At 40.1% G+C, this 60,948-nt stretch overlaps 1 pseudogene; it reads right to left on the bottom strand.

Annotated features, from left to right (window-relative positions):
* Positions 1-8,151: 8,151 nt before the first annotated feature.
* Positions 8,152-16,998, bottom strand: LOC135273576 (large ribosomal subunit protein uL30-like; annotated as a pseudogene).
* Between the last annotated feature and the right edge of the window lie 43,950 nt (positions 16,999-60,948).

Here is a 60,948-nt window from a genome sequence, read left to right as displayed (position 1 = left end):
CCGAGTCAGTCTGGGTAACTAAAAAATATAGGAGAAGAACAAAGTTAGATGTGTGTGAATAAATGCAGAGAAGTCAGGGACCAGTCAATGCAGTTTGGGGCAGACCAGGCTTGAGGCAATAAATGTATAAAACACAAACGGACAACATGAGTCTAGGACAGTCAAGAGTCTAGGGGGTCAACAGGTGACTGTCAATAAATATTCAGAGAGCAAGGAAAGGTACATGTCATTGAGTCTAGTCCAACCTCCTAGTCAATGTCAGAATTGTGTCTGTAGAAATCTTGGAAGAGGGTTCTTCAGCTGTTGCTTGAGTGCAGTTAGTGTCAGAGAACTCACTCTCATGTGGGGATGCATTTTGCTTTACAACAACTCCAAATATTGAAAAGTTCCTCATTATGTTGAGCAGGAGTTAGTTTCCTTGTGATATTGCTCTTTGATTCTAATTCTTATTGTAGAGTAACACAAATAAACTTTCCTCTGCATGATAAAGTTTTCTTCCTTACTTTTACCTAGCATTTTCTTATTTGTTCAAGGGAAAAAAAATAAGTCTACTGTGTGCAAGGCACTCTACTAGATTCCATTGGGAATAAAAGCATCAGCACAGTTTAAACCCATGTTAAGAAAAGACCCAGTTACCTCACTTAGCCAGAAGCCTGCCCTACCCTTGGTGTCAATGTGTCCCCATCACTGTGAAATAAATTTTTTTTTTTTGCTTTGTCTGGCAAAATCAGTGCAAGTCCTGATTAATGCCTTCAGGGAACTATAATTTTATAGAGATAAAAGAGACAATATTGAACATAGTAAGACCCTAAGCCAAGTTATATAGTATTGACAGGCTGGGAGATACAAGAGAGGTAGAAATCTTTAATTAATAAGCTATATGTGAATTGAAACTTAAAGGGTAAGACTTTGACAGATGGAAATAGGGCTGTATCAGGATGTACATATGTTGGAGGGATATTCCAGGCAGAGGAGAGTAAGAAGGGACAATTGGCTGGTCACAGTGGCTCACACCTGTAATCCTAGCACTTTGGGAGGCCGAGGAAGGTGGATCACTTGAGGTCAGGAGTTTGAGAACAGCCTGGCCAACATGGTGAAACCCCATCTCTACTAAAAATATAAAAACTAGCTAGGCATGGTGGTGGGTGCCTGTAATCCCAACTACTCTGGAGGCTGAGGCAGGAGAATTGTTTGAACTTGGGAGGTAGAGGTTACAGTGGGCTGAGATTGGCCACTGGGCAACAGAGTGAGACTCTGTTTAAAAAAAAAAAGGCATAATTATTTCACTTTCCTCATATTTTATGAGTAGGGAACTCTATTAGAGTAAGGTTCCCAGCCTTTGACCCATTATTACTTACTCTTCCTTAACCAAATGGCAGGTAGCCATTGGGCCATTTTTAGAGCAAGACAGTCCATGAAAGTTGAGATCCTTGATTGGGAAGTTTTGATAACTTGGGCCAGGGGAGCTCTTCCAGTCTGTCAGAACAGTTAACTGGAACAAGTGTATGTACACTCTTAGAGTTTGTAAGTTTGCATATTTGCAGCTTTTGTTGGGGATCTTAGCAAATTCTAGAAGCTTCACCTGACCTTTAATTTCTCAGATGCAACTTGGCATATTTCATGTTAAGAATTCCATCATTATAGGAACAAGTAGGTGAATCAACATTTATTGCTTTTACCATGTTTCTTAGGCAGGCCTTCCAGCTGTAGATCAGGACTTTAAACAACAAAGACAGCTGCTTTAGGTAAAATAATGCTGCCCTACAGAGGTCCACTTTCTAATCTCTGGAATCTGTGAGTATGTTACCTTACATAGCAAAAGGACCTGGCAGATGTGATTAAGTTAAGGATCTTGAAGTTGACCTGGATTATCTGAGTGGGCCAAGTGTAATCACAAGGGTTCTTACAAGGGAAAAAGGGAAGCAGGAGAGTCAACGTAGGAGATGTCATGATGGAAGCAGGGGTTGGAGGGATGTGATTACTGGAAGGGGGCTATGAGGCAAGGAATGAATGCAGACAATGTCAGAGAAAGCAAGGAAGTGGATTGACCCCCGGAGCCTCCAGAAGAAATGCAGCTCTGCTGACACCTTAATTTTAGCCCAGTGAGACCTATTTCCGACTTCTGACTTCTGCATTCTTGAACTAGAAGTTAATAAATCCGTGTTGTTTTTAGCCAAATTTATGGTAATTTGTTAAGTAGCAACAGGAAACTAATACAGCAATGAAGCTCCTGTGATAGTTAATACTATCAGGAGAGTGTCAACTTGATTGGATTGAAAGATGCAAACTATTGTTCCTGGGTGTGTCTGTGAGGGTGTTGCCAAAGGAGATTAACATTTGAATTAGTGGACTGGGAGACAGAGACCCACCCTTGGTCTGGGAACCATCTAATCAGCTGCCAGCAGGACTAGGATAAAAGCAGACAGAGAAATGTGGGAGGACTAGACTGGCTAAGTCTTCTGGGTTCCATCTTTCTACCATGCTGAATGCTTCCTGGCCTCTAACATCAAACTCCAAGTTCTTCAGCTTTTTGACCCTTGGACCTACATCAATGGTTTGCCAGGGGCTTTCAGGCCTTTGACCACAGACTGAAGGTTGCACACTGTCTGCTTCCCTACTTTTGAGGTTTTGGGACTTGGACTGGCTTCCTTTCTCCTCAGCTTGCAGGTGGCCTATTGTAGGACTTCACCTTGTGATCCTGTGAGTCAATACTCCTTGATAAACTCCTCTTCATATATACATCTATCCTAGTAATCCTGTTCCTCTAAAGAACCTTGAATAATCCAGCTCTCTAGTGCAGAATACATTAATGTGTGAGTCTCGCTTCAAAATCTTAGTGCTAGGTCTGAGGAGGCAGTGCCAGATGACTTGCCCTCAATTCTTAACAAATAGAATAACTTCATAAGCAGTGACTGTGACATTAAGTTTCAGAGACCCTAACTAAGTTTTGCCCATCAAAGACTGATACATTTTATTAATAAACAAACGAAAAGGATGGCCAGGCGCAGTTCACGCCTGTAATCCCAGCACTTTGGGAGGCTGAGTTGGGCATATCACCTGAGGTCAGGGGTTTGAGACCAGTCTGGCTAACATGGTGAAACCTCATCACTACTAAAAATACAAAAAATTAGCTGGGCATGGTGGCACATGCGTATAATCCCAGCTACACAGGAAGCTGAGGCAAGAGGATAGTTTGAACTCAGGAGGTGGAGATTACGGTTATTCGTGATCATGCCATTGCACTCCAGCCTGAGTGACAGAGTGAGACGCTCTCTCAAAAAATAAATAAATAAATAAATAAATAAACAAATGAAAGGAATGGAAGTGAATAGCAGCTTTCAGTATTGATGCATGAAGAGATTGGGCAATTCTTCTTGCACAAAATAAGCAAAGGTAGACACAAACTTGGGAAGAATCTGCATCTGATAATAACTGTGAGCTGGTGGTTTCCTTGTCAGGGGCACCTCCCAGTCCCCCATCCCTCCCAGCACAGGCTGTGGAAAACTGCAAAATTTGAAAATTAAACAGTTCATTTATAAGTAAGTCATAAGTCAAAGAAGAAATTACAGGGAAATTATAAAGTATTTTGAACTAAGTGAAAATGAAAATACAACATATCAAAATCTGTGGCATACAAGGTGGTGCATAACGGGAATTTTATAGTTCTAAATTTTTCAGTTAGATAAATGTCTGAAAATCAATAATATAAACTTCCACCTTAAGAAGCTAGAAAGAGGAACAAACTAAATCCAAAGTAATCCAAAAAAAAAGGAAATAAAAATAAAATTAATGAAACTGCAAAGAGTCAAAAACAGAAAAGAAAAAGCTATTTATTTATGTTCACTTGTCAAGAAAAAGGCAAGAAGACAAACTTAACCAAAACAGGGTATGAAAAGAGACATTACATAGATCCTTCAGACACCAAAATAAATAAATAAATAAATGAATAAAGTAAAATAAAATAAAATAAGGGTATTGTATTAGGGTTCTCTAGAGGGACAGAACTAATAGGATATATATACATATATATGGGCATTTATTAAGTAGTATTAACTCACACAATCACAAAATCCCACAATAGATCATCTGCAAGCTGAGGAGCAAAGAAGTTAGTCTGAGATCCAAAGCTGAAGAACTTGGAGTCTGATGTTCAAGGACAGGAAGCATTCAGCACAGGAGAAAGGTAGGCTAGGAGGCTAAGCCAGTCTAGCCTTCTTATGTTTTTCTGCCTGTTCTAGCTTTGCTGACAGCTGATTAGATGGTGCTCACCAAGGTTAAGTGTGCATCTGCCTTTCCCAGCTCACTGACTCAAATGTTAATCTCCTTTGGCAACACCCTCACAGACACATCCAAGGTCAATACTTTGCATTCTTCAATCCAATCAAGTTGACACTCAGATTAACCATCACAGGTTATGTTATGAAAAACATTATGGCAATAAATTTGGTAACACAGATGAAATAGATAAATCCCTTGAAAGATACAAATTACCAAAAGTGACTCAAGAAGACCTAAATATCCTCATATTAATTAAAATATTGAATTTGTAATTAAAAACTTTTCACAATGAAAATTCTGTATCCAGATGACTTGACTGGTGCAATCTACCATTTAAGGAAGACATAACATTAATCCCACAAAAACTCTTTCAGAAAATTAAAGGAGAATAGAACATTTCTCATTTTATGAGGATAGTATTACTCTGGACAGAGACATTACAAGAACAAAACTTTAGACCAATATCTCTCTTGAATATGGTGGCAAAAATCCTTAACAAAACCTAGCAAATTAATCCAGCAATACATAAAAAGAATAATGTATTGTAACCAAGTTGATTTTATCCCAGGAATGCAAAGTTGGTTTAACATTCAAAAATCAATTAACATGCCTCATCATATTAATATAATAAAGGAGAAAAATATGTGATCATCATATATACAGAAAAAGCATTTGACAAACTCTCAGCAAACTAGAAATAGAAAGGTACGTCCTCAACTTGATAAAGGTCATTTAAGAAAATCCTGTGGATAGCATCATACTTTCTTTCTTAGGAAGAAGGTAAGGATGTCTGCTATCACCACTTCTTTTTAACATTGTATTGAAAGTCCTCATTAGTGCAAAACACAAGAGAAATAAGTAAAATACATGCAGATTAGAAATGAAGAATAAAATCTGTCTTTATACCCAGACTCCATTATCATGTATGTAGAAATTCATAAGGAATCTATAAAAAGCTTTAAGAACTAATAGTTTAGCAAGGTTGCAGAATAAAATGTTAATATACAAACATCAATATAGCACCACATTATATAGCACCACAAAACAAACAATTGGAAAATAAATTATAATATGATTCAATTTAAAGTGGAATAAAAATGCATAGAATAAAATTAGCAAAAGATGTGAAAGGCCTGTGCACTGAAAACTAAAAAAAAAAAAAAAAAAAACACACTGAAACTCTTAAGTTTAATTAGATCCAATTTGTCTATTTTGGCTTTTGGTGCCATTGCTTTTGGTGTTATAGTCGTGAAGTACTTGCCTATGCCTATATCCTGAATGGTATTGCCTAGGCTTTCTTCTAGGTTTTTTATGGTGTTACATCTTACGTTTAAATCTTTAATCCATCTGGAGTTAATTTTTGCATAAGGTATAAGGAAGGGGTCCAGTTTCAGCTTTCTGCACATGGCTAGCCAGTTTTCCCAATACCATTTACTAAACAGGGTATTCTTTCCCCATTGCTTGTTTTTGTCAGGTTTGTCAAAGATCAGATGGTTGTCCTTTGCAGGGACATAGATGAATCTGGAAACCGTCATACTCAGCAAACTGACACAATAACAGAAAACCAAACGCCACATGTTCTCACTCATAGTTGGGTGTTGAACAATGAGAACATATGGACACATGGAGAGGAACATCATATACTGGGGTCTGTTGGGGGTGGGGGCCTAGGGGAGGGATAGCAGGGTGTGGGAGATTGGGGAGGGATAACATTAGGAGAAATACCTAATACAGGCGATGGGGTTTTGGAGGCAGCAAACCACCATGGCATGTGTATACCTAGGTAACAATCCTGCACTATCTGCACATGTACCCCCAGAACTTAAAGTATAATAAAAAAAATGATAAAAAACACCGAAAACTACAAAAAGATAAATTGGAGAAAACTTGAATAAATTGGGAGATATAAGCCATGCTAATTAATTGGAAGATGCCAATTGAATCAACAAAATGCCAATCAAAATCCCAGTGGGATTTTTAGTATAAATTCACAAGATACTTCTAAAATTTATATGAAACTGCAAAGGAAATAAATGAAAATAAAAAAATAAAAAGGAAAGTTGGTAGATTTATGCTATCTGATTTAAGACTTCCTAAAAAGCTATAGTAATTCAAGAAAGTATGACATTGGCATAAAGATAGACATGGGGATTGACATATCACACATATACAGTCAATTGATTTTTAAGATTGGGGCAAGCAAAATTCAGCAGGGGGCTGAGGGGCAGAGTTTAATTTCTTCTGGGAATAGCAAAATGTGAGGGAGTTTATATGCAAATAGCTCTGTAATAATTGGCTGTTTGGAAAAATTGAACTTTGCCCCTTATCTCACACCATACTCAAAAATTAACTCAAGGCCAGGAGCAGTGGCTCACACCTGTAATCTCAGCACTTTGGGAGGCCAAGGTGGGCGGATTACCTGAGGTCAGGAGTTCGAGACCATCCTGGTCAACATGGTGAAACCCCATCACTACTAAAAATGCAAAAATTAGCTGGGCATGGTGGCACATGCCTGTATTCCCAGCTACTTGGGAGGCTGAGACAGGAGAATCGCTTGAACCCAGGTGGAGGTTGCAGTGAGCTGAGATCAAGCTGGTGTACTCCATCCTGGGCGACAGAGTAAGACTCCATCTCAAAAAACAACAACAACAACAAAACTCAAAATGGATTATAAACTTAAATAAAATAATCAAAACTATAAATCTCCTACAAGGAAGCATAAGACAAAATTTCATGACTTAAAGATATCTTAGGAAGGAAATCAAAATATAAAATATGGTAAAAATTATAATTTAGACTTCATAAATTGGACTTTTTCTTTTTCAAACATACTATTAAGAAAATAAAAAGACAAGTCATAGGCTGATAGAAAATATTGTTAATACCTATATCTTACAAGGTACTTGTATCCAGAAGATTCAATAATTAGAAGAAAAACATCCCAATTAAAAATGGGCACAAGATTTGAAGATGCCAATTGGTATATATACACTTCACAAAAGATATATATACAGCCAACAAACATGAAATAGATGTTTCCTTCTCTCTGACTACCCTTTTTCCTATAGTACCACTGATTCACTGCCATGGTCCTTGGCCACATTAATGTGGGTCTAGACTAAGTATTGTGTTCAGAAAACAGTTTTGCCTGAGATCTCTTTAAGGGCTGGGATTTGTTTGATTTCTAAATTTTATGGGTATAGTGCTAAAATCCAAGGCAGCAGTGTTTGAAGGAATCTAGATTCTACCAGCTATCTAAGCCTGAGCCCTTTAGCTGAGCCTAAGTGGAATAATAACTTGGGGAGAAAGAATTAAGAACATTAATGCTTTTGCACATTAGATTATTTGGACTTTAACTTGCAAGAGAATTTAATCTTTGGACTTCCATTTCTTCTGGGAATTTCACAATGTGAGGGAGTTTATGTGCAAATTTTGGGAATCTTTATGTTGTTAGAAATTTATTAGTGGAAAGTATTAATGTTGCCATTTAATCATCTTGTATAACCTCTGGTGAGCTATATTGGGGAGCAGAGTTGGGCATAATTTGGGATGGGAAATAGAAGAGGGAGAAAACCTTCAGCCCTAGATACAGTGCAGCTGTGGAGTTAATCTAATTAATGTACTATCTGGGAGCAATTTTATGTTTCTCATCAGCAGTCACAGGAGGAGACCAAATAAGCAGTAGGTAGTCTTGAAGAAGCAGCCCATGAAGGTGAGAATAGGACTGTTTTGATGAATAGCTGGTCTCCTCCCTTGCAGAGGAGAGTCACATTCTTCACTGATATACTTCAAGGTTAATTCCAAAGGGTAAGAGGAAAAAAAGGGGAAATGATTGGGGAACTTCCCCCTCCCCCTCAATCTTTTTTTGTTTTTTCAATTTGAGAGCAGGTACTGTTTATTAACTGACCAGCCAAGAGATCGAGCAATCAAAGCGTTATCTGTCAAAGCAATTCGCTTCTTTTTGATTTTGCCATAGCCACGTTTGTAGATTAGTTCATTTACTGACTTCAGATTTGGGTACCCAAATGCAATATATGGCTCTACAATCCTCAGCATGTTAATTGAAGCCTTGTTGAGCTTCACAAAAGTTCCATTGAAGATTTGATGAAGGCGAAGAAGCTGCAATGGCCCCCACCCCACAACAGACCCCAGTATGTGATGTTCCCCTCCCTGTGTCCATGTGTTCTCATTGTTTAACACCTACTTGTGAGTGAGACCTTTGGGCTCACACCATTGATATCTCTGATCCTGATGACAATCACCAGTTTGGGTTCTGCAGGTACATAGAAGTTGCCAGCTTTCCTTGCCATCCTTGCCATTTGAATTACAGTTCTGTACATCTGCCTGTATTACTTGTGATAGTACTTCATTTCTTCACAGATAAGCTTCCTCCTTGCCTTTTGAAGATCTTTTGGGCAAACATCTTTCTCAGGCTCTTGATCTTCTGCTCTGCGAAATTCCTTTGCTTTTTCTTAAGGGTTTCTGGCAGAGCAGAAACCTTCTTCTTCTCTTCTACATTCTTCGTGGTTCCAGCTGGAAAAAGAGGCTGTTTTTTTTTTTTTTTTTTTGAGACGGAGTTTCACTCTTGTTACCCAGGCTGGAGTACAATGGCACGATCTCAGCTCACCGCAACCTCCGCCTCCTGGGTTCAGGCAATTCTCCTGCCTCAGCCTCCTGAGTAGCTGGGATTACAGGCATGCGCCACCATGCCGAGCTAATTTTTTGTATTTTTAGTAGAGACAGGGTTTCACCATGTTGACCAGGATAGTCTCGATCTCTTGACCTCGTGATCCACCCACCTAGGCCTCCCAAAGTTTTTTTTTTTTTTTTTTTTTTAATTGGAGAATCCTTAGCTAACACACGTTGTTTTGTTTTGTTTTGTTTTGTTTTGTTTTGTTTGAGACGGAGTCTTGCTCTGTCGTCCAGGCTGTAGTGCAATGGTGCTATCTTGGCTCACTGCAACCTCTACCTCCCAGCTTCAAGCAATTCTTCTGCTTCAGCTTCCTGGGTAGCTGGGATTACAGGCACGCACTGCCACGCCTGGCTAATTTTTAGTGTTTTTAGTAGAGACGGGGTTTCACCATGTTGGCCAGGATGGTCTTGATCTCCTGACCTCTTGATCTGCCCATCTTGGCCTCCCAAAATGCTGGAATTACAGGCGTGAGCCACTGCTCCCAGCCCATCCTTGTCTTTGACCAGAAGGAGACATCCATCGGTTCATGTTTATCTGTTTGATGGAACTGGTCTATTACAAATTCCAAGCACTGGGATGTAAATGTCCATTATTTTCTCTATCACTGTGAGGCAGAGATCCTGGATAGTGTCTGATTTTTCAGATCCAAGTTTTTCTCTTCCATGGGCTTTCCATAGATCTCACTAGAGTATGAATGGGAGGTAGTATAGTAGAGAGTATCAGTATACCTTTTTATTGTACAAATTAGCCACTGTATTAATCCATTTTCACACTGATGATAAAGACATTCCTGAGACTGGGCAATTTACAGAAGAAAGAGGTTTAATTGGACGTACAGTTCCATGTGGCTGAGGAAGCCTCACAATCATGGCAGAAGGCAAGGAGGAGCAAGTTACATCTTACATGGATAGCAGCAGGCAAAGAGAGCTTGTGCAGGAAACTTTGCCTTATAAAGCCATTAGATTTGTGAGACTTTTTCACTGTCAAGAGAACAACACAGGAAAGACCTACCCCCATGATTCAACTATCTCCCACCAGGTCCCTCCCACAATGTGTGGGAATTATGGGAGTACAATTCAAAATTAGATTTGGGTGGGGACACAGAGCCACATATCAGCCTTTATAGTATCATATCTAAAATCCTAGAAAGGGGAATGTGTTGGAGCTCTCAAAATGTGAAGGACAGATACATGTATATATTTTCACCTGGGAAAACAGCCCCTCTACCACCTAAATGACAAAGCCAAACTTTCTTTGCTTAGAACTTTTCCATGAACTTCAAATGGGGATCTGGCATTATAAAGAGATTCAGATTGTCTTAAGGACCCATACTTACCATCCATTATTTCCTCCAGACAAATTACTACAGTAATTTTTTAGTATTAATACATATATAGGTGTCCTGACACATTGATTGCCCCATGTTGTGATCCCTTTCTATATTCTGCTTGTTGCATGCATAACTAGAGAGGCTTGAGGTATATTCACAGGGGCCCCAGGGCCAACTTCTATCTACCTATTGAAATGTATAGGTATACATTTGTCAAGATTAAACTGATGGTGATTTTCATATAGTTGTTTCATTCTTAGGACAAAGCTAATGAAAGTGTCAAATTGCTTTTCAGTACAGACCTATTCATGTTATAACTAGTAAAACTTATCTGTAATAATAATAATATTGCTCTTGTTATTTTTAATAACTAATAAAAATATTACTAGCCTTTATAGTGTTATATCTAAAATTTGATCTTCATTTTTATGTCTCCCATTGAAAGTCTATTTCTCAATTGGTTTTTAACTCATGTAGGGAGTAGGAGAGTTATTTTTTGGATTATTTTGAACCAGAGGAATCAGTGCAAAATCGCAAAAATAGGGAGTAGGGTTTGTTGGAGACCAGGGACTTAAATGCATGACAGTGTGGTGAGCCAAGAGCCAGGACATGTAGTTTGCAGCCAAACAATGGTCAAGGCTTTAGATTTAATTTTTTATAATCAAATGGAGGGAGCATTGGAGGTGTTTCAACAGGGCAGAAACATTTCCAGACATGAGTTTTCCAAAGAATAATCTGACAGCTGGATGTAAATTGACTAAGGACAGGTGAAAGGAGATTGTCATTAGGAGAGAAGACACTGAGGAAATAAAGGCAAGAAAAGATGACAATATTGTAGAGGAGTAACCAATAGAAGTTGTCAGATGATTCTCTGTTGAGGATGAAGGAAGTAGAGTTGTCAAAATAATAAAGTCACTCAGTCTTGGCAGTTTAAAACAAGAGTAAGCAAACTTTTTCTGTAAAGGGCAGATAGATGTATTTTAGGTTTTGTGAGCCATATAATCTCTATGGCAATTATTCAATGCTACCATTGTAGCATGAAAGACCCAGTAGACAACGCAGAAACAAAGGACAAGGCTGTGTGTCAATAAAACATTATTTACTTGAACATCTGGCCTACTGGCTGTGATTTGCTGACCCCTGGTTTAGAGGGTTATGGTACCAGTGCTGGTTATTAAATTATTGCCTGTGAGTTCTAAATTCACTCTCTTGTCCCTGCCCTGGGATGCTGTGGCTGAAACTCTGCAAACCATGTTTCTGTTTTGCCAGCTGCTTCCCATGAGGTCTGGAGCAGGGAGAATGGGCACAGTTCTTCCTGTTTTGCTTGCTGTTTTTGTCAGGATCACAACAATGATTTTTGCACTTGGACACCACAATGCATTCTGATTTCCAGTTGGTTCTCACATTCCTGAAATGCAGCTGTGATTGAGCTGCCTCAGAAACACCAGCTGGTTGGCACTCTTTCCTCAGAGGTTTGTGTCTCGGCATCACAAGTTTCCTCCTCTGAGCTTCTGAGGCACCAGCACCAACTGGGCAGTGCCCTCTCCCCAGATCCAAGATTCTAGGTCCTGATATCCCTGATCTCTACCCGCTGCACTACCAGCCCCAGGAGTGGTAGCTGCTTTTTGCAGTCACTATTTACCTCGCTGTTTCCTTTGTTTTGCCCTTTCAATCCTCTAATGCCTGTTTAACTTATTCCTCATATTAAATTCTTCCTATTGAAGTAAGTGGTATGGTTTTCATTCTTCTGACTGAACCCTGATCAATGTAGAAGTATATTCTGTTAAAATAGGGTTATACCTAGGGATATAGATAGAAAGTACAAGAAGTGTAGTCTTGAAGTCTTGATATGTTGTGTCTATTTTTAGAAATGACGAGTTTGATATCCTGACAAATGGACCAGTTACAGAGTCCTTCCTGGCCATTGGATATTGAATGGCAGGGATATGTTATTCAGATGGCAGGGTTGTTTGCATGAGTAGAAAACATTAACTAGGTAAGTATAGCTGGAGTGGAGAAGACAGAAATGGGAATCATCTTCATTTCTGAGCGATAATGAAGAAGAGACAATGAACATGACTTTAAAAAAATTGTCTTAAAGGCAGAAGGAAGCCTGCAGAAGACAAGAAGCAAAGAGTGAGTTTTAAGGAGAAGATGGTCAGGATAAGCAAATCCTATATGTTTTAAGGTAGATTATTGGTGACTTACCAGAGGATAGTTTCAATGAAAGAGCAAAGTTAGAACCGGAAGAGTTAGTTGGTGAGAGAAGTGGGACGAGAAAGAACTATCTATTTTTCGGGGGGGCATGGGGGCTTTTTTTAAGTAAAGTTTTTGATGGTAAAAAGAAGGTGAATGACTATGTAGAGATTTATGAATCAAAATAAACCATATCAAAAAATTTCATTGCACTTGAGGAAATTTCTAGGTAGAGAAGAGGTTATCAGTGGTGAGGGGTAATGGAATATGCATAGGATAAAGAAGTATGTAAATGGAGAAGTGAGGGTGAGTGAGGATGAGTGGGATGCAAACTGCAATTGATAGAAAGGTAGGGTACCTCTTTCTCTGAGTTCCAGATAAATTGAGATGTGTGGAGGAGAAAAGCTCAACTTGTTTTGTGAACTGAAACTGTCCTAATTCCTTGTCCCTGGTTTAAACAATAATAGGACCAGATAGAGTTTCCAATTCCTCTGCTAAACAATGCTAAGACCAAGCAACACTAATAGCTGCTTTTTCAGGAAATGCATGCTCGTGGTTGATGAGACTGTGGACCACCCTGCCCAGATCCCTCTTCAGGGAAAGACTTCTGCCCTCTCTGCTGGGAATGCTGCTGGGAGAAAGCCTTTATTCTTCATTCCGCTCAGGGGTTGCTTAGCTGCAGAAAGCTGCTTTGCTCAGGGCACTTCCTTTCAGGTGCAGCCTATGTCCTATAGCATGGCCCAATGTGGGGCATTTCTGATGGGTCATTTTAAATCCAGAGCTCCCTGGGTTGGGGGTAGGCATTGATTAAGACTGCACCATAGCTTGACTTCTCCCTCTGGGCAATGTGGAGTGAAGCTGCATTGTGAAGGCTGCATCACAGCTTGAATTCTCCCTCTGATCAATGTGGCTTCCTCCCCTTCTGTTCCACAGGTGTAATCTCAAAGGTGCTTCCTAACAACCATCCTGAATACTAAGTTGCCCCAAGCAGGCTTCATGGATAACTCAACCTATAATGCCAGCTCAGTGGCTTACTTCTGACAGCTTGCCCAGCAAGAACGGCATGATGCCCTGCCTCCCTGTGTCCACCGTGTCAATTTATTTGGTCACACACTCTCCCCAGTCCCAACTAGTTTTCTGCCTTGTACTACCTACCTTAAAGTCACCCAGCCTAGACTCCAGAACTCTGTAGATAACCTGCCTTGATTGTTTATTTTGAGACTGTTCTCCCTTACTTCAACAAGTTTAATAAACTTAGCTTTTCTTGGGTAACAGGTTTTTCTGGTGGTCTTCTAGAGAGTTGATAGTGAAACATTTTCATCAGATGTCATTTCTCTCTATCTCTCTTTTTCAGATGGAGTTTTGCTCCTGTTGCCCAGGCTGGAGTGCAATGGCGCCATCTCGGCTCATCGCAAACTCTGCCTCCTGGGTTCAAGCAATTCTGCCTCAGTCTCCCTAGTAGCTGGGATTACAGGCATTTGCCACCATACCTGGCTAATTTTTTAGTATTTTTAATAGACGGGGTTTCACCATGTTGGTCAGGCTGGTCTCAAACTCCAGACTTTAGGTGATCCACCTGCCTCAGCCTCTCAAAGTGCTGGGATTACAGTCGTGAGCCACTGTACCTGGCCTGCTGTTTCTAAGTTTTAGACAGTCTGGTAGCTTCAGGGAAAGAAGAAAAGTTTGGAAAATATATATTGTTTGCCAATGTCATAAGAAAATTAACCCTAAAAGTTAACGTTTTTTGTCTTGACTTGGGATGGAGAGCAGGCAGTTCTACTAACTTGGGCTCGGTTGGCCTGTTATAGCCTGATCAGGGTTGCAGCTTCTGTCTTCACTTCGCACTTTGTAATTAGTGTTCTCTACAGACCTTATTGCTCTGATGGAGAAAGTGGAGTCCCTGATTAATGCTTTGATTCGGGTGTCATTTGTTTCCTTGGTGCCAAGGCCCTTTTTGATTCTGAGCATTCTCATCTTTCCTTTCCTCCCTCTCTTAGGCTTCTCGTCCCACCTCCATGATCCTCAGGTGCCCACAGGGTCATTAAGACACGCTTGTAGCCACAGAAAGCTTTTTTCTCTTCCTTGTGTGAAATATGTTGATAAGAGCTTAGGAACACATAGACAAATACAATAACTTTCCTTTTCAATAATCCTAGAGATACCACAAAAACAATTATATGTGAGATGAACTTTGATGTACTCAAATATATTATGACCTCAAGAAGAAATGTAATCCAGTCTCCTGCCTTCTACTTCATTCTCAGAGATGGGTATTTTCTGTGGGTTTTCAGTAGTTCTCACTAGAATGTATTTCTTATTTGTTGAAATTTAATTTCTTTTTGCTGTTAATGAAAATAATTCATGCAACTATTACTGAAGGCCTGCTAGGACAGATCCACTAACCCTTGCATGATGTCATGTTTCATCCTGGAAGATGGTTAGCAAACCTCTTCTCCATCTTCTCTTCTTTAGACTAAATGGACCTGATTTCTTTCCTTTATACAATTTCCAAAAGACAATTTTAATTTCTCTCTTTTGAATGCACTGTTGGTAAAGGAAGAGGTGGGGCATTAAGTCAAGCTCAACCCACAAAAGAACCTTAACTCAGACTACCAGCCTGACTTTTTAAACTTTTGAATATAGGCTTACTTGAAGTCACTTGGGTTTTCCCTTTTGCAATTATCTTCATCATCAAGTGCATACACTGGTGCCTTGAGGCACTAAATATTACAATTTCAAGCACCCTACTCAACCCAAGCTCTCCCTGCTGTGCCCTTAAAAAGTGCTTTGAATAATGACTTCTTTTCCTCTGGGTAGATACCCAGTAGTGGGATTGCTGGGTCAAATGGTAGTTCTACTTTTAGCTCTTTAAGGAATCTCCACATATGCTTTGTTTTTCATAGCAGCTGTACTAGTCTCCACACGTGCTTTGTTTTTCATAGCAGCTGTACTAGTCTCCACACGTGCTTTGTTTTTCATAGCAGCTGTACTAGTTTACATTCCCACCAGCAGTGCAGATGTATTTCCTGATCGCTGCATCCACACCAACATCTACTGTGTTTTGATTCTTTGATTATGGCTATTCTTGCAGGAGTAAGGTGGTATCGCACTGGTTTTGATTTGCATTTCCCTGATCATTAGGGATGTTGAGCATTTTTTCATATGTTTGTTGGCCATTTGTGCATTATTTTGAGAATTGTGGGATCTAAGATATGAGGATTCAAAGGCATAAGAATGATACAACAGACTTTGGGGGAGGAGTGGGAGGTGGGCGAGGTATTAAAGACAACAAATATGGTGCAGTGTATACTGCTCGGGTGATGGGTGCACCAGGATCTCAGAAATCTCCACTAAAGAACTTACTCACGTAATCAAATATCACCTGAACCCTAGTAACTTATGGAAAAATAAAATTAAAAAAGAAAAAAAAAGTGCCTTGAGGCACAGCTTTCTAAATAGGGGCTGTTTAGAAACCATTTTTGCTTAGAGGTATAGTGAAGGTAGAGCACAATGCTCAGAAGAGATAAAAAGACTAAGTTCTGATGCTACAATCTAGAAACTCTGCCACCCCCACAAAGAACAAAACAGAAGCTCTTGCTAAGCACTTTTTCCATAGTGTAACTTATTTTTGTAAAGAAGTGGATCAAATACATATACATCTGTTAAAAAAAGGACAAACCTGAATTTTAAAATGACACCTTCTTTAGAAAAAAGGCTAGGACACATTTTTAAATTACATGCTTGAAAGAAAGTTTACAAAGTGGTCATATAATTTTCACTAAAATTTTGCCTAAAGTTAGTACAATTTCTATTCTCATAATTATGAGCTTTTTGGCTTTTGCATTTCACATCTCTTCATTTTCCCACAGTTATTACTAGGTGTGAACTTTCCAGTTTCTATGTATTACCCGCTTCAAATCCTGCAACCTCTCTGTATTCGAGGAGGGAGAGTGGGGCATGCACTAAGTGATCCTGGACTGAAACCTGGGGGTGTTACAGGTCAGGCCACTACATCTCACCCCACTTATGACCAATCCCATTTGTTTGAAGCCTTGCACATACCTTTTCTTACCTGTAAAACATGTTACATTTTGTCTGTGTATGTATTCTCACACTCAGTCATTTCACTGCCAGTCAAACATACCAGAGGTCTCAGTTTCCTCTGCAGAAGGGTTTCTTTACTCACCCATCTGTGGGCTCATGGCTGAGGCCTCCATAACAAAAGAAAGATTAACAAGAAAAAAGCGTGCAGATGTATTTATTATAAATTTTATATGACATCGGAATCTCCAGAAATGAAGACCTGAAGAAAGGAAGAAAGTTGAGCATTTTTATGCTTAGGTTTGGTGAACAGTGGACAGTCGTTGAGGAAGTGTGATTGGCCAAAGGGAGTCTGATCTAGTGGTAACAAACTGGGGAACTTACCAAGGACTGTTTGTTCAGATTCTTCTCTGTGTCCTGTGTCTTCAGAGGTATGGATGTTTTTTTCCTCTCTAGGCATAGGGAGGTACCACTTGAATGAGGATCTTATGACCTGCTTCATGGGAGAAAGGTCTGAGAAATTCAGAGAGTGGCCTTTCCACTGCTGCTGTTTTCTCAAGTGCCAAAGTGCCAAATTTTGGGATAGTGTGGCTGGAACCCCATCACCTCATTAAAAAAATAGTTGCGAAAGTCTCGTCTATCTCTAAAGTTTTACTGTTCTATCATTTTAAAATCTTTAGCTCAATCCGCAGGATTTAAATTTCAGCATTTCCTTAAAATCTTTACTGGGTAATAACTTTGAGGGTTATATGAGTGTGTATTGTTTTAGTTCACTGATGAAGCCATGCCCTTTAGCTCTTTATTCCACACAGGTGGGTGTGAGGACAATCCTGTGTTTACGAAAGTACCATAGATTATGTTTGCAAGATGATTTGTACCTTTAGAAATTTTTGGGGGGTATGATGTTGTACTTCTGAGTGCCCCACAGTTAACCATTTCACAATTTCCTTCTCTGATTTCTGGGAAACTCCTAAATTTTTCAAAAGTCACTGTGGAAACCACCCATATCACAAGATATTTTCTATCTTCATCTTCTACCCTTTGACAACGTGCTGAGGAGGAAATAGTCTGTTTAGATTTTACTTCAATTTGGGAGTTCCTGTTTTTCCATTATTCATATTTTTATATTGTGACTTTCATTTTTTTTTTTTCCTTTGAAATTTAGATGGGGTAAAGGGGATTGCCCCTATGAGAATGGATAGGAAGGAACGACTTTGTAAATGAAAACAAGCAGTTTTTATTTGTGGCAATGCTACGTGGGGAACATGTTGAATTAGTAACCACCCAATTCTTAGGTTTCTAGAACAAGAATATATGTGACACAAGCCTCTCATGTTGTTTCAAAGAAAAAACTTTAAAAAAAGTCATAGATGGGAGTAAAAATGCTTCCTGGACTTAAGAGGCAATTTCAAAATCAGAAATATTTGGATGAAATTTCTCATAAAACATAGTAGAGAGTTTATAAAGAGTATTGTAATGTAATTACTATCTTTTGTCATCAGCTATCAGTCTTTTAAGAATTTATGGTTTTAAGTTGAGCTATATCGAAAAAAACAAAGCAAAACAAAAAAATGTGGCCAGGCATGGTGACTCACACCTGTAATCCCAGCACTTTGGGAGGCTGAGGCGGGTGGATCACCTGAGGTTAGGAGTTTGAGACCAGCGAGGCCAACATGGTGAAACCCCATCTCTACTAAAAGTATAAAAAAGTAGCCAGGGATAACAGCTCATGCCTGAAATCCCAGCCACTTGGGAGGCTGAGGCTAGAGAATTGCTTGAACCCAGGAGGCAGAGGCTGCAGTGAGCTGAGATCACACCACTGCACTCCAGCCTAGGTGACAGAGCAAGACCCTGTCTCAGGAAAAAAAAAAAAAAGAAAAGAAAAAAAGAGAGAGGGAGGGAAAAAAAAAAAAAAAAAACAGCCACCCCAGTGCAACCTAGTCTTCTTTTTGAGTAAATACAAAAAGAGACAAAATGCATTTCAATCTCAAAGTCTGTTAGGGCCAGAACACATCAGGGTTTGGAATAGGGAAGGAGATGGGAGTTTCTGAGCTGTGTAACTGCCTGGGGTGGTGTTTACATGTTTGAAGAGTAAGGTGGGACTACCCCAGGATGGGTGATCCACGGGTTTACATCTAAGGCAAGAGTAAGTCAGGAATGCCTAGGCGGATGCAGAAATCAAATGGAATCTGAAAAGAATGCCTATTCCCCCAAAAGTGAACAACCAGGGTGAGTAAATGTAGATACAAGAGTTGCTTCTGAGAGCTCTAGAATCTAGAGGAACAGGCAGCCAAAATGAGTTAAAGGTGATGGAAATGTAAATATAGCAAATTATGTGAAAGTGTGTTCATATGGAGGCCCAGACTGAATCTGAGGACAAGGAAGTCACTCAAACTTCTGTGCTCTTGACTTTGGACCTTCAAGTTTCTCCATCCAACTTCTGACATAACAGTGTTTATTTAGCACCTACTCCATGCCTGGCACGGAGAATACAAACACATTAGACTCAAGATGGGCTTGCCTCTCCTGAGCATTCACAGCTGTGGACCCATCACACTTCCTCTCTTTTCTGTATCCCTACTGCTTCTTCCTATTTGACCACTCACTTTTTCTTTTTCTTACTTCTTTTTCTCATTTCATTTCTTTTCTTTTTAAATTTTCTTTTTTGATACTTAATGCACTCCCAAATAATAATCTATTATTCCCAAAGGGGAATCTGTAGGTACTGAGATTGAATATAATTTCATAATTTCCTTTAATCACTTCACACATTATATATAAATTATTCAGTATGTGGGATATAAAGATGAGTATGATATACACTTATCCATTCATTTATCCAGTAGCTATGTATCGAGTGCTTAATAAGTGCCACATATTATTGGAGAAACTGGTGATACAGAGATCATGAAGATGAGTTTCTTTTCCTCATGGACCGTGAGTCCATGAGGAGTAAGACACATAAACACATAAAGTTCCCAGAGGCTTAAGTGAAGAACTGTGAAAGGCCAGCAAATGTGTAAGATTGTATGAGAAACACTTTGTGGCCTAACATCAATCCTGTCTTCATCTTATTTTACCATAACTTGCCAACTCGAATACATTTAACTTTGCTAAATAGTACATATCTCTGTATATGACATTATCTGTGTATATTTTTTGTCATGGTGTGTGGTGTGAGTAAATACAATGAATAGAAATCTGTATTTAAGGAAGATGATTTTGAGATGGGCATTGAAGGATGAGTAGGAGTTCAAGTAGTAAGAAAAGAGACAAAAAAAAAAAAACAACAAAAGGCAAAAATACACAGCATATGCAAGGCATACAGGGATTAAAGAATTTGAGGTGTTCCAATAATGGTGGGAAGTTTTTTGTGGAGGCCATAGGGTACTTGGAAAAGAATGACAAGAAACTTCTGGAAGAAAAAGAACTTCTGATCATACTAAGGAAATGAACAAACTATCCTATCCTGCAGACAATGAACAAACATTGTATTCAATAGAGAAGTAGAGAAAGGACATTTGGTTCTTTTATGGCAGAGTGAAAATGATAGATTGAAGTAGAGGAGGCTAAAAATCAGGCGACCACTGGAGTGAGGGCCTGGACTAAGGTAATAGTGGCAGTGGTACAAACGAAGTGACCAATGTGAACAATATCAAAGAGACAGAGTGACAAGACTTTAAAAATCTTTGGGTACAGGCAATAGGGAGTGAGGAGAGGCAGGCTTTCATCTGGATGGTGGATGACATCCTCATTCCCACTTTAGACATTGGATGCATGGGCCTTGGATGAAACTTAGAATCTTGGGTGGGGGCCAGGCTAACACCAGCACATGAGAAGTGAGTCAGCCACAGTTTATCTTCTTTTACAGTTTGCAGTTTGCCATAGACTTCCATTCCTTTATTTGATACTCTATGAATGATGTCACAGGCAATGAATGATCGAGTGCCAAACAGAGAAAGATGGTAGCATGCTATGACATCAAGAATTCTGGGCCCATCTTCTGGGCTGACAGTAACAGGAGGTCTGAATTTTGGTAACCACTTACTGCCTTGGGACTTCATTTTCTCATCTTTAAAGTTTGTTTCAGGTGGGGTAGGGTGAGGAGTACTCTAGGTGACATTTACGTTTTTTTCAGATATATTAACTTATGAGTAAATACTCATCTTTCTTCCCCAAGATAGTTTCTCCTTCTGACTAGATTGTTATTTCTTGGAAGACACAGACTGCTGTGTTCATCTCTGGATCCCAAAACCCAGCATAGGATGTGGGGGTAAAAAGTGCAGAGTTAATGTTATTGAGTAAATAACTGAATAAACAATTTTCCTATTTTATTAATGATACTATATAGCCCATTCTCTCTGCTTCCTGTTATTAAAACCTTGGAGAATTCTGTACGCTGCTTCTTCTTGCATAACACCCTCACTCCCCCTTGCTCTTGCCTCCTCAATCGGGACACGCTTTTACCCAGATTTCCACACTCCCCCTTAATTGAGACGGTTGCAACAATGTATTTGCTTTCTGTTGTAGTCTCTCCCTCTTCAGCCCACTTCATACACTACTACCAAGATGAGCTTCCACTGCTTTGTGGCTTAAACCCTCAAATGTCTGCAGTGTACATTTACACTCAGTGCCAGTCACAGTCTGGCTCCAACCTGCATGGACATGAATTCTCCACTTAACCTGTCACTGGTGATCGTCTAGACACTTGCACATTGCCATCTTTGTGTGTTTCTGTTTGCCGTCTCCACTCTCTGGAAAGCTCTCACTACCTAAGTGCAATTGATCAGTCAAGGTCCAGCTTGTTATTTCTCCATCAACCTCCCCTGAAGTCTTCCCAGGTTATATTTTTGCCCACAGTAATCTGTCTTTCACTCATCCGACAAATAATATCATCACATATTTATTAGGATACTTCTCATGTTACCATCTTATTACATGCTTATGGCTCATCACCCCAAGTGTCTTGCAAGCTCCCTGGGGTGGGAGGAATATATCTGAGGTATCTTTGTATTGCTCCCTGTCTAATGGCCACCATGACCAGAACAACTGCTAACATTGGCTGATCACTTTTGTGTGTTAGACATTGCCAAGCCCTTGATATTCATTATCTCTCTTAGTATCTAAAACCACCTTATATCACGGGTATGATGACTGTCTCCATTCTCCAGATAGTGAAACGAAAGCTTAGAAGTGTTAAGTAATTTGCATTAGGTCACCTATAGATTAAGTCTAGTTTAGTTTTTACATGTACTAGGCACCCCCAAAATGGAATAATTGATTGTCAAGAGATGTGTCTTGGTGTTTTTCCTCTCCAAGTGACTGAAGCAAAGGCGTTGAGAAGGTGGATAGTTTTGAGATCAGGTGTGGAACAGCCTCGAGGAAATTTGGAGGGAGTCAGTAGCAGAGCAGGAGGCCTGTCAGTGAGAGGTAAAAGATTATGAGATGAGGACAATCTGTTTTGGAATCAGTTAGACTCACATCTGGGAATGTAGCAAAATGTAAAATACCCTGGGTCGATAACCTATGAAGATGGAGGAAGTTTAGAACAAGAGTTATGCAAGATAGAACTTATATGTTTGTTTAGCTAGGTTATTTGGGTAGCATGGAAAATTTCCAGTTAGATTTTAAGGAGTAAGCATGTTAGTTAAAATTAAGACAATATTTTGTAATGGGAAAAGTGTAGCAATAAACAATATGATTCAATTACAAGGAGTGGGTTGCACATGACACTGTAATGCTTCTAGGGCCTAAGAGGCAGTTCAGGCTACATTCTGGGTTCATTCTTGCCCTTGGGAACCATAAAGTTGGAACGATAAAGTTACTTTCTATTCAAAATACTTCCCAAGAGTCTCCCAGAACTTCTCTGGGTGGGAAAAGAATAACAGTGGTTGAGATGACTACTGGCTCCAGGGCTCACATGAATCATCTCCTGGATTGGGGGAAGCCTCGTGTCCTTGAAAGGTACAGTGCCCTGGTCTGCTCTGGCATTTGAGGAAAGACACCCAGGTTACAATTCACCAAAGGACACAATCCTAGGAAGCCAAAGGCCTGTCAGTTTTCTTGCTCTGGAAGTGGAGGAGGCAATGAGGAGCTCTGAGTTCTGGTCACCACCGGAGAGGGACCTCTCGAAGTACAAGGCCAAAGAGCCCTGACAGGGGAGGGATGGCAATTAACACTGAACGAGCATTTAGGCTATGTGGAAGAGCAGTATTTGGCACTTTAGACACCTTATCTCATTTAAGTTTACACCCCTATGGGAAAATGGCTTGGGGAGATTAAATAGCTTAAGCAAGATCCCACAGCTAGGAAGTGACAGAGTGGAGATTCACAGCTAGATAGTTTGACTTTCAAGTGCATACATGTTACTTTCTATTCACCAAGAAAAATACCCTGCCCCTTTGGACTCTTAACTGCAGCTTCGTTATTAACTGGTTATGTGACCTTGGCAGGCCTCTTAACAAGATCTTGACCGAGGGTGCTTCCAACACTGTGAGTCTCTCTCTGATCATATTATCTAATAGAGGAATGGGAAAAAATGCAAGTGTTAGGTAGAAATGGTGTGCCCAATCTCAATCTGGCCATTCAATTAAATTTTTCTATCTTTGAAATCAGATAATGGGGATGAAAAGATCCAAAGAGGAAATTCATGGGAAGTCCAAATTCCCATGAGCTGGAATTACTGCATTCCTGGAGCAGAAAAACAGATAAGCAATGTGGTGATAAACATGCAAAGACCAGGAGGCTTTGAACAAACTCACTTATCTGGCCTGTCCTCCATGTCAGCTGGGACAGGCCTGGGATCTTTGGGTCCTTTTGCCTTTGATTTAAAAATGGGTCATCTATTCCCAAGCCAACTGACCCTAGAGCTCAAAAAGAAGGTAATGGAAGATGCACAATACTGTGTGTCTCTTAAAAAATATACAATACTGGTTATCTTCCTATGGGGGCTGCAGCAGACATTGTACAGAAATCATTACAGTCCTGCATCACTTAATGATGGAGACACATTCTGAGAAATGTGTTGTTAGGCAATCTCGTTGTTGTATGAAAATCAGAGTATTTACACAACTCTAGATGGTATAGCCCACTATACACCTAAGCTATGTGGTGTAGCCTATTGCTTCTAGGCTATAAACCTATACAGAATGTTAGTGTACCTACTACTGTAGGTAACTGTAAGGCAATGTATTTGCATATCTAAACATAGAAAAGATCAGTAAAAATATGGCAAAAAAAATTAAAAATGGCACACTCAGGTAAAGGCCTTATCATCAATGGAACTTCTAGGACTGAAAGTTGCTCTGGGTGAGTAAGTGAGTGAGTGGTGAGTGAAGGTGAGGGCATAGGACATTACTGTACACTACTGTGGACTTTATAAACACTGTACACTTAGGCTATACTACATTATGAATTTTTTCTTTCTTCTATAGTAAATTAACCTTAGCTCACTATAACTTTTTAACTTTGAAAACTTTAAAAAAACTTTTTGACTCTTGTAATAACATTTAGCTTAAAACAGAAATACATGGTATGGCTGTATAAGAATATCTTCTTTCTTTATATTATTCCACATGCTTTTTTCCATAATTAAAATTTTTATCTATTTATTTATTAAACTATTTTAGTGAAAAACTAAAATAGAAACACACATTAGACTAGGCCAACACAGGATCAGGATCATCAATATCACTGTCTTCCACCTCCACATCTTGCCCCACTGGAAGGTCTTCAGGGGCAGTAACACTCATGGAGCTGTCATCTCCTGTGATAACAATCTCTTCTTCCACAACATCTCCTGAAGAATCTGCCTGAGGCTCTCTTACTATTCACAGAAAAAAAGTAAGTAGGAGCACACTCTAAAATAATAATTAAAAAGTATAGTAAATACATAAACCATTAACATAGTCATATATTACCTCGATCAAGTGTTTATGTACTGTACATAATTGTATGTGCTAGGTGTTTATATGACTGTGTAGTTTTGTTTACACCAGCATCACCACAAATATATGAGTAATGCATTACACTATGATGTGACAATGGTTACGATGTCACTAGGTGATAGAAAGCTTTCAGCTCCATTATAATCTTAGGTGACCACTGTCCTATATGCGGTCATTGCCCGAGACATCATTAAATGGTGCATGATTGTAGTTGCAAGAGGTGCCAAAGCTGCAATGGGAGAGGATAGCCAATGGCCACAGTGGCTTTCTTTTACAAGTTTGAATTAGTTTTATCTAAAGTTAAGGTAATAAAAAAAGGGTTGATGTGCTGACACATGCTACAACATGAAGGAAGCCCGAGAACTTTGAAAATGGAGTGATCTGTTTGAAACAACCCTTAACTGGCACTAGGAAGCTCACAGTCCATGGTAGCTATGCCAGTAGATTTCATCATTATTGTTACTACTTCTAATAGTGAGAATGTATATGACAGGACCTTTCCCACAGTGTCTTGCCCATGGTAGACTCAGTAAAATGTTAGTACCACTTTCTCTAGTGAGAATTGAGTTATTTTCCTTTTCATTAGAGAAATATTACAAGTGAAAAACCATTTGTACTAGTAAAGCAGGCAATTCAAAACTCACTCCCCTCACATTCATTCACCCAACTGAAATGGAGACATTATTAAAATCATTCAGAGAATTCAATTTCAATAGATATTTTTTCCCTCTCCAAGAAATTACTGAAAACACATTTGACCCCCTTGTCCTGAAGTGGCCTTGGTTCAGGAACTTTATCCAGATCTGAGGACAAACAGGCATTCTCGTCCTAGTTATGAAGTTACAGAAATCATCTGTTTGCTTCATCTGCAAATTTATGTTGTTTTCCTTTAGAAGTTTTTCTGTTATAGACCACATGGTTTCTGATTTACTCAATTTCCAGTTTCTTAATCATTCAGAAACTCTCGATTCAACCAGACAAAGTCAATCATTTGGAAAGCCTCCTCCTTTCTCCTCAGCAAAATCCCAAAGCTTTTATTGATTTTACTGTGGATCACCTATCCTGCCACTTTATGGAATAGGTCTACAAAAGACTTGATCTGGGAAATGTGACTGTTAAGATGTTTGTTTTCCAGTTTCGATCTAGACTTTTCCTACATTTGTATTTCTAATCTAGAAATCACATATTTTTCTCTTTAGGGGAGAGAGATCTGCTTTCATAAATTTTTACTCGGGAGTTCAGAAAAGTCAGGTAAAACCATATGACATATTTATATACTCAGAGGACAGAATATGAAATGAACATGTGTACATAAAATGTACAGTGCCAGGGCTGACTGCCATATCAATGCTTATTTGTTATTGCTGCCAGAAGTCTGATATCGGTAGATGTGGTCATTTGAGGTGTTGAAGGTAATTTGAAAGAAAGCAAGCAAGTGAAGACTGGTATGACTGACTTGCAGAACCTCTGGAGATTTTATTGATCTCTGGATGCTTCGCTAGACAGTATGGGGACAAGGGTCAGGGGCAACTCCATCCCAGCTCTAAATAGACAAAATGAACAGAGACAAATACTTTCTCCTACTGTATCACACCGGCCCCATCCTTCACTGGGCTGTTGGTTCTGTGAAATCCCCTCTTTTGAGCTTGTGATTTCTTGGCATCTTTTGTCATTTGATGTGTTTCTTCCCACGTGTCTAGCCTTAACAGATTAAAGACATAAGATAAGGAAACATGCATCTTTATTTTTCCCTATCTTCATCTTTCCCCTACTCCTTACTCACAGGGCTGTGATTAGTGACACACAAAGATGTCAGTCTCTAGAACTCAGTAGCCAAAGAAAAGAAACCACAAAGAAGTTGTGTAAACAGAGGCAGAGAGCCATTTCACTTTCAGGAAAGTATCTTGCACAAAGAGGCATCAGGGAGGGAATAGTTTTGAACATCTCCCATTTTTAAAGCTAATTACTCAGCATAGTTGATCTTAATTGAGACAGCTTGAATTTTCCTGACACTATTGATTCTTCATTTGACTTGAATCTTTCTTTCTTCCTATTCCCAGTGACAATAACCTCATTTAGAATCTTACCTTAGGGCTTAAATTGGTCCATTAACCCCTATCTACTTCTCTTGACTCTGGTCTTTAATTCATGTACAACAAGGCTATGTTAAAATTCCTGGCATATAATTTTCATTAGGCGATCGTTCTTGCTATTTATGAACTAATAATAGAGTCCTGTTATTTTTCTGCTTATAAGCCTAGAATGAATCTTCAACATCCAGACACTTAGCCCTAGTATTCAAGTTTCACCATAATCTGGTACCAAGTATCTTTCTAGACTTTTTCCTCATTACTTTTTTTAAACTTCAAAAAGCCTTCTCTGCAGCAAATTGATTTAATTATCATACCTTGCCTCTCCTCTCCCTACCCTATGCTTGCCCAGCCACAACCCCTAGTGAATTCTGGCATCATCAAGCTACTGACATTTAGTATCTCTAGGAACAAAAAAACCTTACTAAGTGAGACCTGTAGTGAAAACCTCAGGGCATTAAAAAGTTTCAATTATACCCACTCATTCATGTACCCATTTATTCACTCATTTAGTGTCAGTTTTATATTAAGCCTCTTTGAACAACTAAATCCAGTGGACATCAAGACACATTAGACATAGTGTCTGACCCGAAGGACAAATATGTGTACCTCAATGTCATAGATGGAGGTGCACAGGGAATGAGTGAATCTTCCAGAGAGGGGGAAATCAGGAAGAAAGAGTTTGAAAAGGATGGCAACGTTTGAGCTGACTCTTGGGACATGAGCCAGTGTTCTTCTGAAGATTATGGGAAGGAGAGTCTAGCTGGAATCCATATGAGGACTGACAGAGAGCAGCTACAGGAGAGGAAGCTGTTGCAATAGGCAGTGTTCAGATCTCAATGGGTCCCTGTTACATGTTATATTAAGAAGTTTGGATTTTATTCCAGGAACAATGGGGAACCACTGATAGGCTAATCTAGCAACCTATATTTCTGGCTTAGGCACCTATGTGAATGATGCTGCCATTCACAGAAAGAACAACATAGTTTGGAAGCACATTTCAGGGGACTAATAGCTCTGTTTTGTATCAAGTTTGAAGGGTCAGTGGAACTGCACATGGCAGTTAGGTGCTCAGGAGAAGAATCTGAGCCAGAGACTTAAATCTGAGGATAAATATCCTGTTGTGTTAATGTCTTGGGAGTTTGAGCTGGATTGAGAGGGTATGTGGAGTGCTGGCCCTTATAGTGTAAGCATGGAGCTAAGAGTGATCCAAGAAACTGCAAAAGGAGAGTGGCACTGGATTTTCTCTGAGGTCTCTTTCTGCTCTAAAATGTTATGATTCCATGATTAATTTGCTAAATAAATTAATAGTGCAAACAGTATTTCAAGAGGAATGTTTAAATTACTTATGAGAACAAACTTTTTAAGTGCCCTTGAGCATCATGAAAACATCCACTCCATAGACATAATTGATACACCAATTATAAATCTTTCTTAGCTGTTCACTCAAGCAGATTTCCTAAGAACTATGTTTGGCCACATTCTATTTACCTAGAACAAGTTCCTGTTTGTATTTCAAAGCCATTAAACTTCATTTCTTTATACAACATGTTTCAGCCTGGCCAGGCCCCCAGTAGGGTTGAATTATTAAAGTTTTATAATATGTGCAAGATCAAGTCTTGATGGATTGGTTTTTCTCTGGAGAAATGCCTATCTTCTTCTTAATTTGGGACACAGCTGTTAGAATTGCAGACTTCATCAAAAATGGCAACATATAACTCAGACAGTTCACAGAGACATTTCCTCTCAATTGGCATGGTCTTTGAGGACAAACCACACTCTAAAATGTTTGTATAACAGGAAAATGTGGTGTCAAGATGATCAAAACAAGATAGGAAATGATATATTTTCATATTTGCATATATTATTAAAAAATACCAGACAGTACACACACAAAATAAGAATGCAACATTTAAGGGAGACAGCCCTGATAAAAATGCAGGCAGATTAAATGCACGTGATTGATAGACCCAACATTAGTTACAATAAATTTGATTCTCTTTTTCAGATTGGAGAGAACATCAGCAATGCTCCCTACCACAGCAAAAGCAGATGAAATCTGTTATTCTTATCATTCTTCGGTCATTTTATACTTAGATGAAATGTGTGAGTTAGCCATGCTGAGCCTTAGCTTCCTTAGCTGTGAAGTGGAGAACATCAAGCAGAGTCTTGGAGAAACCAGATGGCACATGCAAACTAGGTCTTTAAAGGAGAGTTTAATTAGAGACTATTTATAGAGATGTGAGTAGAATTCCAGAAAATTCTTAGGGGTAGCAGGAGCAAGGATCCTGCCAATAAGCTCTATGTAGGGGTTACCTGATGCTCTGTGACCTCAGAGGTGGGATGTGCTCAATCTGTGATAACCTGGGAGGGAGAGAGCTAGAGAGCTCCCCCTGCTCTCACTCTTCACATCTTCTGTTATTGCCTCTATTGGCCAAACCCAACTGTAAGCCAGAGATCGAAGGAGCCAGTGGAGGCACTCTATAGAGACCCACTTCCCATGGCAGACAGCAGGGCAAGGCAGGAAGGAGGGTGAATTTAGAAGGTCATAAGGAAGATATCCACCATGGTGGATAGTAGAAGTATCAACCTTAGGGTGGTTGTGAAAATTAGGGAAGAGTGGAGAAGATGTGATTAGCACAGAACTTGACTCATAGTAAGCACTTGGCTTAACAGCTGAGGGTAGTGATGCATGCCTGTTGTCCCAACTACACAAGGCTGGGGTGGAAGTGTCGCTTGGGTCCAGGAGTTTGAGGCTGTAGTATGCTATGATCATATCTGTCAATAGCCACAGCACTCCAGTTTGGGCATCATAGTGAGAGCTCATCTTTAAATAAATAAATATTAACATTTAATATTATTTGTATTAACAGAGGCATTCAGTTGTGTCACTTATGACATGTTTGATTTTCCCTTGCAGGCAAGAAGGAGCCAGTTGTGCTACAGCTGGTGTCTCTGGAGTGTGAGCTAGATTGAGTGTGGAGGGCTGGCTCATGTAATGTGAACAGCCAAGAAAGAGGTAGTATATTAGTTTCCTGTTACTACTGTTACAAATAACACAAATTAAGTGGCTTAAAAAGAACACAAATTTATTTTCTTAGAGTCCTGGAGGTCATAAGTACAAAGTCAGTTTCACCAGGCTAATGTTTCTTTTATAGGCTTCAGGGGAGAATCAATTTTATTGCCTTTTCCGGTTTCTGGTGGTGGCCAGAATTCCTTTGCTTGTGGCCCCTTTTTTCCATCTTCAGAGTGCATCATTCCAGCCTCTGCTTCCATCCTCACATGGCCTTCTCTCTTACTCTGACCATATGGCCCATCTTTTTGTAAGGACTTGTGATTACATTTAGGGACTACTTGGATAATCCAAGATGATCCTCCTACCTCAAGATCCTTATCTTAGTCACATCCACAAAGCCCCTTTAACCAAGTTAAGATAATGTAACAATTTCTAGAGATTAGGATGTGGATAGATTTGGGGTGAGGGAGGACATCATTTAGCCTACCACAGGTGGATTCAGAACTTCTGGATCTAAGTGGAATTCATTTCACTTGCTGTGTGATTAAATAGCTGCTCCTGAAGATTCCTGTAGTATCCAACATCATAGTCTTAGACTGAGTTTCCTATACAACGAGAGCCCAGAGCAAGGGTTTATGTGCAGGTAGTTTATTTTGGAAGTGGTCTCTGAGAACATGAATGATGGATTTAGAATAAAAGGAAAGGAGAGGAAGCCAATTCAAGGACACATTATTGGCTTGATCATCAATGTAGGCAGCTAGAGCTCAACACAGAAGGTATTCCAGAGTAGTCTGTCGGAGACAGCAGGGCTGGTGGGAGAACACTAGTTTTATCAGTCATTGACCAAGAGTTGCCCTACAGGGTGCTAAATTGCTTGCACTTTGAACCTGCCCATTCACCAGTCCAGGAAGTTTCCTTCAGGTGTTCCATGATATATCATATAAGTCCCAGGGGTGAAAGCTAGAGATATATGAGCAGCTAAGGTCAGGAAACCTGGTTTAACCCCAAACCAACTGGTTTCTGCCATAGTGCCTAGGAAGAGTGGTACAGAAGAACATGAGATGGGGCACAAAAGATGTCTAGTATAGTCAACAAGGCTAATGGTGGAGGCAGAATGATCTTGGATTGGAATTGATAAATGTGGTTCATTGTGCAGTACTATAGAAGATGCCAGAAATATTTGAAAATTTTGCCCAAGTTCACTCTTTTCTTAGGGAGAACATTGGGTCCATAATATGTGGTTACAAAAGAAAGCTCAGAAGTGCTTGCAGCAGCCTGAAATGCAAGCTTCTTTGGAACATCTACTCATGGTTTGCTTTATAGTCTGGTGGAGAAAGCCAACAAAAACATAAAATGAAAGATAATACAGAAATAATTACATATTTTCAAGTGTTCTGATGTTCATTTACTTAGTCTGGGAGTCGGGAAGTCTTTCCTTGAGAAATTATAACTAAGTTGAGACTTGAAGAATAAGTAGGAGTTTGGTAAGTGAATAATGGGAACAGCATTCTAGGCAGAGGAACAGCCTGTGAGAAGTGTCTGAGTCAGAACAGAGCATAGCAAGCTTAAGGGACTGAGAGAATCCAGCATAGCGGAAGTAAGGAGGAAAGTCACAAGAAGAAACTGAAAAAGTGAAAAGTAGTGACACAGAGAGATTATGCAGAGTCCATGGACCAATGCAGATTTTAAACTACATCTTGGGAAGTCATTGAAGTTTTTTAAAAAAAATAAATTAAAGACTAACAATATTAAATTTATAAGTTTGAAAGGTCACTTGGTAGAGCCGACAGGATACAGGAATGAATGCAGGGAGAAACACGAGTGAGTCACAGTGAGAGTTAATGATTGACATACTGAGGACAAAAGTCACTGTGATTACAGCTGAGCCAATCATTTATGAATTCAAATGTATACCAAAATGGAAGTGACCTGTGCCCAGGAGGTATTTTATAACTTCTGAAAAAACTGAGACATCTCACTTCAGATTATGGACAATAGGTAGGTCAGCAAAGACAAACTAGTCACCAGTAAGGCTGCAGCTTGAATAGAAAAAAGGGGCTGCATATCTTGGTTCAAAATACAGAGAAACTTTTTAACAGTTGGAACTTCCTCCAAGTGAAATAGTCAGGCTCAGAAACTAAGCACATTGGGAATATTCCAGCAGAGGCTGGCTGGCTAGATATGGTGAAGAGATTTCTGTATTTGGGTTCTAAGATCCTTTTCAGAGACAGTTCTGGGATATGTCCTTAACTGGGCAACCCTCTGCACAAAGCAAGAGCTCCAAAAGCTATTCGGATCAATCAATCTATCGATCAATCAATCAATCAACATTTTAGTTGATTTAAGTTTAATATGCTTTCCTAAAGGCAAGCTTTAATAATGTGAAGAAAAGGATTATGCTATGGGATACCTGAGGTATATAAAGACAGGTATTCACAAAGGTCAGATTATACATTATGGAAACTGAGAAAGAGAAAGAAGACGAGGTAAGAGAGAGAAAGAAAAGAGAAAAGAAAAGAAAGAGAGAAACCAAGAAAGAAAGAAAAGAAGGTACAAAGGAAGGGAGGGAAGGAGGGAGTGAGGGAGGAAGGAAGGAACGAAGGAAGGAACGAAGGAAGGAACGAAGGGAGGAACGAAGGGAGGGAGGAAGCAAGCAAGCTGAGAAAGATCACCCAGAACAAGAAAGGTTGAAGGGAGTTTCTGGATTAACGTTATTCTAGACCAGGGTTTCTCAATCCTATTAGCATATTGGTTTGGATAACTTTGTTGATAGGAGTGGGAAGGTGGGTTGTATGTATTGTAAAGTGTTAATGGCATCCCTGATCTCTCCACACTAGATGTTAGTAGAAGCCTTGCTCCTTTCACCTCCCGCCAGAGATGTGCCAACAAAAAATGTCTCCTGGGGAGGCAAAACTACTCATTGCTAACAGCCATTGTTCCAGACCTTGTATATTTTGGGTGCCATCAGAAGAAACATAGACAAATTACAAAGCCTGAAAAAGATTATTATTTTTTTCTTTTTTCAACCTCATTTTACAGGTAACCAATTCACCATTTGGATGATTGGTTTTTAAACTTCAAAAATACTTAATTTACTTGCAGATAGTTTTGATTCATTGTAGTTTGATTCAAACAACAAGAGAGATGTTTTATTACAACTTGTCTTCTATCTGAGCCAAAATGTTTTATGTGTGGAAAATAAGTCAAGTTGAAAAACAAGTTGAGTCAGTAGGTCACCAGAACTGTGTGTGAATAGACTTTTATGCAAATTCATCTGCATTTTGCCACTAAAAGAGAAACATTGAGAAGATGAAAAGATTGGCACTGATGAAATAAATTATGCATTTTTTCTTCATTTTCTATAGGCCAGAAAGAGTTTAAGTGATTTTCCATGATGTAGAAGAGCAACTCCTACTTGCAAATTATCAAATCACCCACTCTTTCTTTCAAAAGAGTGATGTAGCCATAACTGGAGATTTTTTTCATTGCAGTATTGTCTACATCCCCCTCCATTTGATTTTCAACACCTTAGCTGAAGGAATAATTTTTTCAACATGCAAATCTGATCATACTTTAAAACTTGTTATTGTCTTCCCTTTGCTCTTAGGCTAAAGACCATAATCCTTATCAAGGGCCCTGCTAGCTTCTCCCATCAAATCTTAAACCATGTATTCCTATTACATGTGCTTTGGCCACACCAGTCTTGTCCCAATTCTTGGCTATTCCCTATTTCATCCCTTCACAATGCTTTGCGTATGTTGTGTGCTTTGCCTGGGAACCTTTTCACAACTTTTTCAATTTGGTGAACTTATTCTCACTCTTCAGATCCTGGCTCAAGTAACTTTTCTGTAGTGAAATCTCTAACCAACTTCCACCAAACATATAAACAAAGAAACACCTCATCATTAAATCATCTCATAGCACCATGTGTCTTGCTTCATAGCCTTAATTGCATTTGTAACTTTATATTTATACATGTGTTTGTTTGATTAATGTTCAACCCTTCCACTTAGGTGCTATCTTGATGAAGCAGGAATGACATTCATTTGTTTTACCATTGTATCCTCTGCACTTAACAGTAGATTCTCAATGAATATTTGTCAACTTTAAATTAATTAATCAATTATCCAAAATTGAGTCATAGGTAACTTTCTACATTGGAGTTCAGCAAACTATGGCCCACTGGCCTGTGGCTTGCTTTTGTAAATAAAATCTATTGAGACACAGCCATACCCATTTGCCTACTGTTTCCTGTGGCTGATTTTGCTGTACAAAGGTAGCATCAAGTGGCTGTGACACAGATGATATTGCCTGTAAAGCCTAAAAACTTACTATCTAGTTCTTTACAGAAAAAGTTTGTCAACTCCCAATCTAAATTGTTTATTTCTTGTATGGTTTATTCACCAAATTGCCATATCACTTAATCCCAGGAAAAAATGAAATAAAAGTAGTGTAATATGTATATTTTTTCATTGTCAAAGTATTTAATAATAGCAAAGCCTCAATGAGCACTTGCTATGTCACTTAGCCATTGAGCTAAGCATGTTACCTACGTTATTTTATGAAACCCTGACAAGGCCCCATTTTACTTGAAAAAGAAAGTATTCAGCTTACCGTTATTTCCCAGAATCATGAAGCTGATGTAGAGAAATGTAGACCAGCATCAGCTTTCTGTTTGTTTCATTTTGTTATTAACTGGATGCTGGGGAGACTGGCACATGGTAGTGATTTATGTTTGAAATGTTTCAGGGCCTACCTTCCCTCAGACGGTCTAAAAGGCGGAAGTGAATGGGCTAATGTAGTACAGGATGGAGTCGTAATGGGGTTCTTGGTGTATTAGTCCATTTTCTCACTGCTAATAAAGACATACCCAAGACTGGGTAATTTATAAAGAAAAAGAGGTTTAATGGATTCACAGTTCCGTGTGGCTGGGGAGGCCTCACAAGCATGGCAGAAGGCAAAATCCACATCTTACATGGCAGCAGTCAAGAGACAATGAGAGCCAAACAAAAAGGGAAATTCTTTATAAAACCATCGGATCTCATGGGACTTATTCACTACCATGAGAACAGTATGGGGGAAACTGCCCACCATAATTCAATTATCTCTCACTAGGTCTCTCTCATAACATGTGCGAGTTGTGGGAGCTACAATTCAAGATGAGATTTGGGTGGGGACACAGCCAAACCATATCACCTGGAAAGTCATAGAAACCTACTGTGGCTCTTATTTTATTATGGTGGGTTTGAGCATGCTACCATATGGCAGGGTTCTTGGTGGCAAAAGGGAAAAGTTGACTAGGAAGAACCAAATTGAGAAATTGCTGGGGAAATAGAAGAGAAGGCAGCGAAAGCATCCATATGGCACTCATAGGTTCCAAGAGTCTAAAGAACCTGAAGAGGTCAGATTTGGCAGCGAGGAAATGACAGGCAAGGGACTTAGGAAGTCAAGCTGGAGGCTTGAAAACTCAGAATAGGAAACTTGGAAACGTAAGTAAGAAGGCAGAGTCGATACGACATAGGTTTGAGAACCCTAAACAAAGAATCTGGGCAACCAAATACTGGGATGGAGGCAAAAGGTCTGAGAGGATAGCTACGGGGCAGAAGTGAGAATGCAGCTTGCTGGGAACTTGGCATTCTGAGGACCCCTTGCCCAGGACCAGAACCAGACTCTCAGAATGCAAGGCCCCAGTTCTGATGGTAGAGGCAATTTTGTCTACCTGGCTACCTAGGGGTGGAAGAGAAGGCAATTCTTGACAGGTGCTAAAAAAACTAAGTCTTTAAGTTTAATGTCTCTCTGGGCCAACTGGCATTATCTTTCCCTTCATACCTGTTCCTCTTTCTCTCCTCTGTATTTCTGACATGTGCCTCAACTACTGACACCATTTTTAACTCCTTCTCCTTCAGCAGCCCCCAAGACCCCACCAGCACTTGCCAACACACCAAGAGTATTATGCATCCTACTCATGTTTCCTGGTCATGGCCAAGTTCCCTTTCCCCAGTTCCTTTTCTCACATCATTGGCATTGCCTGGAATGGTTTTACCCAATGTTGCCACCTGAAGAAATATGAAGTTATCTGACAAGGCCAACCCAAATGTCACATTCTCTCAGTAGCATTTTCAGACTTCCCCAACCTTTGGGAAGAATCAACTACATATTTTCTATGCTCATAGCGTTTCTTACATAGAATTTTTGTAAAGGATTTATGGCTCTTCAATACTCTATAAAGACAAACCTTGATGTGGTCTTTTGGTTCCTACGTAGGTGCCATCCCACCTCACCAGTCTTGCCCTAGCTCTCTTCTGACTTTGACAGAGCTTTCTTTTGCATAAAAGGCTTCTTTCTCTTCTCCTTGCCTTGTTAATCTCTGGTCTTTCAGATCTTGGCCATGGAGAGCCTTCCCTGAGTTCTGTGACTAGATCAAATCTCCCATTTTAGGCTCTCATAGCTTTCTGGGCCTCATCTTCACAGTCCTGTAGCAGAGGCAGTTCTACCATTGTTTGTGCAATTACTTGATTGGTTGCCCTTTCCATGTGTTGTACATGCCAAGAGTTAAGGAAACGTTCTGTTGTTGCTGGCCTGTATTTCTGGTTCCTCAGCCCAGTGCTTGGCTCCGAGTGGGTACTGAGCACACCAGTGGGATGAATAAATCAATAAATCAATGCAATATTTGTTTGCTTTTGGGTCTTTCTCTTTCTGCAGCTGGAGAGCTCCTAGGAGGCATGGCTGTAACTTAGTCCTTTAGCCCCTTAATGTGTACCATAGTACCTGCCCCAGGGTAGGTTCTCGGTGTATTTTGAATGACATTATATTCCATTGCAGTGTCACAGATTGGTCTGTAGTTTGATCAACAGTTGCATTTAGGTGCTTCTTTGATTACAAAAGTGGATGTCATTTCAGTGTCACAGATTGGTCTGTAGTTTGATCAACAGTTGCATTTAGGTGCTTCTTTGATTACAAAAGTGGCAAGACAAGAAAATATCATGAAGAAAATGTGTCCTCTTGGAATTTTCTTTCTTCTACATGTTTCTTTCCATCATTCCATGGTCTCTAAAACTTATCTCTCACTGATAGTGCTCTTCTTCCACCCTTGACACTCCAGTTATCCAGGGAGCATCCTCAGTGAGTGACTTTTTCTCCTTCTCTTGACCTTCAACTTTCAGGCTTTCTTCCCTAATAATTTTATTAAAATCACATTTCTGGACCTACTACTCCTCTATCCTAAGGCTTTTGCTACATCATAGAGACCATTATTTACTTTCTTAATTTTGTCAATTAACTTTACCCTCATCCTTCCACCATAGATTTCTGTCCAGAAATCAAAGAATAGTTTCAAGAGTACCAAGAATGAGAAAAAGTGTTGTATTCTACTTGAAGCAAAAGAATTTTAAAGGAAAATGTAGGAGGAATAGGTTTTTTTTTCTTTTCTAAAGCAGAAAGTGGGCAACTTCTGCTGTTCTTTGTGTTTTGAAGCAACAGAAGAAAGTAACAGATGCAATTAAGATTTTTGATAGTTAGGTTGTGAAACATTGCAGTAATCTTTCACTCTCTAATCTCAGAATGCCCTCCTTCTGAATAAGGGAGTGAGCCTAGACCAGTCTTTGAACTGGTGCCAGCGTCTCAGGGGATCCCAGAGGCTTTGACAGTAGACTCCTGGGACCCTCTAGCTTCCACTCCAGCTTCAATGAAAGAGAAGTTCTGGTGGAGTTTGTTTGGTTCCTGCCCTCTTTTCACTGCTTAGCCCAGTGTCTGGGGCATAGCTATTTGTTGAATGAATGACACCATCTTATATATCGGAATTTCTTGTAAGATTTTATTTGAAGGGAAAAAAGGGTTTTATTGATTTAAAAAAGTGTGAGAACCACTGGATTAAATGTTCTGTAGAGCCCCCTGTGCTTTAAAAACTATTCTATGATGTTTAGAACATCAATTATATAAAAGCAAGCAATATGATAGCCTTGAGATAAAATACCCTGAATCATTATGCAAGATGGTTTTTCTTCATTTCGGAATCATAATCAACAAAATATGTGTAAAAAAATCTTAAAGTAAAAAAACTGAGCACTTAGACAATAATTCAATGTGTAGTCCATTGTCCTACTTTTACCTTCTATTCCTTTCAGTTTCAAGCCTACCTTGCCTAGGCGTTTCCAGGAATCACATGAAAGCAGGTCTCACGACTCGTGTCATTTACGTTCTTAGTTCTGAATCACTCATCCTGACACATCTCTATCACCTCCCAGCTCCTCACAGGATCTGGCAGGACCGCGTGCCCCGCTATGACCATTGTGTGCACTTTGCTATATCCCAGCTCCTCACAGGATCTGGCAGGACCGCGTGCCCCGCTATGACCATTGTGTGCACTTTGCTATATCCCAGCTCCTCACAGGATCTGGCAGTACCGCGTGCCCCGCTATGACCATTGTGTGCACTTTGCTATATCCCAGCTCCTCACAGGATCTGGCAGTACCGCGTGCCCCGCTATGACCATTGTGTGCACTTTGCTATATCCCAGCTCCTCACAGGATCTGGCAGGACCGCGTGCCCCGCTATGACCATTGTGTGCACTTTGCTATATCCCAGCTCCTCACAGGATCTGGCAGGACCGCGTGCCCCGCTATGACCATTGTGTGCACTTTGCTATATCCCAGCTCCTCACAGGATCTGGCAGGACCACGTGCCCCGCTATGACCATTGTGTGCACTTTGCTATATCCCAGCTCCTCACAGGATCTGGCAGGACCACGTGCCCCGCTATGACCATTGTGTGCACTTTGCTATATCCCAGCTCCTCACAGGATCTGGCAGGACCACGTGCCCCGCTATGACCATTGTGTGCACTTTGCTATATCCCAGCTCCTCACAGGATCTGGCAGGACCACGTGCCCCGCTATGACCATTGTGTGCACTTTGCTATATGATATGCTTTGGTTCCGTGTTCCCACCCAAATGTCATGTTGAATTGTAATTCTCAATGTTGGGGGAGGGACCTGGTGGGAGGTGATTGGAACATGGAGGCAGATTTGACCCATGCTGTTCTCATGATAGAGAGTGAGTACTCATGAGATCTGATGGTTTGAAAGTGTGTGAAACTTCTCCTCTTGTGCTCTCTCTGCCTCTCTCCTGCCACAGTGTGGAGAAGGTGCTTGCTTCCCATTTGCTGGAGGTCCTGATTGTAAGTTTCCTGAGGCCTTCCAGTCATGCTTCCTGTCAAGCTTGTGTAACTGTGAGTCAATTAAATCTCTTTTCTTCATAAACTACTCAATCTCTAATGGTTCTTTGTAGCAGTGTGAAAACAGATTAATACACTGTGTGAAAATGTATCCTTCTAGTTATACTTTCTCTGGTGTGATATTCTGCTCAATATGATCTTCTCAAAGAACCACTTACCCGGTAGAGACTGTTGAAAGGAGATGTTTGACTGTGGCATCTCAGAAACCACCAGAACATCAGGCCTTGGACATTACAGTTTCAGGATCACTCCAGAAGTGACCCAGGAGGTACAAGGACTGATATGCAGTTCCTGTGTTTAGAGCTAACATGGTACCCACAGAGAAAGCCCCCCCCGAGAGGTGTAAGAGATGGTGGTGACAGTACTGTCTAGATGCTCTCCTGGCTGCCTGCTTCTGTGGCTCAAGGTGTTTCTTCCTGCAGACTTCACATGTCAATATTTGCATCAGTTATCTTTGTGAGTAGCATAGTCATTTTTCCTTTTGGTGGACTTTTAAAACAAGCAGATATGTTTTATGGAGCCTAAGCCTCAGTTTCTCAGTGACTCTCAGCATGACGGAAGTGGAATCAGTGTCATTTTCATCTTCCTTGCATCTCCTTGCTTCTTATTCTCCACTTCCCTTTTGAGGACTTCCACCCCATCCCATGTGGTGGCAGGGGCTGTCCATCATAATCCCTGTCCTTTCACACAATCCCCAGCCATGGGGAGGCTATATGACTCAGCCCTGCCACTTTATTTTAATCCACTGCCCTGGAAATGAGGATGAGTTTGTGAGTTGGGCATATGACCAGTCAGGGCCAGCCAGGGACCTTTCCTGGGACTGGTAAGTGGATGCTATGACAGAGATACTTCTCATTCTAGTGGATGTCTGCACCTGGATGCTGTGGGCTTGGGGTTGCCAAGGGCGCTCTCTCCACCACACAAGAGAAGTCCAGAAGAGACTAACACTCAGGAAGAAGCAGAGCTGAGAGGTGGAGACATGAGAACCTTATTTTACTGCAGATCTCATCTACCCACATTATGTGAGCTAGTAAATTCTCTTTTTTGTTTAAACTGCTTTATGTAAGAGTTATGTTACTTGTAAACAAAAGTAGTTTGACCAACACAGAAATTGATATATAGAAGTAGGGCATCGCCAGTGACAGACCTTACAATGTGGAATTACCTGTGTTGAGGTGAAGTAGAAAACTGAGAGTCATCCACCATCCCAGGCTGGGAAGATCAAATATTTACCATGCCCTAGCTCAGCAGCTAGCTCATTATCACCTCTGGGATTTTAGGACTCAGACTATGGGCCCACCAACTCTGAAGCCTCAGATGATTTGCTAGAAAAATATCAGAATAATGGAGGGTGTTGCTTCATTTTGTAGTATTCACTATTGCTCTGAAAAAAGGGACAGGTTGGTGGGTTAAAAAGCAGAGAAAGTATAGCAGACATCTGTTGATAGCCAGAAAGCCAAGACCACTAAGGGCAAGAGAATCATGTATTTGTGGAATTGCAAATGTCAAAATATCTGTCTAATTTTTAATTCAATACAAAGAAAGACAGGAGATTATATTGAAACCAGAGAAAGGCCAGAGAATACAGAAACTCCTCCCAAATACTTCCTGTGCTGTGTCACTCCTGCTAAATAAAGCTCATAATTACCCCTATGCAAAGACCTCATCCAGTGGGATACAACCTGGAAGCCAAGGATGAATTAGCTCTTCCTCACCACTCCAATTTATTGTCTCATATAGTCCTAAAGCAGTGACCAAGACTGATGCATAAAAAGGAGAGCCAGGACCATGGGCAGAGAACCAAGATTTGTTGCTAAGAGACAGAAACTTGAAAGTCAGGATTCAGATTTACAAATTGTGACTGGCCAAGATTGCTAGCATTGGTTCCAAGCTAATGGAATTTTCCTGGAATTGATTCTATTAACAACTTACTGGGGTTTTAAGAATTATGCTATCTGAGAAATCCAAGTCTAGAAAGGGACCTGGGATTGCTAAACCCCTAAGGCAATTCCCAAGCCTCCATATCCATGCCTTGGGTATTGGGCTACTAAAGAGACCCTAGCATACCCCTCTATACCCATCTCAAGGGCAGGCTTAGAGCTAAATGGCCAAGGGAGAGCCTCCTTGTAAGCAGGACTAGGGATGGGATTGGCTTCCCGTTGAACCCTGCAGCCCTAGGGGCATGTATTCTTATGATATATGCCCAGCAGGTTATGGCATGTGGTATTTGTATTCTTTCTTCTTCTCCACTCACCAAATGGCAGTCTCCACTGTTGCTATTCTGTCTTCCTCTGCTATTTTATATTGGGTATGTTGAGGGTGGTTAACTTTGTCATTGAGCCCTAGGCTCTACTGTTGTGAGAAACTATCTGGGTGTAGTCAGGGCAATGTACATGGTCCAGATATGCCAAACTGGGATGTGATTTTGGGTTGTGTCTCTTTAGGGAGAAGGTGATCAAATCCTCAGTTAGGTGAAGGCACCATTGAAATTATCTGTGTTGGGTAAAGATTAAATGTGCTTGCTGGGAGATCAAGGGGTAGAATATAGTGGGTATCTGTTTTTGTCATCCTGGGATGTCTTCGCCCCTTTTCTGGCAATAACTCCTGTCATTTTCTTGGGGGAAATTGTCCCTTCTCATTACATGCAGTGTTAATGGGAGCTCTTGTCCACAATACTCTCTGGGCACAGGGATGGGAAGGCACTGTAGTCTTTCTTCTAGAAATAATTATTGGTCCAAGGAGTGGGTACATGGTCAAGCAAATCAATCAAGAGTCCTTCCCTCAGATTATTATATGGTCTGTTGCAGAAATAAAGTTGTCATTTCTTCTGGAATTTTAGTATCAGAATGTTCTAGGAGTGGGATTACAGTGGCCACTTGTCCTACCAAATTGAGGGAAACATTTATAGGAAGAGAGAAAGAGAAGCAGAGGTAAGACAGGGAGGGAGAAAAAAATAAATCCCAAGAGAGAGAGAGACAGACCTAGACTTAATGACTGCATTTAAGTCCCAGTCATTTCTGATGAAAGCTATATCCCCAACTTCTTAGTTACATAAGCCAATACATTGCCTATTCCTTTAAGCTAGTTAGTTGAGTTTCTGCTTTGAAACTGAGAGGATCCTGACTAACAGAATTGGCCATTGTGTATATAAATCCAGGAAGCCCCTTCTGAAGATTATCTGAGGGATCTTAATAGTACTTTTGTTATGTTGAGTAGTATCAAGGTTACCATTTACTGCCACACTTAGATTATCGGGTCAGACAGCAGCTCTATCTGAGTAATCATATATGCAAATAGCTTGTGCTAAATTGATAGCATCTTGCTAATGCAACTCTACAAAGGAGTCTTTAGAACCTTCCATGATGAACCTCTTTGGACTACTGAGGTCAGCAATCTAGACCATCAGTTGAATCACATATATGGCCAGAAGACTGGTTCATCTTACAGGCACCTCCTGAGACTCAGGGTGAGCTTAGGCAAGTAGGAGAAGAAGACTCTTCAGAGACTCGTCTAAGCAAATCCACCAATACTACAAGAAGCTGTTAGTGCCATAGTACAGCCAACAACTTTGTGCCTGAAACTCTTTGTACCAGGGAACCCAAGCCCACTTATAGGACATTAGAAATGGGCAAGATTCGCAGGCATGGCTCTGCTTTCTCTCTTGTCTTATCACAGCTTATTGCCATGATATATTCTGGGTGTCAGGTCTTCCTTCCCAACACATGATGGGCAGGTCTCATGGGATTGTGGTATTTTATTAACCGATAAGAACAATTGTTAACCTGCTCTAAGACAGGACAGAGATCCTTGACCAGTATCTGCTGCTGTAACAGGATGCAGGCTTTCAGCTATAATCCACTGTTATAGTACCAGTGTCGGGGTAAGCTTTAGGGAAGAGGGAGTGTTCTATAATCTTCCAATTGAATCTTAGCCTTTTAGCCCATCTGTGTCTTGGAACTGTGACCTTCCCCGGGGTTTCTTCATACATGTAGCTTTCACTCCCTGCAGACCAGTCCTTTTCAATCTATTTTCTTGAAGCTCTGTTGATTGTGTCTCTTTCTTAGGTGAGACACAAAGGCTAGGGAAGGCTGAGATGGGAGTAATGACCTTCCCCTAGTTGGGATAAGGCTCTGGCAAAGTCTTTTTTCCTTAGAGAGCAGGCTTCTATTATGGAGAAGGCTCTGGGGTGTTTCACCGTATGAATCTTCCCCACCCCAGGGCCTAGAGGGCATCTTTCTCAGATCATGAGAACCTGTGAAATTCCTAGAAAGAAAGCCCATGAAGGTGTGGGTGCCACCTCTAAGACTGTGACCGCCCCCCCGGGAGTTTGTCACTCCCTATTATTCCACACTCAGACTCCAGTAATCCATCAAAATGATCATTTAAGTGTTTCTACCAATTCGTGGCTTCAGCAGCTTCTGTTCCAGGGAAGTGGATCTTGGTTATGTCTCTCTGGGTGCCCTGACTCTCCATATTTCTTGGTGGCAGTTTGTCTTGCAATCTTAATTCCCTGGTAGGTCCAAGAAAAGTAATCAGTTTTCAGTTTGTTCCGTTTTTTCTTGTCATATAAACAATTGTGATGACCTCTAAGCTCTTTACATGTTGAAGGTGAGGCTGACATGATGTTGCAAAGTGAATTTCTCTTTGTCAGTTCTTTCTTGGTCCTCCAACCTTTAGCCCCTTCCATGGTTGCCACATAGCAGAAAGAAAAGGCACATGGCCACAACCTTCACACCTTCTGTGAATGACTTGCTGGGTCCCTGGGAGCCAGACACTTAGGTCAAGAAAGTCAAGTGTTGTTTCTCAGTTCAACACTGTCTCTGCACTGGCCATAAACCAGAGCACTATCATCAATCTCTTAAATTTCCTTCAACACTTGTCAAGCTATATCACTTGTTAATGAGTCAAAACATCTTTCACCGCAGCTCCAATTCTGTGTGATAGTAATTTACCCACAAATCATTCCTCTCACTCCAGTTTTGCCACACTCTTCAACTGGTAAATTTCTCTGCCATTTTTGCTATTGTAAAGTTCTAGGCTTAGAAAGAAATATAGCAGCACAGATTACAGAGAGACCAAATAATTTGAATATTTTAACTTTGTGATTGCTCAGCAAGGTCTATATGACCTGAGAGCATCTGGAGGAAGTACGATGCCCGAGATGTCTCGAAATGATATGAACTTCCCATCACACTCAAGGGCGTATTCAGCCCTTAGACTATGCGTGCCCCCATTCATGACGTTTTTGAACACGTTACAGGATGTGGAGTTTGAGGGGAAGAGGCAACCTATTGGTGACATATTGGCATAACAGGAAGGCAAGATCAAATTGCAATTTTCTGCAGCGAAATTCAGTTTCAATCATTGTAGACTTGTCTGTCAGCTATCGTGGTTGAAATGAAACTCAATGGGTATGATTTGCGCATCATCCTATTGTCACGTGGGTTGATGTCTAACACATTTTCTCATTTTTCTGAATATTAAAAGAATGTGAAAAGAAGTGGAGGAAAACCATTATTTTGTATTTTTAACCCTTAAATCTCCATATCTTCTTCTTTAATTTAAACAGTTAATTGTAAGCATTTTTAGAACTTAGTTGCTCCACTATCAGGAACAGTTTCAAATCATTGTGGCTGTATTTCATATTAATATATGAATAAAAAGTACTGAAAATATTGCTCAAGTGTCTTCATTCACTGCAAGTTGAAATATACCCATGATAGTAATCTGAATGAGCATACAGCTTACAGAATATATAATTAGAAGCCTGGGTCTGGCTTGTAGGTGGGAAGCAGTTTTATCTTAAGCCAGGATATGAGAGTTATCTTCCATCACTCCTTCAATCTCAAACTGAAACGTGAATCAGATGAGAACTCATTTGTTCCCTACTGCAAGCCACTGGGCAGGCTGGTGAGTTACAAGTGTAATTTATAAATAAAATTATATATTCTTGGCAATGCTCTGTAATTTTACCCATGCTTAACCACTGAGACGTCTTTCTACCTAGTTAGTTGTTTGCCCTCCTAGTTAGCAATATGCAGTGCAATTTGGGTTCAAGTTTGAGTAAGAATGATGGCTTGGGTTGAGTTCAAGAACTTCTTTTTCATAAGTGTTTTTACCTAAACGAGGGAAAGATGCAGGTGTTTGGCCACAGTTACCCATTCTGCCCATGCTTATCATGAAAATACAGCTGTGGTTGGTGGTCTTTGGCTGTGTGGATGAAGTGAGATGCCCACCAGGTCAGAGAAGCATGGACTCCACCTTTTATACCCACAGCCATAGTTTTACCCAGAATCCACTTAACCTGTCATACAAAGCAACAATTCTGCTACTCAGGACTAATATAGATTCTAGGCCTTTGAATTTTTGTTGTACCAAGACTGGGGTAAATGCCCCTTAACTGCATCTGCATTTAAGAGTCCAGGAATCCCATGCATGTCCATTGAGGACTGTCTTAGTGCATTTTGCATTGCTATAAAGGAATACATGAGGTTGGGTAATTTATAAAGAAAAGAGGTTTGTTTGGTTCACAGTTCTTCTTTAGATGAGGGCTTCAGGGAGCTTCTACTCATGGCAGAAAGCAAAGGAAAGCAAGCATCACACGGCAAGAGAGGAAGGAAGAGAGAGAGGGCGGAAGGTGCCAGGCTCTTTTTAACAGCCAGTTGTCATGGGAACTAAGAGTAAGAACTCACTCATTATTCTGAGAAAGGCACCAAGACATTCATGAGAAATCTGTCCCCATGACCCTAACACTTCCCATCAAGTCCTGTCTCCAACATTGGGAATCAAATTTTGACAAGAGACTTAGATGGGGACAAATATCCAAACTCTATCAAGGACTTTCCCTGGGCTGCTACAGGGATGGCCTAACATAACTTTTAAAAAATACATGTGGTGCTTTCAAGGAGGAGCTCAGTTCAATTCCTTTCAACTCCTTAAGCCCCACCAAGCATCCATCTTCACATTCAGTGCTTGAGAACAAGCTCGACTTGCAGTTGCTGCCAACTGAGGCAACTCCTCCGGAGATCCCATCTTAAAAAGGACATTTTCTCAGTAGCATCAACCTCTGATGTCTTCATTTATGTCTTGGCACTTCTCTAAGTAAGCGTGTAGCTCACCACTGTACAGAAGTAGACTGGCCTCCCACTGAACGTAGGAGATATCTTGGTCACTCTCTCAAATTCCTCTTAACTCCAACCAGTGCTGTAGAGGATTTGACCATCTTCAGGTAGTTGGAGCTAAATAGTAACTCACTTTAGGCCTGTGCCAAGTATTTCTCACTTTTTTGCCTGAGTCTTCTCTGGTGTTGCAGCATGGAAATCCCAGGAACTGGCCTGGAACTCCTGTATGTTTAACCTGGAAATTCAGGGTGTGCTTGGGACAATTATTGACTACTGGGAAACAGAAGCCATTGGTAAATGCCTCTCTCTTTGATCCTCTGGATAGATTATCTGAGTCATATTTGCAAGGATCTTCAGAAGGTCTTGGTGGGCTCAAACACCAGCTGCCCACAGTCAATCAATAGTCTTCATGTCAATTCCTCATACTGGTTTTCCATCCTTCCCATTTCCACTATCCCTGCCTTGCAGTCCTGCTCCCTCAGGTCACATTCAGAAATTAACTACACTCAAGCAAACCTTTGTCTCAGGCTCTACTTTCAGGGAAACTTATGATAAGGTACATTGATACAAGGATTCAAATTGGACTCTTTGAGTCTTGTAATAAGATACCAACTTCTCCATTTCTGTATTATCTGTTTTATGGAAAGTAAAGATCTCCTTTCAGTATCATTGGGTTGTCTACCATAGGACCCTGGTGGAAAAGTTTCAGAAAGACATACCATACGAAAGGTGGTTGAGATGAAATAACCTTGACGGGAATAACTATGGAGTGTGATGACTGTATTAGGATCCTGAGGGGAAACAGATGGCATACTCAAATCAGGATGATTCTAGGATGGCTTATAGACAAAGGGACCTATTCCAAAGATGTAGGCAGGGTGCAGGGGAACCATAAGAATACAGCAGGAGCCCAGGTTAGCAGCTGACAGTTCCCTTAGGCTAGGGATGCCAGATCAATACAGAATGCCCCATTAAATTTAAATTTCAGATAAACAATGAATAATCTCTTAGTATAAATATGACCTAACTATTGCATGGGACATCCTTATTTTAAAAAGTTCATTGTTTATCTAGAATTCAAATTTCCCTGGCCATCTTATATTTGTATTTGCTAAATATGACATCTTTATTTTAGATTCAAAGGGAAGGGAGAAGACGAGAGAACTTGTAAGGAGAGAGTCATACAGAGCAGGGTGCTCTGAGACGCTCAGTAAGCATCTGTCTAGGGATATAACGCAATTCAAGGCAACCACACGGGGAAGAAACCAGAGAATAAATACTGAGATCTCCATTTCTTCTCCTCCTCTGGTCTTCTACCAGGGCTCATCACTGGCTGAACCCAACCAGAAGCCAGAGGGCACGGGAGCCTGTAAATGCAGGCCAGCAAGTCCACTTTTACGACAAGGAGCAGGGTAGGAAGGGTGCAACAGCATCTGGAGGGGCAAATGGAGAGGTTCAGCACAGCAGGCCTTCCTCTTTCTGCTCTAAGTGTGCATTCTTTAAGGATTACCTCTGACCTAAGTGAAATCACAGGAAGTGACATCCCTGGCATTCCTAGACCAGAAACCAGGCTGTCTGATGACAATTACTCTTCCTTCTCAATTACACCCGTTCATCATTTGTTTCCTTGTGTCTCAATGGTTCTATGCTTTGGTAATTCTGTGCCTTTTATTAGAAAAAGTATCAAGTCTTTTGGGGTGGGGGCAGTAGGTGGGTGTGAATAAATTAAAAATAGCTTTTTCCTATCAGAGCTCTTCTGAAGCAAACAGAATATGCCCAGTGTCATGATTCTGTAGGTTCTCTTTCCCTTTAATTCTTTTACTTTATTTCTTTATCACCTGAGGATTTTGCTTGTGGATCATATGTCACAGAAGGTCAGTAACATTCGTCAATGTTGAGAGACATTTTAAAAAACTCATGTTTGAAATGACCTCTGTAATCTCTAGCTTCCTTGGCATGAAGCCTGTGGCAGTTATGTTCATGTCCTGGTTCAGATCCATTGCCACAGTGTCAATATTCTAACTAGGAACCATCACTTTATTCCCTTGTTAGGCTTTTAAGTATTTTCTTTATTACTGTCACTAGCACTGGCATTTGGCTTCTTTTTCAGGGTTGTTTACATGAAGAAACAATGTTGTAGTCATACCATGAGTGAGCTGCTGCATGAACAGCGGACAACAAAGCAGTGCAGATAGGCAGATGCTAGACTCCTTGAGTAGCTAAATGACTCATTTGCTCTCAGAGGGCATGATTCAGATTCCCACTTCAGAACATTTAAAAATAATAACTTGCTGAGGAACTTCCCAGGTTACTTTTCAACTGTTGAAACTGACTGTTATATACTCAAGCGTCAGGCATCTATGGTAGGAGCCATAGTTTGTGCACTTACTATGTACAGCTTTCTCCTCTAAGTACTTTGCATGTATCATCTCATTTAATACCCATGACAACCCTCCGAGTTAGACAGTATTATTATCTTCATTTTATAGGTGTAGTAACTAAGGTATTGAGAAATTAAGTAACTTGCCAAAGGTTGATAGCCAGTGTGTTAAACAATATAGCTCTTTATTTCTTTCTCACATAAATGAAGCCTACCAGGAGGCAGGATGGAATTGATGTTGCAGCTCTTCAGTGACTTCAGAAACTTTGTTCTAAATTTCTGCACATCATCCTAGCACACTGTTTCTACCCTCCTGGTCACCTCATGGCTCAAAATGGCTGCTGGAACTCCAGCCATCACATCCATATTGCAATCTAGAAGCAGAACAAAAGAGAGAAGAACAAAAAATAGGCTTATTTATATCTCATTGGATGAAATTTAGTCCTACGCCACAACCTAGTCCCATGGTCTCACCTAGCCACTAGGGTGGCTAAGAAATAGTCGTATATTCTGCATGGCAATATGCCCAGATAAAAGTTTGAGGTGTTCTCTAAAGGAAAAATGAGAGAATGGATATAGAGTTTAAAAAGCCAGCATTCTTGGCTACTGTGGTGGGCTGGGTTTGAATCCGAGTCATCTGAATCCAGAGGATCCCCTACTCTCTTGTGACTATACCATACCCACACTTGGCACTACTTTATAATATGGTGCTATGATGGCATTTTCCCAGTAAATTCTCTTCTTGGCTTTCAGTGTCTCTCATACTGGTCATTAGCGTCAAGTGAGCAAGAACTGTGATAAAGGCTAACTTCTTAGCAGAATAAGAGTTCTGACAAGTGACCAGTGAGAAGGAGAGGTACAGACTGGGGTAATAAGAAGGTAAGGGCCTAGCATGTGGTTCAACCACAGGCCTGAAAGAAACTGCATGGTTACCTTTTTGTAGAAAAAAAAATCTCAGGCCCATTGGACCTAAAGGAAACCAAACATACAAAATCCTATAATCTCTCTGTCTTCATTTATATTAATCATTTCCTTAAATACACTAATTCTCAAAAGAAAATATAAAATGCAGAAATTTCACAAAATTCATGCTGGTAATGGTAATGAAAATTCTATCAGCAAAAGCACGTTTGATTAATCATATACATGCATGATTTTTCTCTTATACCATCTGTTTAGAAGATGAAAAATGTATTCTGCTGGTAGTTTGGCATAAACTATATTTATAGAAAGGCTTTATTTATAGTCTGCCAGTGGATTCTGAGCCTGCCATGACATAGCTTTCAGAACTAGGTAGGCTGAAATGTTCAAATATTAATGCCAACAACATTCTTATCATTAAAACATGAAAGTTAAAATGTTTTCATATTCAGTTCATATTTTGGAGTCTGTGGCTGCAGACTGAACAGTCTATTTGGAACTCAGCTTAAAAAATTACAACAGAATTTGATAGCCTTGGTTATTCTCAGTGATTGATGGTATCTAAATTATTCTGGTTAGTCAATTTTATTTTCTGGCTATTCAGCACTAAGAAAAACAAGGCTTATCTCAGAAAACATTTCCACAGAATGGAATACATGTAATCACTGACTTTTAATGATGAAGAGACCACATTTCGGGAACTTTAAAGTAAAGAGGAAAACTCTACAGGGTGGAATTAAGATATTGGACCTTGATATTAACATGTTAGAAGCAGAGGGATGATTAAAGAATAACATAAGATTCTCTCCTCTCTTTTTAAAAGCCCTAACCCATTGTCATATCCTTATTTATACACATATTGCATAAGTTAAAATTTCAGTTGCTCTTGTTTATACCTTAAATCTCAAGGATGCCTGCGAGGCAAGAGAAAGACCCTGTTGCTTTTGTGGGTTTTACGAGAAACAGCTGGGGCACTTAGACTTGGGGTATTCTGGAAGGTGGTTGTCCTGCTCTTCTTGGCTACTTGCCTCAAGTATCACTGACACATAGCGAGACTGTCCTTCAGTAGCCTTTTCACGGTCTCTATTGATCTAAAATATTGTTATTCTGACCCTAAGGATGAGTCTGATGTGCAGTGGACTCACACATCCTGAGATGTGAGAGGTCAGGCATAGAAAAATTGAGTGCTTCTTGTTATCAATAAAATCAGGTCTTTTTTTTTTCTTTAACCTTTCAAGCAATAAACCCAATAGATATATTAACAAATAATAATATTAAGGGAAATAAGCTTTGTGCTGTATTTAAGTCCAATCATTCTCAACCTCCATGAGATTTAAAACAGATTTGGGAGGGTTTCTGGGAAAAGCATTATATTACTTAAGTGAGGGAAAAATATCTTATTCATGGAAAGTCTCTTCAAGAACCATGAATTGCATCAGTAAAATAATCAATGGCACATAGCCGCTAACATGCTCAATTCTCCACATTTAAAGTGGTGTTCTTTCTGGCTCCTTGAGGAAGAGAGCCAAATGTTAGATGCTGTAAAGACAAGCATATAGAACATGTGGTTGAAAATGCCAAAGACTTCTCCAAGAATTCTCAGTAGCAGAACCCCTGAGCCGTGTTGAGATGGTCCTACCAGAATGAAGGTGGACTTGATTGGTGATAACTGTGGGAAGCATTCCAGTCCTCTTGTCTGACCTTGCCCAGACTTAAAGGGACACACATCTTGTCTCTGTAGGCATCTGTTGGTCTTCCCTGACCACCATCCCCTTTGCCAACCTCCCACTCCCAAGACATTAAACCTCCTTGTGTTAGTGACAACTATCTATTGAGTACAATCACGTTACAGGTCCTGGGCCGAGCACGCTACAACCACTGTCTCATTGAATCCTCGAAATCGCTCTAGGAGGGATATTTTGGGGAAATTTTTGATCAAAAAAGAAGAGACTCCCTTCAGGTCTCAAGCTGATAAGTAAGTTCTTTTTGTATGACACTGAGCAGGAGGTTCAGAATTTTAAGACAAATAACAGAGTCAGAAGATTTTATTTTGTGTTTTCCCCCCACAAACTCCCTGCACTTTTGCCTTCAGGTCTTATTACATAACCGTCAGATATTACCTGACCTGGTTTTTCAGCCTTCTGTTGCTGAAATCTGTCTCCTAAAGTGATGAAAGATTGCAAACCTCTGAATGGAGATAAACATCTGTCTCTGCCTTCTTCACCACCCAACACCCACTCTTTCTTAGGCAGATCAGGCAAAAATATGTTTGTTCACAGAGAACCACTGTGGACACAACACAGTTGTCACAGCTTCCTCTCCTTGAAGGAGCAGCTTCCTTGTGACACCAATGAAGACTGGCATGGATGGAGTCAAGCTGCAGCTTCTCACCTGGGGCACGGAGACAGACGCTGTCACAAAGTAGCAAGGATGCAAAACATGACAATTGTCTCAGGACAGTTCAAAACAAAGCTAAAGACCACCCTAGGCTCTACTCTAGTTCCCTTATTTTCACTTCATATGTCGTTTTGTTGAAATGGAGCATTTTAAGCTCTGTTTTCCTCAACAGCTTGTAAATTCAGTATGTTGAAAGATGCAAGAACGATTGTCACACATGGCTAAAGAAGTCCTGGCCTGTGTCTGTAGGATTGCCCCAGGGTCTCTTGGTCCACAGAGGCACTTTGAACATACTATTCTGCAGCTACAGGGACATGGCCCAGAGAGCTTGATGAGATTTACATAATCAGAAAGTGGGAGATGAGGGAGTTAGGACTCAGGAGACATAGTTGTAAAATGGTTTTCTGATTGACTACTATACTATACTGTCTCTTGGAAGCAAACATGTTTGCATCTTTACACTGACCAGTGCCAAGATAGTAATAACTTAAGGGAGAATTAGACAGGTGGCTCTAAGGCCAAAATTGGGCTAAGAGTCCATTCTGCAAGTGTGAAGTCAGAACCACAGATTTGCTGCTGATACTCCATTCTAATGAATAAAATAAAATACTCCTAAAGTCTCTTTAATACTCTGGGATTGTTCATTTGTCAATTAATTTTCTTTCAAGGAAACTTTTAAAAAGATATTTAAATTTGGGGGTTGAGGGTAGAGATGCTAACTAAAGATATCACTTGTCCTCTATTAAAAAAAAAAAAAAGATTGTCTAAGCCCACATTCCTGGAATCAGAATGAGGCAGAAAATTGGACCAAGTTCAAAGAATTGTAAGAAAAATGATTAGGATCTTGGCAGAAGTGAATATCAAGGAAAGAGTAAAATTACTGACTGTGCATAGTTAGATTAGGCCAGAGTATGAAGTGGGGGAGGAGGGTAAAATAGTTGGAGCTCTTTGAGATTTGTGATCCTCAAGTACAGCTACTAGGGATTGGATGGCAAATATTCTGCCAAGTGACTGTGGATTTAATAATCAAAAGTCATTCTTGCCTGTGAGGTACGTGAAAGCAAGGACTGCTTCATCAAAATGGCATTTCTTTGGAAAACACACTGTAAATAAAAAGTGATAGTAAAACAGGCTATACGTATAAATATCACAACGTGTAAGTTTTGTGCTGGAAAAAAATGCAGAAAGTTTGTTGGTCATATCCCAGGCAGACTGAATTGCCCTTTGAGAGAGACCAGAGTTTTTTTAAGAACAGGGCTACCTAAATATTCTCCTGGTTTCCAATTGCTTCATTCAACGATCTTTTTCCTTTGCCTCATTCTTTCTTCCTCAAGAGGGCACCAACACCCCATCCCTAGAAAGGGTGCTGCAATGTGTGGATTTCACACTGAATGTTGAAAACCTCTCTCTACAGGAAAGAACCTGGTTATAGACCAATAAACCAATAATGAGACTTCCTATTTTAGTTTCAAATATCTTTAAAAACAAATTGCATTTTGTTTAAACCCAGACTGATCATTAAACAACAACAACAAAAAATCTGGTGTATTTGGGAGAGGAAAACTGTGAGACTATGTTCATGGTCTCAAAATGGGAGAGGCAAAGTTCAGCTGAACTGCAACAACTAGGCGTGATTGTGCATTCACACTTGCAGGGTATTTTTCTTAAGTCTTGGTGGGAGCATGAAAGGAGACCTTATTTTGTGTGTGGAACTGGTAGACAAACTAGCAAGTACACATTAGTGACAAACAGTCTTTGTTAAAACTCAGGCAGCAGACATGTCAGAGGTATGCCAAAGAAAGCTTAGCATTCCTCTGTTGAACATATAGCACTTTTATTTTGATTGAGGAATACCGTAGACAAAGGATATATCAACGCTGTGGACTCACTGTGTTCTTTTAATGTTGCTTTCATTTGGAATAACATGCTTCATTTCTCCCAATCCTTATCTTTGTCTGGGTGGTGAAATTCATAAATAGCATGAGTACTACGCCGTAGTTTCTGTACCTATTTGAATGGAATGAAGCAATGTTGCCTATAGGTTTTGTTCTGAGTTGTGAGCTAATGATCACATCTTAGGAGCCCCTGTTTGTAAAAGCTGTTTCTATAGTGTTTACCGCTTTGACCAAATAATATTTATAATAACTTAAATCTAACATTTAACAATACACATAATTGTTATTGTGCTATCAGATTATTAGGCGTAAATGGAAAGCAGTTTACATAATTAATATTGTTTTACCCAGCAGAACCAGGGTTTGGAGTTTTACTCCTCATTCTACTTTGACTCTGATCATAGATATAAAATCATAATAATGTTGTCATTTTACTCTAAAATTATGCTTTTCTCCATCTCCTTATTTTTTCACTTTTTTTCCTTTTCTGTTTCTTCTCTTTTTCTTTATCTTAGTAACAACTGTAGTCATCATTGTTACCATCATCATCTTCTCTGAACACCGACATACTCTGATATCCACGTGTTTTGGTGGAGAGAGCTTTGGATCTGGCTTCCAAAGATGGGAGATCGTTGGTCTAAGACCCTCCATCCTCCTGTGCCCAGGGACAAGGTTCTCAGGGCTTTGCTTTGTCTACCTATACTTAATCCCCTTAATAACCTGAATTAATTTCCTGGGGCCGCTATAAGAAATTAGCACAAAGGCTGGATGTGGTGGCACACGCCTATAATCCCACCTCTTTGGGAGGCTGAGGTGGGCGGATCACCTGAGGTCAGGAGTTTGAGACCAGCCTGATCAATATGGAGAAACCCATCTCTTCCAAAAATACAGAATTAGCTGTGTGTGGTGGCACATGCTTGTTATCCCAGCAACTGGGGAGGCTGAGGCAGAAGAATTGTTTGAACCTGGGAGGCGAAGATTGTGGTGAGCCGAGATAGCACCATTGCACTCCCAGCTTGAGCAACAGGAACAAAACTCCATCTCAAAAAAAAAAAAAAAAAAAAAAGAAATTAGCACAAATTTGGTGGCTTAAAACAACAGAAATTTACTCTCTCACAGTTCTGGTGGCCAGAAGTCTGAAATCAAGGTGTCCTCAGGGCCATGCTCTCTCTGAGGGCTCTAGAGGAGGATCTCTCCTTACCTTTTCCTAGCTTCTGATGGTTGCCATCAATCCTTGGTGCCCTTTGGCTTGCCTCTCTCCAATCTCCCTTCCGTTGTCACATGGCATTCTTCCTGTGTGTCTCTGTGTCCCAATCTCCCTCCTATAAGGATGCCAGTCCTCTTGGGTTTGGGACCCTAATCCAATATGACATCATCTTAACTTGATTACATCAGTGAAGACCCTATCTCCAAATAAAGTATTTATAGATTCTGGGATGACCTGAATTTTTGGGGGACACTACTCCACCTACTACATACTCCCAGCCCTATGCCACCCCCTTCCTAAAGGGGGCGATCTGCTTCCTGCTGCTGCTCTTCCACTTGACTGTTTTATTGCTGCCATGTTTTCACACCTAGCACAGAGCTGGGTGTGACTGAATACCTATTTGTTAAAAGAGTAATGTTCCAGAAGCATACTTTCTAGGGGTTTGAAACTGCAATTACTCCAAGATCTGAGACTGTGGATTCCTTGTAAAGGGGAGTTGTAGGGAAAGATGGCAACTTAGGTCAATGGTGAAGCCACAGGAGAATGAAGAAGGCGTCAGGTGAAAGCCAAACAACTGGGAGACTTAGACCAGGGTGTTGAAAGGAAAGCAGTTGGCTTCAAGAAGTCAGGGCAAGGATGAGGGAGTCTGGGTTGCTAGCACATGATTCCCTATTTCTAGAGCTATACACAGAGGAGACAACGCAGTCAGAGACAGAGCAAGACAGAGCTCTAAAAGTATCCATTATGCTCGGATCTATTTCCTACTACTTGATGCTTTCCCACCAAGATAAATCTCCACTAACTTGCTGCTGCTTTGAATAGGAAAGAAAAAATTGTAAACCAAATGTGACCAGGACAATTAAATCTGGTTAAAATTTGGTAGAGAGGCACATGCTAATGGTTGCTCCTTTCCTTTTTTTCCTGGGAAGAAGATCTAGAGTGGGGTTTCTAGGAGAGATGGTAGACACCCGATGGAAGAAAGGGAGAATGAAGAGGAAGATGCAGGTGTTAGGTTTTGCCGTGTCTGGCCTGCTTATCTCTTCCCATGGGGACATGTATAGACGTGTTTCATATTTAGAGCAGCTGGGCTGAACTACGTCTCAGCAGGTGTTTCCTGTGAATGGGGCTTACAGATTATGATCATCAAATCATATGCACAGTGTGGTAAATTCATGGGTGACTCATGGATGCTACAGAATAATTGTCATATCATGTTTATTTAAAGGTCTTGAAAGGGCTTGGAGGTCACATTCATTGTGGTCATTACAGATCTTTCAAACGACATATATCAGGTGATGAAAAGAAAATCTTACAAAGTCATATTTTAAGTCCAGAAAAGAAATTTTAGACAATTGGATCTTCTGGGCAACAGTTTTTTCATTTGTTTTTTCTTTTTGAGATGGAGTCTCGCTCTGTCACCGAGGCTGGAGTGCAGTGGCACAATCTCGGCTCACTGCAGCCTCCATCTCCTGGGTTCAAGCAATTCTCCTGCCTCAGTCTCCCAAGTAGCTGGGACTACAGGCATGCGCCACCACACCTGGCTAACTTTTGTATTTTTAGTAGAGATGGGGTTTCACCATTTTGGCCAGGCTGGTATTGAACTCCTGGCCTCAAGTGATCCACCTGCCTTGACTTCCCAAGGTGCTGGTGTTACAGGCATGAGCCACCATGCGCAGCCTGGGCAAGGTATGAGATATTCTTAGAGCTAGCTGCAGCTAGTTTGCATAGATTGAGTGATTCCTCCTAATCCACCACCATCTTCTACCTTTGAGAAAATGGAGGCCTGGGGAGAGAAAGGGATTTGTCCAAAAGTTGCACAGATTATTCCAAGCAAAGCCAGGACTCAGACCCAGGTCTAATGATCCTAATGCTTCTTCCACTCCACTGTGCTGCAAAATTGTTGTAGCCATCTTAAGTTTAGCTATCTTCTAACATTCTTTAGAGTACCATAGTGATGATGATCTTCGATTTTTTTCAAGCAAAGGCAACATATAAAAAGAAAATGAAAATAAGAAAGTCTATTGATTTGTCATATCTTATTGTGAGCCAATTTTATACAACATACTACATCCAATGCTGAGTTATTATTTGAGCACCTGATCTAAAGACACATAATGCACCCTTGAGGATCACAATCTTGAATTTTTGTCACCATTCCGGTTTTTTTTTTGAGACAGAGTCTTGCTCTGTTGCCCAGGTTGGAGTGCAGTGGCACAATCTCAGCTCACTGTAATCTCCACCTCCTGGGTTCAAGCGATTCTTCTGTCTCAGCCTCCCTAGTAGCTGGGATTACAGGTGTGCACCACCAAGCCTGCATTTTTAGTAGAGACACAATTTTGCCATGATGTCCAGGCTGGTCTCAAACTCTAGCCTCAAGTGATCCTACTGCCTTTGCTTCCCAAAGTGCTGAGATTACAGGCATGAGCCACCACGCCAGATAAGCATTTTTGCTTTTTTTAATATTATTTTTTAACTCAACAAAATATTTTCTATAGGTTCTGTTGCTCTCCAATAAAATATTTCTATATTTCATAGTAGTGGACAATGAGAAGGCAGGGGTGTTGGGTGTTGGTTAGGTCCTAATGCTAGGTTGTGAGGCCCAAGGTTAATGAAAGATCTTCTGAAGGCCAGTGGGACTAAAATAATCCTACCAACCTTTGATCTCTTGGTGAGCGTGTAGGAGCCATTCCATGCATCACCTTCCACCCCAGCTTCGCATTGTCTTAGCGAAAGGTATAATACATATTTGGACTAAAATATAAATATTACAAATTGTTCCCTCCATTTTCTATTCCTTCTACCTGGCTTTACCTCTAAACACATGTGTGTTGGGTGGGGGAGCAAGATACTTAGTTAAAATATTGAAGTTGTCCTAGCATGTTAGAGCTGAATTTTATGTGCTTTCTTTGCAAGTTATGCCTACATTACTAGCAAGATACCTGTGAGTCGCCTTCATGCTTTCTCTTCTGCCATCCCATATCTACTATAAAGCCCCAAGATTCTTCCTTTAAACCAGCTGAAAGCTTCTTTTATTCTCTATGTCTACTGCTGTAACTATAGTTTAGGCCATTGTTATCAATGAGAGAGAATGTAGCGATCTCCCTGCTTTAGGTTTTGTTCCTTCACTAATGTCTGCCATGCCAGACACAAGTGACGCATTCCTAAAATATCAGTGTTATGATACCATTTGTCCTGAATGCCACCCAAAACTGGATAGCCTCCATGGCTAGGGATTTGCTCATCAACCTGGTTTGAAATATGAATCATCAACTAATTCATTCTCAAGAATCTATAATTGCCTCCCCTTGCTTTTTAAGGACCAACCAGAACTTAACATTCAATACTTTTCTTCTACTCTAATTTTATACTCCCAAACTCTCCTTAATGCACCCTCTCTCCTTCTCAGACTGGCCACTGCCCCATGCACTATCTTTATTAATGTATTTTTACTTTTGGTTATGTGGCTTTTGCCTCCACGGCAAACCTCTTTCCATCTAGATAGTGTGTCATCTATTTTAACCTGCCTGTACTTTCAAATCCGTTCCAAAGACCAGCTTCTTCATGGTGTCGTTTGTAGTCACTCTAGTTAAGAGTTATTTCATCCCTTCTGGACTATCTGTAGGACTCTCTGAGAATCATAAACTATAGAAGCCGATGACATTCAGTGTCAGACTTAATGATATACTATCTTGTATTATTTTGCAGTTATTTTCATGCATATTTCATTCATAAAATAGAAATCCTAATACTTCCCCTGAAGTATTGCCACATTAAATGTAAAATGCTTAGAATTATGTCTGGCATAGATATAATTCTTTGATGACTTTCCATCTCCTTCTCTTTTCTTTTTTGAGAAGATTTAAGTTATATCTGATAATTTTGTCTCTTCTATAGCAGACATTAGATGTAATTATACAGTAGTTCTTAATCAATACCTAGTGATCAGAATGTGGTTGATCTAGAGACCCACATCCTTGAATCTGACATCAAATATGTATGTTTATGTACTCTTAGTTCATAATATTATCAATTTTTAAAATCAATATTCTCAAATAATGATACCTAGTCATCTATTTATTGCCATTAACTTTCATCTTACCCCACTCATTAGTACTTAAAGTTGAATATTAGTTTGGAACATGTGCAGACAAATTCTCTCTGTTGATGGCACAGCATTGTCATTATCCATTATGGTCTTTGCTTTGAGACATGAACGCTGCAAAGCCAGCAAGCCTTGCCGAAAGTACACATTTTTTATTTTCACGTATGCCTTGCTTTTCTGTTGGCAGAAGAGGAAAACCGAGCTCCAGAAATTAGGAAGCTTGGCTGAAGTCAGTCCAGCTTTCCAGTTCTCAAAGCCCTTGTCTGGACTGCCGCCCTTCTGAGGATGTAGTCAGTTTTTACTCTTCCTTTTAAGAGCAGTCTTATTCTACTCAGATGTTCTTTCACAAAATTTTTAAATGCACTAAAATTAAAACTTTTGTTCCTGACTTCCCGAACATCATTAATAGGCTCTCAACTGCTGGACAGAGTGCACAATTATTCCCTGAAATAAAAGCACTCCAAGTCATATTTATTTCAGTCTCAGCTACTATCCATGAAAGCTGTTTGAATTTTCGGTATAGTGATAAGATTCACGCTGCCCACAATTATCATCAGCCATGTATATTTTGAAAACAGTCCCTAGTTTGGCAATAGTTATTCCTAGAGTGATAATTCTTTGCTAAGCAGCATCATACCATAAAACAGATTTTTGCAAGGTATTCTAATCATCTGAATCTAAGACAACATATTTATTTCAAATGGTCAGTCACGTTCTGAATGCCATTGCAAATTAGATTAGAAATTACCCAGTTGGTGTGTAAACATTCCACTAATTTACCTTGTGTCTGGTTCTTTTATTTGATCTTCAGAAATTTAAATAATTTAATGTTGTTTAGCTCTAAGTTCAACCTTTGCTTTCTGGATATTTACTTGGAACTTCCTAGTGTTTATCTAGGGATATTAGAAGTGCTTGGGGAGGATTTTTTTACTGCCCATGAGGTTGGTACAGCTATGTTGATAATGTGGAGGTAGGTTTACAACAGTCTTGCCTGCTTGGTTGAAGTGATTGCCTAATTTCTTCCACCATGAACCCACCCAAGGAGCTTAGCTCTGTTGAGCGATTAACACCAGTGCCACCAGACTGGCAGACCTGAAGAAAACTAGTGAGGCAATCAAATTCCTTTAGAGCATTCCCTATTTCCCATTAAATTTTTTTTTTTTTTTTGCATTTTTTGCCGTTAACTTTTTTTTTTTTTTTAAATACTTAAAGTTCTGGGGTACATGTGCAGAATGTGCAGGTTTGTTACATAGGTATACAAGTGCCACGGTGGTTTGCTGCACCATCCCCCCATCCAAGTCATCTACATTAGGTATTTCTCCTAATGTTATCCCTCCCCAGTGCCCCTACCCCCTGCTACTCCTCCCCTACCTCCCCCACCCTCTGACACTTTTCAAAAGAAGACATTTATGCAGCCAACAAACATATGAAAAAAAGCTCATCATCACTGGTCATTAGAGAAATGCAAATCAAAACCACATTGAGATACCATCTCATGCCAGTTAGAATGGCGATCATTAAAAAATCTGGAGACAACAGATGCTGGAGAGGATGTGGAGAAATAGGAATGTTTTTACACTGTTGGGAGTGTAAATTAGTTCAACCATTGTGGAAGACAGTGTGGCAATTCCTCAAGGATCTAGAAATAGAAATTCCATTTGACACAGCAATCCCATTACTGGGTATATACCCAAAGGATTATAAACCATTTTAAAATTTTATTTATTTTTCCTCCATGCTTTGGAGCTTTCGAGTAAAACAAATCTAGATGCTTCCAATTTCTAGCTGTTAGACCTTCGACAAGTTACTCAATCTGTCTGAGCCTCAGTTTTTTATCTGCAAGATGGGAATAAGATATATTTTTCTTGAAAAAATTATTGCAGGATTAAGTGATATTGGACGTGTGAAAGCACCTTGCAAGACTTTAGATTATTTTTCTCTCAAAACAGTCCCTTCTTCTTGTATATTTACTAGAAACCTCTTATTTATTTAAATTTAAGACAGTTTACTTAAATACATGATAATTTGTAGTCAAAAAGGATCATTTCTCTTCTCTTCTTATAGGCACCCTGAAATTTCTTTTGCAACCTCCATTTCCCAGGCA

Source organism: Aotus nancymaae, unplaced genomic scaffold (assembly GCF_030222135.1).
Source record: "Aotus nancymaae isolate 86718 unplaced genomic scaffold, 86718_ANA_hifiasm-v0.15.2.pri h1tg000008l, whole genome shotgun sequence".
Classification (NCBI taxonomy): Eukaryota; Metazoa; Chordata; class Mammalia; order Primates; family Aotidae; genus Aotus; species Aotus nancymaae.
The sequence above is the reverse complement of the archived record's forward strand: the minus strand, read 5'-3'. Positions and strand labels throughout refer to the sequence as shown.